At 49.3% G+C, this 69,713-nt stretch overlaps 1 protein-coding gene and 5 long non-coding RNA genes across 6 annotated transcripts; 5 read left to right on the top strand and 1 right to left on the bottom strand.

Moving 5' to 3' along the window:
• Window positions 1-9,393: 9,393 nt before the first annotated feature.
• Window positions 9,394-25,754, top strand: LOC131591531 (valine--tRNA ligase, mitochondrial-like). The gene is made up of 16 exons (XM_058862339.1): window positions 9,394-9,492; window positions 10,022-10,112; window positions 10,541-10,668; window positions 11,507-11,610; window positions 11,705-11,786; window positions 12,364-12,440; window positions 12,982-13,184; window positions 13,848-13,918; window positions 14,457-14,582; window positions 15,192-15,296; window positions 15,410-15,478; window positions 15,558-15,636; window positions 16,278-16,408; window positions 17,133-17,285; window positions 18,975-19,175; window positions 25,740-25,754. Exons 1-16 carry the CDS (start codon window positions 9,394-9,396, stop codon window positions 25,752-25,754), a joined length of 1,734 nt encoding a protein of 577 aa, XP_058718322.1.
• A 7,459-nt stretch (window positions 25,755-33,213) lies between these two features.
• Window positions 33,214-34,472, top strand: LOC131592403 (uncharacterized). Its single transcript, XR_009280600.1, has 3 exons — window positions 33,214-33,311; window positions 33,395-33,474; window positions 33,552-34,472. It is a non-coding gene; the product is annotated as an uncharacterized LOC131592403 (long non-coding RNA).
• A 438-nt stretch (window positions 34,473-34,910) lies between these two features.
• Window positions 34,911-39,050, top strand: LOC131592404 (uncharacterized). The gene is made up of 3 exons (XR_009280601.1): window positions 34,911-35,028; window positions 35,112-35,191; window positions 38,709-39,050. It is a non-coding gene; the product is annotated as an uncharacterized LOC131592404 (long non-coding RNA).
• On the top strand, window positions 36,275-38,599 carry LOC131592406 (uncharacterized). Its single transcript, XR_009280602.1, has 4 exons — window positions 36,275-36,368; window positions 38,164-38,205; window positions 38,300-38,468; window positions 38,552-38,599. It is a non-coding gene; the product is annotated as an uncharacterized LOC131592406 (long non-coding RNA).
• On the top strand, window positions 36,587-37,083 carry LOC131592407 (uncharacterized). Its single transcript, XR_009280603.1, has 3 exons — window positions 36,587-36,745; window positions 36,829-36,908; window positions 36,986-37,083. It is a non-coding gene; the product is annotated as an uncharacterized LOC131592407 (long non-coding RNA).
• A 20,320-nt stretch (window positions 39,051-59,370) lies between the features above and the next one.
• Window positions 59,371-61,350, bottom strand: LOC131591891 (uncharacterized). Its single transcript, XR_009280479.1, has 3 exons — window positions 61,238-61,350; window positions 60,265-60,393; window positions 59,371-59,460 (listed from the first exon to the last, which is right to left on the bottom strand). It is a non-coding gene; the product is annotated as an uncharacterized LOC131591891 (long non-coding RNA).
• Window positions 61,351-69,713: the final 8,363 nt, after the last annotated feature.

The following is a 69,713-nucleotide window of genomic DNA, read 5'->3' as shown; positions in this document are numbered from 1 at the left end:
GTTTTGGGTTTGGGTGGAAGTTTTGGTTTTTTGGTGGTTTGGTTTTGTTTTTGGTGGTTTTTTGGTGATTTGGTTTGGTTTTTTTTCAGTTTTGTTTTGTTTTTCTATTTCATCCTACAGCCCATTCTTTTGTTCTTTCTTTTCTTCCTGTGTCCTCTCTGCCACCACTCCCTCTTTCTGCCTCTGGCCTGTGCCTGGGGTTTTTGGGGAGGGATTTCTGGCACCTGCCCCCCTTTTCTTGTTGCAGCAGAGCTCCTTTTTGGGAGGGGGTCTAGTCCTAGAAGGGCTTCCAATAAAGCAGGGTGCTGCTGTCCAGGGCAGTTGGAGTTGTTCTGTGCCTTCTTTGGGGGTGAGGAGCAAAGGCTGAGGGGGACGGGGTGGGCACTGGGGGGCTCCCCTGTCCCTTGGGGCACGCCGAGGTCCCCGGCAGAGGGAGGCAGGCGCTGCGCTGGAGGAGCAAGGTGAGCGGGGAATGGGGAGGGCTCGTGCCGGGTACCCTTGCCCAGAGGGGACCCCGAGCTGCCAGGAAATTCCCTGCGAGGGCTGGATGCAGAATCCAAAAACCTGTGGAGCTGTTCTGGTTTTTACGGTAGGCATTGGCAAGGAACAGGAACGGATCTCTCTAAATTCCCTTGGAAAGAAACCCCCTCTCTGTGCACGCCGTCTTTAGGGTTTTGTTATGTCAGGAACGGCTTAGGGTTAAGAAAGTGGCTTTTGTTTTTCCACCTCTTACTTCCCTGTAAAAAGTGAGTGTATAAAACACATCTGTGCATCAATGAGGCATTAAAATGCACCAAGTGAAATTTCTGTGTCTCTAAGTTGCATAGAGATGAGTTCCATAGAGACGAGTGCGTTCTGCACTTGGGGTTGTCCAGGGCTTTATATTTTTGTTATTCTGATTTGTTCGGTGAATGAATTTATAGAGTTTAAAATAGAAAGAAATGCAAATTTCAAAAAGCAGAAAAATAGAAAGAGAAATAGATAAAGATATAAATGTAAAAATAGAAGGCCCTATAAATAGAAAATACATAATAGAAATAATGTCCATAAATCTACACATCTAAAAGATAAGTAATCTCATGTATGTTATTGTAATATGCTTTAACCTATATTCCATAGAATTAATACAGGAATATATACAAAATATAGCATAAATAAAAACTATAAATCTCAGTTGAAAAGAATTATTTAAATCTAGTTTACAATAAAAGCTTGCTTTTTTTTATTTGGGTAGAGTCAGGGCTTTTAAATAAAATGTACAATATAGAAATATATATATTAAATATATAAAGATATATACACGGGTTATAAATACATACAAATAGGTTTCTATTTAATATATAATAGGAATAATATAGATGTAGTTGTTAATAGAGATGTCTTTTAATATAGGATACCTTGTGTGTTATGCCTAGTTCAATATAGTATATAAATATGAATATAAATTTGATAAAAATAGGCATTAAAATATTTAAATAATCATTTAAGCTGAAGGGGCTTTTTGTTTTTTATTTGGTTAGAGGCAGGGATTTTAAATAAATAATATAGAAATGAAAATATACAAATCTATAATAAAGATATAAGTATAGGGAGATATATATAGGCATAAATAAGAAATAAATACAAGTAATATCAATCTGTCTAGGGAATGAGCAATGGGTTCCTTCTGCCCCTGCCTTCGGTCTTGGGGTAACAGCAGCACAAACTGTGAGCTGTGAGGATGATGAGGGCTCAGAGCAGCCCCAGGTGTGAGCTGTGAGGATGATGAGGGGACAGAGCAGCCCCAGGTGTGAGCAGTGAGGATGATGAGGGCTCAGAGCAGCCCCAGGTGGGAGCAGTGAGAATGATGAGGGGACAGAGCAGTTCCAGGTGTGAGCAGTGAGGATGATGAGGGGACAGAGCAGTTCCAGGTGTGAGCAGTGAGAATGATGAGGGGACAGAGCAGCCCCAGGTGTGAGCTATGAGCATGATGAGGGCTCAGAGCAGCCCCAGGTGGGAGCAGTGAGAATGATGAGGGGACAGAGCAGTTCCAGGTGTGAGCAGTGAGGATGATGAGGGGACAGAGCAGTTCCAGGTGTGAGCAGTGAGGATGATGAGGGCTCAGAGCAGCCCCAGGTGTGAGCAGTGAGGATGATGAGGGCTCAGAGCAGCCCCAGGTGTGAGCTATGAGCATGATGAGGGCTCAGAGCAGCCCCAGGTGGGAGCAGTGAGGATGATGAGGGCTCAGAGCAGCCCCAGGTGTGAGCAGTGAGGATGATGAGGGGACAGAGCAGTTCCAGGTGTGAGCAGTGAGGATGATGAGGGCTCAGAGCAGCCCCAGGTGGGAGCAGTGATGAGGATGAGGACGGGGTGGGTCCTACTGGGCACTGTTTCAGGGGGATGGTTTCCCGCATCTCATTTGGGCATGGAGCAACTGGAGGAGAGAGGTTTATGGCCGGGTCCCCCGGGTGTCTCATGGAATGATGGTGAGGGGATCTCGCAGGGCCTGGGGGAACACCTGGATGCACTCAGATGTGGAGCATTGCTTAAAGGAGGTGCTGAGGGACAAACCTTTGTGTCAAGGAGCAGCAGCTGAACAGGTGAGCCAGTGTGGGTTTGCAGAGGGGACTTTTCTCTTTCCCCTTTTGATTTTATTTTGCCATTCACTGCCTTGTTCTCCCAGAAAAAAAAAAAAAAAAAAGAAAAGAAAGAAAAAAAAGGGGGGGAGGGGTTATGAGAACAAAAGAAGTTCAAACTGAGGGAAGAAACTCCTCCTCCATTATTGTCTGTGTTTAAACTGGGGGGAATCCCCTTTCACCTATGTTTTTGAGGGTACCGATAGGAGGAAAACCTGCCTTTTCCAGGGTGTTAGGTATATCGGTTGACAGCGAATCCTTGTGTTGTTTTAACACAAGGATTAAGGAAGGGGAAAAGTATTCTTGCCGTATCATGTGTTTGATTTGTGGGTACCTCCCCTTTTTTCGTTATTCTGAGGTTTAAATTGAGGGGGAAGCCCTGTTGTCTGCACTTTGTCACGGTCTGAACTGAGATGAAAATCCCCCTTTTCCCATCATTTGCGAGATTTTATTCGAGAAAAATCTTTTTCTGCTGCCGTAGGGGATTGAAATGAAGTGTCGAGCGCACATTTATTTGCCATTGTATTGGTTTAAGATTGCAGGAACATACCCTGTTGCCTCAGTTTCCGGGGTTCAATTGACGGGAACACCGGCTTTTCCAGCATTTGGCGGGGTCACGTGTGGCCGTGCCGCTGCATTTGAGGGCGCTTCTGCCCCCGGCACCAAATGTCTTACAGGGGAGCGCTCCTGGCATTCCCTGGGGAATTGCTGAAGTGCAACAGGAATTTGGCGGCTGAGCAGCCCCCAGGGAGAGACAGAGCCGTGCGGAGGCGAGGTGAGCTCTGCCGGGCCGGCAGGCGGGAGCCGCGGCGCGGAGCTGTGTCCGTCCGGCCGCTCCGCCCGCTCCGGGCGCGGGGCTCGGGCACCGCCGGGGTCCCTTCGGGCCGGTCCCGGTGCCGCTGGGCGGGCCGGGCTCTCCCGGGGCCGGGGCCGCCCCCGCCCGCCGGAGGAGCCGCTTTCCTGCCGGGAGCCCCGGTCCGTCCGGGGGCAGGAGCGCGGGGCCGCCCCCGGGTGCCGAGTGCCGCCGCTGCCGGGGCTCCCGTGAAAGCCGCTGAAAGGAGGGGAGGGAAAAAATCGAACCCCGACCCCCCAGGCTTTTTGTCTGTGGGCTTTGTCGGTATTGCTCTTTAGCCGAGCCGCGCCTTTAAATAACGATGTGGCGCCTTCTAGAAACTGCGTCCAATACCTTTTGCACCCTCACGTGAGGGCTTCGAGCTCAGGTTTTTCCATTGCCGAGGTAATTGCAGGTCCAAGCTGGCAGCGTCCCGTGCATCTGGTGTGCATGAATCTGTTTGTGATGTTCATTTCCCCTGGATGCAGAGTTGGGCTTGTTGGGCAGACCGTATTTCTCAAACCTCGGAGCTTGTTAACCCTTGTACACGATTTTCTGGAGACGCGGGCTGGGGGAGAACTTTGTCTTGCTGCTGTACTAGGGAATGGAATGCAGGGGGTCCCCGCAATATCCCCGTGGAAGCTGGAATGTCCGAGGAAATGGATGTGACAATTCTCGGGGCTGAACCTGGCTCCCAGCGCTCTGCAGCGTAGGACGCGAGAGAGCAGGGCCGGGGGACAGCGGGGTAGGAGCGGCGAGGTGCTTCGTGCTCTGGGTTTGGTGTCGCTGATGTTTCCAGAGCCAGAGCAGGTTGATTTGGTTCTGGTGCACTGGAACGGGATCCAAACCTTGGAAAGCTTTGAGACCAATGGGGAGGAAATGTTTTAAAACGAATGTGTTTCTTAATAGAAGGCAGGTTTCAGTCTGTTTTTTAATTGATTTTAAAGGAAATATCTTTTGAGGAAAATTGAAAAAAAATGTTTATTTTAATAAGTAGGGCGTAGGTAAGAGGAAAAAAGGATGAATAACGAAATGATAATTGTTTTGTTGTGGAGAAAAGAGCAGGAGATTTAGAAGGGTTTTTCTGCACGTACGGTTTGGATGTTTTTGGAGTTGGGCTGTGGCGTGGATCTTTTTGAGCCGTGCGGTGTTTTGGTGGTAGCCTGGGTTTTTGGATCGGAGTAAAGTTGAATAGTTTTAGAAGAAGTTGTTACGGTTTTGGCAATTATTTTGTATTCACTAATCAATGAGAAGTTATTTTAAAAAAGTAAAAAATTGATTTCTTGTTGCCTTTGTTAGACAATAGATTTGAGAGAGAATTTGTGTGAGGCTGTATTAGTACTGTATGTAGATTGTGTGTTCAAAGAATTTTTTTCTTTCTTAGTTTTGAAGTTACAGAACTTATGTTTGGGCATAAAGCAGATGGTGGGGATATAATATAATGGAATTTTAGGACATTTTATTTTTTATTGTATATCTTTGCCTTAATGATTAAATTAATGCTTTTTAATTTTAGATATACTTTTATAGAAATACAGGTAAATATAAATAGTGGTTGTAATATTTAGTAAGTAGAGGTATTTATATGTGGTTTTTATTCAATATTAGGTTTTTTTTGGTGGTAGACAGTGTGTTGCTTTATTTTTTTTATGTTGTGTACTATGTGAAATTTCGTTTCTGAATAAAGATGATTTTATGAATGGGTTTTTTTGTATTTTAGGTAGAATCAATTAAAATAGGTTTTGATAGGTATTATTGGGATTTTAGTTCTCTATTGTATGTAGGGGTTCAGATGGGGTAGGGTTTGTTTGGTTAGGGGAGTTTTGGGTGTTAATTAGGTGGCTTTTGTTAGATGCAGTTTTCAATTTTTGAAAGTATTTTATTGAGTGGTTTTAAGGTGATTTTTAGTAATTGATGGTCTAATCTTATTTTGTTTGTAGTTCTGTGTAATAACAGATATGTTCTATTTATTTAATGTTGTCTTTTTTAGTTTAGGTGTTGATGATAAGTTTGGATTTCTTTCTGTTGTGGCATTTCTTAGTTTCCTTTCTGGGGACACAGGCATTTATATGGTGGATTTTTATAGGTATATTTTTGTGGGTGGTATTTTTTAACTTTTTAGTAGTTTAGATTGTTTTTTTAATGTTTTTAATTAGCTATTAAATTTTTTTATAGAGTATTGGTAATTATGTATTACTATAAATGTAGAGCTTTGGGGTTTTCTTTACTAATGTTTAGGGTTAGTTGAATGGTCTTGAGTTTAGTGAGTTAGTTTGATTATTTTTTAACAGTTGGTGTGATTTGTTGTGTGGAGTTCAATAGGGTTGCTTTTTATTTATGTTTAACTTTGCTGATGTTATAAGAACTGTTAGTGAAAGAGCATAGTATCCGTTTTTGCCGGTAGTGGGTTGTACGGTGTGGGTTTTGTTTGTGTTACCTGTTTTGGGGTTTTCTTTGTTAGCGAGATTAAAGTTTTTATTTTGGGGTTAATTTGTGATTAAATTAAAAAATTTTAGGGCAATTTAGTTTTTTGATTCGGGGGTGCTGTGATAGAGTACTTTATTGGTTTTATCTGGTATTGGTGGTGTGGATAGAGGGAATATTTGCTTTGCAAGTTTACTTCAGTATAGGTAGTTGAGGTGTTAGGATGCGTTGTGTTTCAGTGTTGAATCTTTTTGAGGCGGTTTGGATTTTTTTCTAGGTTTAGATTTTTTTCCCTTGGCTGGTGGAGGTATTGTGATTTTATTGATGATATTGGTGGGAATTTGATGCTGTTTGTTTTTTGGTTATTTTATTTTTAGGAATTGGATTTTTGCAGTTGGACTGAAAGAATTCACTTTATTTCAAAACATACTACTTTAATGACGTAAAGGTTCCCATATTAACTCCTCAGTCTTTTAGATTCTTTTTCTCATTTAGGTTTTCCAGAATTTATGGATAATTTAGCAATCAAGCAGGAAGGGAACCCCATTCTTGAAAAGATGGCTATGGAAAAACCTGTGTCTAACAACACGTACCTGACAGAGGGCAACAATTTTGCCGTTATTACAGGGTCAAATACGAGTGGCAAATCAACGTTGGCAGGGATCTGCCGGAGGAGAGGAGTTTCTGGTGGGCTCCCAGTGGCATCTGATGGAGTGATGGTGAGAGCATCTCATAGGGTCTGGGGGAGCACCTGGATGCACTTGGACCCGGAGCACCGCTTAAAGGAGGTGGTGAGGGACAAAGCTTTTTGCCAGGAAGCAGCACCTGAACAGCTGAGCCACTGTGGATTTGCAGGGGTGATCTTTCTCCTTTTCCCTTTTGATTTCATCTTGGCAGTCCCTCCCCGGTGCCCTCAATCTGTCACAAGAATTCCAAAAAAAAAAGGCTGAGGAAACAGTGAAAAGAAGGGGTATAGGTAAGGTGGAGTTCAGGTGTACCCCACCCCAAACCCTAAACAGCAGCCCTAACAGTGCCACCATTTCCCTGAGGCAGCTGCAGGCAGGAACCCTAAAGCAGGAGAGTGCCAGAACCCTCGAGAGCTGCAGGCAGTTCCCTGGTGCTAGGGCCAGCCAGGAGATAGTGGGGGGACGATCCGTAGGGTTGGGGAAACAGGGGGTTTCCCGCCCCGCCCCACCCTGGGCTCTCGGTCCCTCCGCAGCCGGGGATTGCTCCCACCCCTCCTCGAGGCGGCGGTTGGCAGGGCTTCGTGCCTGGCCTCCGCAAAGAGTTCGGCTCTGTCAGCCTCTGCCCTGTCTCAGGGCCAAACTTAGGTAGGGTAGGGAGCAACTGTGGATTGCCTGGTCCGGGCTAATGGACATCTCTTGGGGCCTATGGATAAGGAGCATCCCCGGTTGCAAGCGTAGGGTTCTAACTAAGTTTGTAGGGTTCAGCGCGGGAGCTTGGCAGTGACACAGAGAGGTTGAGGGAGGGCTTCAGAGGTCGAGGGCTGGAGACAAACAGTGAAAATAAAAAGGGTACAGGTTGGGATATAAGGTAGAGTACAGGACTATTCAAACCCTAAACAGCAGCCCTAACAGCGCTCCCGTTTCCCTGAGGTAGCTGCAGGCAGGAACCCTAAAGCAGCAGAGTGCCAGAACCCCCGAGAGCTGCAGGCAGTACCCCTGGTGCTAGGGCCAGCCAGGAAGAGATAGTGGGTGCTAGGGCCTACTGCTGTCATATAAGCTGGGGTTTCCATCCTTGGGGTACCCTGGGCTCCCTGTCCCTCACTGACTGGAGAGTCTTCCTCCCCTCCTTGAGGTGGTGGTAATTTGGCTGTGTCAGCCAATACTGCTGTGAAGCAAGCCTCTGCCTCCCTGCGGGGTGAAGTGTGCGGCCCATGAACCTGGGCATTCTCTAGAGAAGGTAAGTGCTGGGTTTTCACAGATGTGCTGCTAAGATCCTGCATTGATATTTGGTCTTCTAGATTGTAGCTGACCAGGAGACGACATCCTGGCGATGGCAGAAACTTCCCGGATAGCGCAACGGCCTTCCAGGGCGTCCTCGTGTGGATCCTCCCCGCTGGGCATCCGAGAGCTGAGTCGAAGGCTACAAATTGCAGCGGGGCTGAAATCGGGGTGCCGCGTCGGGACTCTGGACCTGGGATTATGGAGTCAGCTTTGGGGATGGGGAGGTCCAGGCTGTGGCCCCTTAGGCCACGTGAAGGGAGAGCCTCACTTTTGTTCACAGTGCTGAGGTGCGCAGGACAGAGCAGTCCTGGGGCGTGTTGTATCACTTGTCCATTGTGCCTTCTGTGTCTTTTGTGCCTCTCGTGTTGTATGTGCCTCGCCTTATCTCTTCTGGGGGCTTACCAGAAACCCCGGTGTCACTCGTAGCATCTCTGATCTCTGGGCTCCTCAGCCCGATGCCATCGAAGCTTTGCCTCTGGATCTCTCAGAGGCCTCGGAATCGCGTCTCTCTTTTAAAAGCATCCGATCGGATGTCTTTTAGAGGTCTTGTTCTGAGCTGTGTCAACAGCCGTGCGCCGCGAGGATCCATTGCTGTGGCTTAGGTCTTGAAGAAACGCAGAGATAGGTAGGGGGCTGTGGCCCTCAGATTCTCGGGCATCCGTCTTGGCAGTTGCTGGAGTTTGTCATTCCGTCAGCATCTTCTTCCTCCCGGGTTCTGCGAGCTTCATCAGCTCGCCTTCATTCTCACCCGGCTCATCTCGTTCCGCGTTCTCTCGGTCCTTGCGGCCATTCTTGTGGCCCAGAGTTTTGTCTCCCCGTTGTGTCCCCTCGTCTGTTGTCTTGTGTGTCACGGGTGTCTGGGTGTAGTTGTCCCGGAGCTGCTCTGTCCTGCTGCCCAGCCTGGGTGTAGGTGTAAAAGGCCGAGTCCCAGGCCCCTGTAATTTGAAATTTGTGATGTAGGGTGTAGTTGGAGTCTAGCGGGTGTTCCTAGATGGAACTTGGGGTGGCACTGGGGACATTGGGGGTGGCACTGGGGTCATTGGGGATGGCACTGGGGACATTGGGATGGCTCTGGGGACATCGGGGGTGGCACTGGGGACACCTGGGGTGGCACTGGGGACATTGGGGGTGGCTCTGGGGACATTGGGGCTGCTCTGGGGATGGGATCCTGGGTTTTGTGGTGTGTCCCCAAGTTTCCCTGATGTCCCCAAGTGTCCCCTGATGTCCCTCGAGTGTCCCTCGAGTGTCCCCTGGTGTCCCCGAGTGTCCCTGAGCTGTCCCCCGGTGTCCCCAAGCTGTCCCCTGATGTTCCTGAGCTGTCCCCTGGTGTCCCCTGGTGTCCCCGAGCTGTTTCCAAGCTGTCCCCTGATGTCCCCTGGTGTCCCCAAGCTGTCCCCGAGTGTCCCCAAGCTGTCCCCGAGTGTCCCCAAGCTGTCCCCGAGTGTCCCCTGGTGTCCCCAAGCTGTCCCCGAGTGTCCCCAAGCTGTCCCCAAGTGTCCCCCGGTGTCCCCAAGCTGTCCCCAAGTGTCCCCCGGTGTCCCCGAGCTGTCCCCTGATGTCCCCAGAGCTGGAGTTGCCGGTGGCCACCACTCGTCCCCAGACCATTTTTGGTGACGTGGCCGTGGCCGTGCACCCGCGGGACCCGCGCTACCTGGTGAGGGGCGGGGCCGGAAAGGGGGTGGGGCCGGAAAGGGGGTGGGGCCTCAAAGGGGTGGGGTCTCCCCTGGGGGCAGGGCTTGAATGGGTGGGGCCTCAAGGGGGGCGGGGCCTCAAGGGGGGCGGGGCCTCACCTGGGGGTGAGGCTTGAATGGGGCAGGGCTTGAATGGCTGGGACCTCGCCTGGGGGCGGGGCCTCAAAGGGGGCAGGGCTTGAATTTGGGTGGGGCCTGAATGGGCGGGGCCTGACCTGGGGGCAGGGCTTTGGGACCCTTTAATTGGTGTGGGCGTGGCTTTCCCTGCAGGGCAGCCATTGGCTGTCCAGGTTTGGCCCCTCCCCTTTGACCATATAAGGGTAAAGGGGCGGGGCTTGTGTTAAAGGGGCAGAGCTTCTCTGCCTGAAATGGCTCTGGGGGTGTGGCCAAGGGCTGGGGGGGGCCTGGCCTGGCTGGGATTGGTCCAGAGCTGGAAAGGGGGCGGGGCTTGCTCTTAAAGGGGCGGGGCCAGGGCTGACCACGCCCCCTCAGCACCTGCAGGGCCGGCAGGTGAGGCACCCGTTCAGCGGGGCCCTGCTGCCCGTGGTGAGCGACCCCAGCGTGGAGCCCCAGCGTGAAACCGGTACTGGGGAAACTGGGAGGGACTGGGAGGGACTAAACGGGGACTGGGGGGGACTGGGATGAACTGGGATGGACTGGGATGGAACTGGGAGGGACTGGGATGGACTGGGAGGGACTGGGATGGACTGGGAGGGGTTAAAGGGGCACTGGGAGGAACTGGGATGGACTGGGAGGGACTGGGAGGGGTTAAACAGGGACTGGGAGGGACCGGGATGGGCCCTGGGACTAGTCTGGGACAGAAAAGGGAGCAAGGAGTGACAGCAGGTGACACAGGTGACACAGTCCAGGTGTCTCAGGTGACACAGGTGACACAGGGGTGTCTCAGGTGACACAGTTCAGGTGCCTCAGAGATGTCTCAGGTGACACAGGTGACACAGTCCAGGTGACACAGGGATGTCTCAGGTGTCTCAGGTGTGTCCCTGTCCCCAGGTGCGGTGAAGGTGACCCCCGGGCACAGCCCCCAGGACCTGGCTCTGGCCCGGGCCCATTGGCTGCCCCTGCCCTGCGTCATCGGGGACGATGGCACCTTGTGTCCCCCGGGGGGAGGCTGGCTGCAGGTGAGCTGGGGACACACCTGGGGACAGCTGGGGACACACCTGGGGACAGCTGGGGACAGCTGGGGACACACCTGGGGACACCTGGGGACACCTGGGGACACTGGGGACAGCTGGGGACAGCTGGGGACACACCTGGGGACACACCTGGGGACACACCTGGGGACAGCGGGGGACACCTGGAGACAGCTGGGGACACACCTGGGGACACTGGGGACAGCTGGGGACAGCAGGGGACACCTGGGGACACACCTGGGGACACCTGGGGACACCTGGGGATACACCTGGGGACACCTGGAGACAGCTGGGACCACACCTGGTGTCCCCAGGGTGTCCCCGTGATGTCCCCCCAATGTCCCTCAGTGGTGCCAGGGTGTCCCCAATGTCCCTCCCAATGTCCCCTCCTGTCCCCAGGCTGTCCCCCTGATGTCCCCAATGTCCCCTCTGTCCCCTTGTGTCTGCAGGGTGTCCCCAGTGGTGCCAGGGTGTCCCTGTGATGTCCCCGATGTCCCCTCCTGTCCGCAGGGTGTCCCCAGGTGTCCCCAGGGTGTCCCCAGAGTGTCCCCCTGATGTCCCCAATGTCCCCTCGTGTCCCCAGGGTGTCCCCAGTGTCCCCTCTGTCCTCAGGGTGTCCCCGATGTCCCCAGGGTGTCCCCAGTGTCCCCTCCTGTCCGCAGGGTGTCCCCAATGTCCCTAGTGTCCCCACTGTCCCTTCTGTCCCCAGGCTGTCCCCAATGTCCCCAGGCTGTCCCCAGTGTCCCCGCTGTCCCCTCTGTCCCCAGGGTGTCCCCAATGTCCCCAATGTCCCCCCAATGTCCTCACCTGTCCCCTCTGTCCCCAGGGTGTCCCCAGGTTTGAGGCCCGTTCCCGTGTGGTGGCAGCGCTGGCCCAGCTGGGGCTGTTCCGGGGGGTCCAGGACCACGCCATGACCCTGCCCCTCTGCAGGTACCCCCAGCTGTCCCCTCAGGTGTCCCCAGGTGTCCCCTCAGGTGTCCCCAATGTCCCCTCCTGTCCCCAATGTCCCCTCCTGTCCCCGCAGCCGCTCCGGGGACGTCGTTGAGTTCCTGCTGAAGCGCCAGTGGTTCCTGAGCTGTAGAGACGTGGCCCAGAGAGCCCTGCAGGTGACACACCTGGGGACACCTGGGGACACACCTGGGGACACCTGGGGACACCTGGGGATACACCTGGGGACACCTGGGGACACACCTAGGGACACCTGGGGACACCTGGGGGGACACCTGGGGGGACACCTGGGGACACCTGGGGATACACCTGGGGATACACCTGGGGACACCTGGGGCCACACCTGGGGACACCTGGGGACATGGGGACACCTGGGGACACCTGGGGACACCTGGGGACACCTGGGGACACCTGGGGATACACCTGGGGACACACCTGGGGACATGGGGACACCTGGGGACACACCTGGGGACACCTGGGGATACACCTGGGGACAGCTGGGGACACACCTGGGGACACCTGGGGGTGTCACACACACACCTGAGGTGTCACACACACACCTGGGGACACCTGAGGTGTCACACACACCTGAGGTGTCACCTGGAGGTGTCACACCTGAGGGTGTCACCTGGAGGTGTCACACACACACCTGAGGTGTCACACACACCTGAGGTGTCACCTGGAGGTGTCACACACACCTGGAGGTGTCACACCTGAGGTGTCACCTGGCCGCAGGCGGTGACGTCGGGGAGGCTCCGCCTGGTGCCCAAATTCCACGAGAAGAACTGGAAAACCTGGATGGAGAACGTGGGGTGAGGGGGAGGGGCTGGGGGAGGGGTCCAGGTACCTGGGGAGGGGTCTCAGGTGTTTGGGGAGGGGTCCCAGGTGTTCAGGGGTGTCCAAAATCCCCCAAAATCCAACCCAAAAACCCCCAAATCCCACAAAATATCCCCCAAAATCCCACCCAGGTACTTGGGGAGGGGTCCCAGGTGTTTGGGGAGGGGTCTCAGGTATTTGGGGAGGGGTCTCAGGTGTTCAGGGGTGTCTCAGGTGTTTGGGGAGGGGTCCCAGGTGTTCAGGGGTGTCTCAGGTGTTTGGGGAGGGGTCCCAGGTGTTCAGGGGTGTCTCAGGTGTTTGGGGAGGGGTCTCAGGTATTTGGGGAGGGGTCCCAGGTGTTCAGGGGTGTCTCAGGTATTTGGGGAGGGGTCCCAGGTGTTCCCAGGTATTTGGGGAGGGGTCCCAGGTGTTCAGGGAGGGGTCTCAGCTGTTTGGGGAGGGGTCCCAGGTGTTCCCCAGGTGTTCAGGGGTGTCCCAGGTGTTTGGGGAGGGGTCTCACTGTCCCCTCTCCCCCAGGGACTGGTGCCTGTCCCGCCAGCTGTGCTGGGGTCACCAGGTGCCGGCGTTCCAGGTGAGGGGGGGTCCCGCAGCCCCCTCCCCACGGGGGGGTCCCGGGGGTCCCGAGGGTCCCTGGTTCGTGGGGAGCAGCGAGGCCGAGGTGAGGGGGGCGGCGGCGACGGCGCTGGGGTGTCCCCAAGAGGAGCTGCACCTGGAGCAAGGTGAGAGAAACACCCCAAAAACACCCCAAAAACACCCCAAAAACACCCCAAAACCAGCCAAAACCAGCCAAAATACCCCAAAACCAGCCAAATCCACCCCAAAAACAGCCAAAAACACCCCAAAACCAGCCAAAACCACCCCAAATCCACCCAAAATCACCCAAATCCCACCCTGGGGTGTCCCCAAGAGCAAGGTGAGAGAAACACCCCAAAAACACCCCAAAACCAGCCAAAACCAGCCAAAATACCCCAAAACCAGCCAAAACCAGCCAAAAACACCACAAAAACAGCCAAAAACACCCCAAAACCAGCCAAAAATACCCCAAAAACAGCCAAAAACACCCCAAAATACCCAAAACCACCCAAATCCCCCCCCGGTGTCCCTGATGGGTTTTGGGGTCCCCTGGTGACATTTCAGGGTTCCCCAGTGACACCTGGTGACATTTCCCACTCTCCTGATGACATTTTGGGGTCCCCCGGTGACATCTGATGACATTTGGTGACATTTTGGGGTCCCCTGATGACATTTCAGGATTCCCTGGTGGCACCTGGTGACATTTTGGTGACCCCTGATGACATTTTTGGGGTCCCCCGGTGACATTTGGTGACACCTGGTGACACCTGGTGACATTTGGTGACATTTGGTGACATTTCCCTCCCCAGACCCCGATGTTTTGGACACCTGGTTCTCCTCCGCCCTCTTCCCCTTCGCCGCCCTGGGCTGGCCCGAGCAGGTGAGACCCCAAATGTCCCCAAGTGTCCCCAGATGTCCCCAAAATATCCCCAAAATGTCCCCAGGTGCCCCCAAATGTCCCCAAATGTCCCTAAATGTCTTCAGGTGAGACCCAAAATGTCCCCAGGTGAGACCCCAAAGATCCCCAAATGTCCCCAAGTGAGATCCCACTGTCCCCAAATGTCCCCAAATGTCCCCAGGTGAGACCCCAAATGTCCCCAAGTGTCCCCAAACGTCCCCAGATGTCCTCAGGTGAGACTGCACTGTCCCCGAATGTCCCCAAGTGTCCCCAAATGTCCCCAAACGTCCCCAGGTGAGATCTCGCTGTCCCCAGGTGTCCCCAAGTGTCCCCAAATGTCCCCAGATGTCCCCAGGTGTCCCCAGTGTCTCCCCACACGTCCGTCAATGTCCCCTCAATGTCCCCAAGTGTCCTCTCAATGTCCTTGTGTGTCCCCCAGATGTCCCCAAAATGTCCCCAAGTGTCCCCCAAATGTCCCCACGTGTCCCCAAGTGTCCCCAAGTGTCCCCTGTGTCCCCAGAGCCCCGCCCTGCGGCGTTTCTACCCCACCTCGGTGCTGGTGACGGGCGGTGACCTCCTCTTCTTCTGGGTGGCCCGGATGGTCCTGCTGGGCCAGCAGCTGACAGGACAGGTGCCATTCCAACAGGTGAGTGTCACCTGTGTCACCTGTGAGTGTCACCTGTGTCACCTGTGTCACCTCAGTGTCACCAAATGTCACCTGAGTGCCACCTGAGTGTCCCCTCAGTGTCCCCCCATGGTCCTGCTGGACCAGCAGCTGATGGGACAGGTGCCCTTCGGCCAGGTCAGTGTCCCCAAATGTCCCCAAATGTCCCCAAATGTCACCTGAGTGTCCTCAAGTGTCTGATCCTTTCCTGGGGGTCACCTGTCCCCATTTTGGTGTCCCCAATCCCATTTTCATTGTCCCCAATCCCATTTTGGGGTCCCCAGTCCCATTTTGGGGTCCCCAATCCCATTTTCAGTGTCCCCAATCCCATTTTCAGGGTCCCCAATCCCATTTTTGGTGTCCCCAATCCCATTTTCAGGGTCCCCAATCCCATTTTCGGGGTCCCCAATCCCATTTTTCCTGTCCCCAACCCCATTTTGGTGTCCCTAATCCCATTTTCAGTGTCCCCAATCCCATTTTCATTGTCCCCAATCCCATTTTGGGGTCCCCAATCCCATTTTCAGTGTCCCCAATCCCATTTCGGGGTCCCCAACCCCATTTTCGGGGTCCCCAACCCCCTGTCCCCCCCAGGTTCTGCTGCACTCTCTGGTCCGGGATTCCCAGGGGCGCAAAATGAGCAAATCCCTCGGGAATGTCATCGACCCCCGCGACGTCATCGGGGGGGCCACGCTCCAGGTACCCCCAAAAACCCCCAAAACCCCCCAAAAACCCCCAAAAACCCCAAAATTCCCCCCAAAACCCCAGACCCGCCTGATTTTGGGGCGGTTTTGGGGCTTTTCCTCCCCCAGGAGCTGCAGGAGAAGCTGCAGAGCCAGACTCTGGACCCCCGGGAGCTGCAGACGGCCCAGGAGGGGCAGGTGGGACCCCCAAAAGTGACCCAGGACCCCCCGAAATCGCCCCCCCAGGGGCCCCCCTGACCCCCCAAACCCCCCCCAGAGGCGCCAGTTCCCGCAGGGGATCCCCGAGTGCGGCGCCGACGCCCTGAGGCTGGCCCTGAGCAGCCACAACGCCCACGGTGAGACCCCCACCCAAATCACCCCAGATCATCTCTGGGGACCCCCAAATCACCCCAAAACCCTGCTGGGGACCCCCAGATCACCCCAAATCACCCCTGGGAACCCCTGAATCACCCCTGGGGACCCCCAGATCACCCCAAAACCCTGCTGGGGACCCCCAGATCACCCCAAAACCCTGCTGGGGACCCCCAAATCACCCTGAATCACTCCTTGGGACCCCCAAATCACTCCAAACCACCCCAAAACCCCCTTGGGATCCCCCAAATCACCCCAAAACCCCCCTGGGACCCCCAAATCACCCCCAAACCCCCTGCAATCCCCCAAATCACCCCAAAACCCTGCTGGGGACACCCAAATCACCCCTGGGACCCCCCAAATCACCTCTGGGACCCCCCAAATCACTCCAAAACCCCCCTGGGACCCCAAAATCACCCCTGGGATCCCCCAAATCACCTCTGGGGACCCCCCAAATCACCCCAAAACCCCTGGGAACCTCTCCAGGGTGGCACTGGGAGTTACTGGGAGGAGCTTTGGGCTACTGGGAGTTACTGGGAGGAGCCCCAGTGGGCACTGGGGAGGGTCTGGGGGTTACTGGGGGGGTCCTGGTGCCCCCCCCCCGACCCCAAATTTCCCCCCCCAGGCCCCGAAATCCGTCTGGGCGTGGCCTCGGTGCTGACTCAGCGCCGCTTCTGCAACAAAGTCTGGAACAGGGTGGGCTTCGTGCTGCGGGCCCTGGAGGGGGAGAAGGGCACCCCAAAACCGCCTGAGGAGGTGACAGAGACCCCCGGGACCCCCGGAAACCCCAAAAAACACCCCCTGAAACCCCAAAAACACCCCCTGAAACCCCAAAAACACCCCCTGAAACCCCCAAAACACCCCCTGAGACCCCCAAAACGCCCCCTGAGACCCCCAAAACGCCCCCTGGGACCCCCAAAAACACCCCTGAGACCCCAAAAACACCCCTGAAACCCCAAAACACCCCCTGAGACCCCAAAAACACCTCCTGAGACCCCAAAAACACCTCCTGAAACCCCAAAAACACCCCTGAAACTCCAAAACACCCCCTGAGACCCCCAAAAACACCCCTGAGACCCCAAAAACACCCCCTGAAACCCCAAAAACACCCCTGAAACCCCAAAAGACCCCCTGAGACCCCCAAAACGCCCCCTGGGACCCCCAAATTCCCATTTTCTCCCATTTTTCCCCATTTTCTCCCCGTTTTTTCCCCGTTTTCTCCCATTTTCCCCCATTCTTTCCCAATTTTCCCCATTTTCTCCCCGTTTTTTCCCATTTTTTTCCCTGTTTTTTTCCCATTTTTTCCCCATTTTCCCCATTTTCTCCCCGTTTTTTCCCATTTTTTTCCCTGTTTTTTCCCATTTTTTCCCAATTTACCCCATTTTCTCCCCGTTTTTTCCCATTTTCTCCCATTTTCCCCCCATTTTCTCCCATTTTCTCCCGTTTTTTCCCAATTCTCCCCGTTTTCTCCCCAATCCAGGTGTTCCCCTCGTCCCCCCTGGAGCGTTGGCTCCTGTCCCGCCTGGCCGGGGCCGTGGCCGAGAGCTGTCGTCGTTTGGAGTCACTGCAGCTCCAGGGCGCCGCCGCCGCCGTCCAGAGCTTCTGGCTGAGGAGCTTCTGCGACGTCTACCTGGTGGGGAACCCCAAAAACACCTGAAACACCCCTGAACACCCCAAAAACCGCCAAAAATACCCCTGAAACACCTCAAAACACCCTGAAACACCCCGAAACAGCCCAAAACAGCTGTCCAGAGCTTCTGGCTGAGGAGCTTCTGCGATGTCTACCTGGTGAGGAACCCCAAAAACACCTGAAACACCCCAAAAACACCCCAAAAACTGCCAAAAACACTTTTTTTGGGTTCTATGTTTAGCTTCTTTTTGGGGGTCTGGGCTCAGGTTTTGGGGTTCCAGACTCGGTCCTAGACTCGGTTCTAGACTCGGTCCTAGACTGGGTTCTAGACTCTGTTCCAGGCTCGGTTCTAGACTCGGTTCTAGGTTTCGGGGTTCTAGACTCGGTTCTAGACTCGGTTCTAGGTTTCGGGGTTCTAGACTCGGTTCTAGACCGGGTTCTAGACTGGGTCGTAGGTTTTGGGGTTCTAGATCCAGTTCTAGGTCTCGGGGTTTTAGACTCGGGTTTCGGGGTTCTGGGTGTCGGGGTTTGGGGGTTCTCCAGCTTCATTTTTTGGGGTTCCTGTCTCAGTTTTTGGGGTTTTCCATCTCCATTTTTGGGGTTCCTGATCCCTTTTTGGTTTCTCAATTCCATTTTTGGGGGGTTTCTGATCCCATTTTGGGGTTCTTGTCCCCATTTTGGGATTCCTGACTCAATTTTGGGGTTCTTGTCCCCATTTTGGGATTCCTGACTCAATTTTGGGGTTCTTGTCCCCATTTTGGGGTCCTCCCTCCCTGTTCTGGGGTTTTTTCCCCATTTTTAGGGGTTTTTTTCCCCATTTTGGGGTCTCTCTCCCCATTTCAGACCTTTCGCTCTCCCTTTGTCCCCCAGGGGGTTCCTGAGATGTCCCCAATGTCCCATTTTTGGGGTTTTTCACCCCAAATCCCCTTTCCTGTCCCCAGGAGGTTCCTCAGGTGTTTCAGCTGTCCCCAATGTCCCAAATTTGGGATTTCTCACCTCAAATCTGCCCCCAGGAGTCCCAAATATCCCAATTTCAGGGTTTTTTACCCCAGACCTGTCCCCAGGAATCCCCAATGTCCCAAATTCCAAGTTTTTTACCCCAAAACCCCTCCCCTGTCCCCAGGAGGTGACTCAGGTGTCCCCAATGTCCCAAATTTGAGTTTTCTCACCCCAAATCCCCTCCCCTGTCCCCAGGAGGGGGCTGAGGTGTCCCAAATATCCCAATTTTGACGTTTTTTACCCCAAACCTGTCCCCAGGAGTCCCCAATGTCCCAAATTTGGGATTTCTCACCCTAAACCCATCCCCAGGAGTTCCCAGTGTCCCAAATCCGAGGTTTTCCACCCCAAAACCCCTTTCCTGTCCCTAAGAGGTTCCTCAGGTGTTTCAGGTGTCCCCAAATGTCCCAAATTTGAGGTTTCTCACCCCAAATCCCCTCTCCTGTTCCCAGGAGTCCCCAAACGTCCCAATTTTGAGGTGTTTTACCCCAAATCCCGTTTCCTGTCTCCAGGAGGTGGCCAAGGTGTCCCCAATGTCCCAAATCTGAGGTTTTTTACCCCAAACCTGTCCCCAGGAGGTGGCCAAGGTGTCCCAAATCCGAGGTTTTTCACCCCAAACCCCTCTCCTGTCCCCAGGAGTCCCCAAACATCCCAAATCTGAGGTTTTTCACCCCAAATCCCCTCCTCTGTCCCCAGGAGGTGGCCAAGGTGTCCCTGCAGTCCCCGCAGCTCCGTCCCGCTGTCCTGGCCACGCTGGTGGCCGCGGCTGAGCTGGGGCTGCGGCTCCTGGCCCCCTTCGCCCCCTTCGTGGCCGAGGAGCTGTGGCAGCGCCTGCCCCGCCCCCACCCCACGCCCCCCAGTATCTGCCGGGCCCCCTTCCCCGACCCCCAAAAACTGGTGAGGCTGGGGGGGCTTGGGGGGGGGTTTGGCGGGGTCCTGGGGAGGTTTGGGGGGTCCCTGGGAGGTTTTTGGGCAGGTTTGGGGGATTTGGGGAGGTTTTGAGGATCCCTGGGAGGTTTTTGGGAAGGTTTGGGGCAGATTTGGGGGGTCCCAGGGAGGTTTTGGGCAGGTTTGGGTGAGTTTGGGGGAGGTTTTGGGGGGTTTGGAGGGGACTGGGGAGGTTTTGGGGGTCCCAGGGAGGTTTTGGGGTGGGTTTTGGAGGTTTGGGGGATCCCGGGGAGGTTTTGGATGCGTTTGGGGGGGTTGGGGGATCCCAGGGGGGTTTTGTGCAGGTTTGGAGGATTTGGGGAAAGTTTTGGGTGAGTTTGGGAGGTTTGGGGGAGGTTTGGGGTGGGTTTGGGGGGTCCTGGGGAGGTTTTGGGTGTGTTTGGGGGGGTTTTGGGCAGCTTTGGGGGGATTTGGGGGAGGTTTTGGGTGAGTTTGGGTGGGTCTGGGGGTCCCAGGGGGATTTTGGGTGGGTTTGGGGGTTCCAGGTGGGGTTTGGGGTGGGTTTGGGAGGTCTGGGGGAAGTTTTGGGTGGGTTTGGGGGTCCCAGGGAGGTTTGGGGGATCCTGGGGAGGTCTTGTGTGAGTTTGGGTGGGTCTGGGGGAGGTTTGGGGGGTCCCAGGGGGATTTTGGGGGAGGTTTTGGGTGGGTTTGGGGGTTCCAGGTGAGGTTTGGGGTGGGTTTCAGAGGTCTGGGGGAGGTTTGGGGGTCCCAGGGGGATTTTGGGGGAGGTTTTGGGTGGGTTTGGGGGTCCCAGGTGAGGTTTGGGGTGGGTTTCAGAGGTCTGGGGGAGGTTTGGGGGTCCCAGGGGGATTTTGGGGGAGGTTTTGGGTGGGTTTGGGGGTTCCAGGTGAGGTTTGGGGTGGGTTTGGGAGGTCTGGGGGAGGTTTGGGGGTCCCAGGGGGATTTTGGTAGAAGTAAATATTAAATAGATTAAATATGATAGAAGTAAATATTAAAAATATTTAAATGAGGGACTTTTTGTTTATTATTTGGTTAGAGGCAAGACATTTAAATGAATAATATAGAAATGAAAATATACACATCTATACTAAAGAAATAAATAGAGGGAGATATATATATATGTATATATATTAATATATATAGCCATAAAAAAGAAATAAGTACAAGTAATCCATATCTAGACAAGTAGATTAATATTCAGTATGAAAACTATATGGATAGATGCTAATATAATAAATTTTAATATCTGTTATGCAACATATCTATGTCTATAAATATAGCAAGTCACTATGATAGAAGTAAATATTAAAATATTTAAATCAAGGGACTTTTTGTTTATTATTTGGTTAGAGGCATGGCATTTAAATGAATAATATAGAAATGAAAATATACACATCTAGAATAAAGAAATGTAAATAGGGAGATAGATAGATAGGTAGATAGAGATATATACATAGCCATAAGAAAGAAATAAATACAAGTTATCTAAATCTAGAAAAGCAGGTTAATATTCAATATGAAAAATATACGGATAGATGGTAATGTATTTTAATACATGTTATGCATTGTATCTATATGTATAAATAAAGAAATCAGTATGATAGAAAGAGATATTAAAAATATTTAAATCAAGGGACTTTTTGTTTATTATTTGGCTAGAGGCATGGCATTTAAATGAATAATATAGAAATGAAAATATACACATCTATAATAAAGAAATGTATATAGGGAGATATATATATGTATATATATACATATATAAATATAGCCATAAAAAAGAAATAAATACATGTAATCCAAATCTAGACGAGTATATTAATATTCAGTATGCAAACTATATGGATAGATGCTAATATAATATGTTTTAATATCTGTTATGTATTATATCTATGTGTATAAATATAGAAGATCAATATGATAGAAATAGATATTAAAACTATTTAAATCAAGGGTCTTTTTATTTTTTATTTTGTTACAAGCAGGGCTTTTGAATAAATAATATAGAAAGGAAAGTATACACATCTATACTCCAAAAATGAATATAGGGTGGTACATATATATATATATTAATATATATAGCCATAAAAAAGAAATAAATACAAGTAATTTAATCTAGACAAGTAGATTAATATTCAGTATGAAAACTATATGGATAGATGTTTATATAATAAATTTTAATATCTATTTAATATCTATTATGCTAATAGAATATACTTTAATATCTGTTATGTATTATATCTATTAGTATAAAGAAGTTCAATATGACAGAAATAGATATTAAAAATATTTAAATGAAGGGCCTTTTTGCTTTTTATTTGGTTAGAGGCAGGGCTTGCTAAGTTCCGATGGGGGGTTTTTTGGGGCGTTCCTTGGAGAAGGGTTTTTGGAAGGGGCTTGCACACGTTCTTTCTTGCCGGGCTTCTTTGCACGTGCGGGGGCGACCCCCGCCCAGCCCCGGGCTGAGCTCTGCGGCAGTGCTGCCACCTTGTGGCCACAGAGCGGTACTGCAGCTGTGCCCCGGCGCGGGCGGGGCCGAGCCGAGCCGAGCCGAACCGAGGCGTGCCGTGTCGAGCCGGGACCCCCCCCCGCAGGAGCCGGGTCGGGCTGATTGCCACACTGAAGTTTGCGGCCGGCCGGTAGGACCCCGGCAGAGGCGTCGACTCCAATGCCTGCCGCCGCAGGCGCAGCCGCCGCCCAGCTCCGGAGCCGCTGAGCCCCGCCGCCACCGTCCTCGCCCCGGGAAAGGCGGCGGAAAATCGGGCGGAGTGCTCGGAGTCGGCCGGCTTCGTCGGGTTTTTCGTTCAGGCAAGTAAGCTAGACAGACGCGCTGAGAGCAGCGGGGGCCTCGATCGTGCCACAACAAAGATGGCCGCTCGGCCGGAAGTGGCTTCAGCCACAACAAAGATGGCGGCGAGGAAGGGCGGAAGTGACGTCACGCCCCTCACAAGATGGCTGCCGAGTCGCGGCTGGCTTTGACCTTCCAAGCATGGCGGCCGAAAAGGCGGGAAAATCCAAGGACCCCGGGCGGTGGGTGTCTACTCGACTGCCTGACAAACACCCCGACGCCGACGCCGCTCCGGCGCAATTTTCCGCGGCTTTTCCGGCCGTGCCGACACGGGCTGTACGCTCAGCGGCGCCGGGGCCGGACGCGAGCCAGCCGGGCGCCGACAGGCAGCGGTGAGGACGCCTCTCTCTGACGGGGTCCTTGCCGCGGCCCGCTTCGGCTCGGCTCCGCTCGGCTCCGCTCGGCACGGCTCCGCTCGGCTCCGCTCGGCACGGTTCGGCACGGCTCCGCTCGGCTCGGCTCGGCACGCCTCGGTTCGGCTCCGCTCGGCTCGTCTCGGCACGCTTCGGTTCGGCTCCGCTCGGCTCGGCTCGGCTCCGCTCGGCTCGGCTCGGTTCCGCTCGGCTCGGCCCCGCCCGCGCCGGGGCACAGGTGCAGTACCGCTCTGTGGCCACAAGGTGGCAGCACTGCCGCAGAGCTCAGCCCGGGGCTGGGCGGGGGTCGCCCCCGCACGTGCAAAGAAGCCCGGCAAGAAAGAACGTGTGCAACCCCCTTCCAAAAACCCTTCTCCAAGGAACGCCCCAAAAAAACCCCCATCGGAACTTAGCAAGCCCTGCCTCTAACCAAATAAAAAGCAAAAAGGCCCTTCATTTAAATATTTTTAATATCTATATCCATCATATTGATTTTTTATATTTATACACATAGATATATTGCATAATAGATATTAAAATATATTAACGTCCATCCATATATTTTTCATATTTATTATTAATCTACTAGTATATATTTGTTACTAGTATTTATTTCTTTTTCATCTCTCTCTCTCTCTCTCTCTCTCTCTCTCTCTCTCTCTCTATCTCCCTATATTTATACCTTTGTTATAGATTTCTATATTTTCATTTCTATATTATTTATTTAAAAGCCCTGCCTGTAACTGAATTTAAAAAAAACATCCCCTTCACCTTAAATGATTATTTAAATATTTCTAATGCTTATTTTTATCAAATTTATATACTATTTTGAACTAGCCCAGGGGCACTGGGACCGGCCCAAAGGGACCCCGGCGGTGCCCGAGACCCGCGCCCGGAGCGGACGGATCTGCTGCTCCTGCTCCAGCTGCTCCTGCTGCTCCTGCTGGCAGCCTCAGTGCTGGCAGCACAGGGCAATTTCTATGGGGTTGGGAGGAAATGTGCTGTTTCAAGCTGGGATCACTGGCTTCTGTGGGTGGGGAAATCTTGAAGACTCAGCCGAGTCCTTCCTGAGAATTGCAAGGCTCGTGTCCCTGTGATTCTTGAGACAGGGTTTAAGTAGCTGCCATCGACTTGAGACAGCATCGAGTGGGTTTGTTCGAGTGGCAGAAATGATTTCTGTGCCTGGAATAAGGTGTCTTGGGATAAGCAACTCTCTTTGGTGGCAGAATGAACCGGTCTTTTTCCTTTTTCCTTCTTTTTCCTTCTAGATTGCGGAGCATTGGAGACCGGCAGCTCTGTGCTGCTCTTTGTTCACCTGTTGTGCTTGGAAGAGACGTGAAACTGCGGGGAAGCTGCGCTCGCCGTAGTGGCCAGAGGGAGAAGCACCTTGTCCATCTCGTCCATCTTGCCGGCCCCTGGCGTGGTCCTTTCCCCTCTGGCTCCTTGTTTCCCTCTTGTCCAATCAAGGACAGAATCCCTCTGTCCTTGCTGTGTGTTCTGCGCTCGGCCTTTTTCTGTGTCCTTCTCCGTGGCTCACTCACGTGCCTTTTTTAATTCCGTCTGTCTCTCTGCTCTTCCCCGTGCCCTTGTTTCCCAGTGGCTCCTTGTGTCCCCTTCCTTGGCTCTGTTCTTTTTCAATCCCTCTCTGTCTTGCTGCCCATGCCAGGTTTTGGGTTTGGGTGGAAGTTTTGGTTTTTTGGTGGTTTGGTTTTGTTTTTGGTGGTTTTTTGGTGATTTGGTTTGGTTTTTTTTCCGTTTTGTTTTGTTTTTCTATTTCATCCTACAGCCCATTCTTTTGTTCTTTCTTTTCTTCCTGTGTCCTCTCTGCCACCACTCCCTCTTTCTGCCTCTGGCCTGTGCCTGGGGTTTTTGGGGAGGGATTTCTGGCACCTGCCCCCCCTTTTCTTGTTGCAGCAGAGCTCCTTTTTGGGAGGGGGTCTAGTCCTAGAAGGGCTTCCAATAAAGCAGGGTGCTGCTGTCCAGGGCAGTTGGAGTTGTTCTGTGCCTTCTTTGGGGGTGAGGAGCAAAGGCTGAGGGGGACGGGGTGGGCACTGGGGGGCTCCCATGTCCCTTGGGGCACGCCGAGGTCCCCGGCAGAGGGAGGCAGGCGCTGCGCTGGAGGAGCAAGGTGAGCGGGGAATGGGGAGGGCTCGTGCCGGGTACCCTTGCCCAGAGGGGACCCCGAGCTGCCAGGAAATTCCCTGCGAGGGCTGGATGCAGAATCCAAAAACCTGTGGAGCTGTTCTGGTTTTTACGGTAGGCATTGGCAAGGAACAGGAATGGATCTCTCTAAATTCCCTTGGAAAGAAACCCCCTCTCTGTGCACGCCGTCTTTAGGGTTTTGTTATGTCAGGAACGGCTTAGGGTTAAGAAAGTGGCTTTTGTTTTTCCACCTCTTACTTCCCTGTAAAATATGAGTGTATAAAACACATCTGTGCATCAATGAGGCATTAAAATGCACCAAGTCTGTGTCTCTAAGTTGCATAGAGATGAGTTCCATAGAGACGAGTGCGTTCTGCACTCGGGGTTGTCCAGGGCTTTATATTTTTGTTATTCTGATTTGTTCGGTGAATGAATTTATAGAGTTTAAAATAGAAAGAAATGCAAATTTCAAAAAGCAGAAAAATAGAAAGAGAAATAGATAAAGATATAAATGTAAAAATAGAAGGCCCTATAAATAGAAAATACATAATAGAAGTAATGTCCATAAATCTACACATCTAAAAGATAAGTAATCTCATGTATGTTATTGTAATATGCTTTAACCTATATTCCATAGAATTAATACAGGAATATATACAAAATATAGCATAAATAAAAACTATAAATCTCAGTTGAAAAGAATTATTTAAATCTAGTATACAATAAAAGCTTGCTTTTTTTTATTTGGGTACAGTCAGGGCTTTTAAATAAAATGTACAATATAGAAATATATATATTAAATATATAAAGATATATAAGGGTTATAAATACATACAAATAGGTTTCTATTTAATATATAATAGGAATAATATAGATGTAGTTGTTAATAGAGATGTCTTTTAATATAGGATACCTTGTGTGTTATGCCTAGTTCAATATAGTATATAAATATGAATATAAATTTGATAAAAATAGGCATTAAAATATTTAAATAATCATTTAAGCTGAAGGGGCTTTTTGTTTTTTATTTGGTTAGAGGCAGGGATTTTAAATAAATAATATAGAAATTAAAATATACAAATCTATAATAAAGATATAAATATAGAGAGATATATATAGGCATAAATAAGAAATAAATACAAGTAATATCAATCTGTCTAGGGAATGAGCAATGGGTTCCTTCTGCCCCTGCCTTCGGTCTTGGGGTAACAGCAGCACAAACTGTGAGCTGTGAGGATGATGAGGGCTCAGAGCAGCCCCAGGTGTGAGCTCTGAGGATGATGAGGGGACAGAGCAGCCCCAGGTGTGAGCAGTGAGGATGATGAGGGCTCAGAGCAGCCCCAGGTGGGAGCAGTGAGAATGATGAGGGGACAGAGCAGCCCCAGGTGTGAGCTGTGAGCATGATGAGGGCTCAGAGCAGCCCCAGGTGTGAGCAGTGAGCATGATGAGGGGACAGAGCAGCCCCAGGTGTGAGCAGTGAGGATGATGAGGGGACAGAGCAGCCCCAGGTGTGAGCAGTGAGGATGATGAGGGGACAGAGCAGCCCCAGGTGTGAGCTGTGAGGATGATGAGGGGACAGAGCAGCCCCAGGTGTGAGCTATGAGCATGATGAGGGCTCAGACCAGCCCCAGGTGTGAGCAGTGAGGATGATGAGGGCTCAGAGCAGCCCCAGGTGTGAGCTGTGAGGATGATGAGGGGACAGAGCAGTTCCAGGTGTGAGCAGTGAGGATGATGAGGGCTCAGAGCAGCCCCAGGTGTGAGCAGTGATGAGGATGAGGACGGGGTGGGTCCTACTGGGCACTGTTTCAGGGGGATGGTTTCCCTCATCTCATTTGGGCATGGAGCAACTGGAGGAGAGAGGTTTATGGCCGGGTCCCCCGGGTGTCTCATGGAATGATGGTGAGGGGATCTCGCAGGGCCTGGGGGAACACCTGGATGCACTCAGATGTGGAGCATTGCTTAAAGGAGGTGCTGAGGGACAAACCTTTGTGTCACGGAGCAGCAGCTGAACAGGTGAGCCAGTGTGGGTTTGCAGAGGGGACTTTTCTCTCTCCCCTTTTGATTTTATTTTGCCATTCACTGCCTCGTTCTCCCAGAAAAAAAAAAAAAAAAGAAAGAAAAGAAAGAAAAAAAGGGGGGGGGTTATGAGAACAAAAGAAGTTCAAACTGAGGGAAGAAACTCCTCCTCCATTATTGTCTGTGTTTAAACTGGGGGGAATCCCCTTTCACCTATGTTTTTGAGGGTACCGATAGGAGGAAAACCTGCCTTTTCCAGGGTGTTAGGTATATCGGTTGACAGCGAATCCTTGTGTTGTTTTAACACAAGGATTAAGGAAGGGGAAAAGTATTCTTGCCGTATCATGTGTTTGATTTGTGGGTACCTCCCCTTTTTTCGTTATTCTGAGGTTTAAATTGAGGGGGAAGCCCTGTTGTCTGCACTTTGTCACGGTCTGAACTGAGATGAAAATCCCCCTTTTCCCATCATTTGCGAGATTTTATTCGAGAAAAATCTTTTTCTGCTGCCGTAGGGGATTGAAATGAAGTGTCGAGCGCCCATTTATTTGCCATTGTATTGGTTTAAGATTGCAGGAACATACCCTGTTGCCTCAGTTTCCGGGGTTCAATTGACGGGAACACCGGCTTTTCCAGCATTTGGCGGGGTCACGTGTGGCCGTGCCGCTGCATTTGAGGGCGCTTCTGCCCCCGGCACCAAATGTCTTACAGGGGAGCGCTCCTGGCATTCCCTGGGGAATTGCTGAAGTGCAACGGGAATTTGGCGGCTGAGCAGCCCCCAGGGAGAGACAGAGCCGTGCGGAGGCGAGGTGAGCTCTGCCGGGCCGGCAGGCGGGAGCCGCGGCGCGGAGCTGTGTCCGTCCGGCCGCTCCGCCCGCTCCGGGCGCGGGGCTCGGGCACCGCCGGGGTCCCTTCGGGCCGGTCCCGGTGCCGCTGGGCGGGCCGGGCTCTCCCGGGGCCGGGGCCGCCCCCGCCCGCCGGAGGAGCCGCTTTCCTGCCGGGAGCCCCGGTCCGTCCGGGGGCAGGAGCGCGGGGCCGCCCCTGGGTGCCGAGTGCCGCCGCTGCCGGGGCTCGCGTGAAAGCCGCTGAAAGGAGGGGAGGGAAAAAATCGAACCCAGACCCCCCAGGCTTTTTGTCTCGGGGCTTTGTCGGTATTGCTCTTTAGCCGAGCCGCGCCTTTAAATAACGATGTGGCGCCTTCTAGAAACTGCGTCCAATACCTTTTGCACCCTCACGTGAGGGCTCCGAGCTCAGGTTTTTCCATTGCCGAGTTAACTGCAGGTCCAGGCTGGCAGCGTCCCGTGCATCTGGTGTGCATGAATCTGTTTGTGATGTTCATTTCCCCTGGATGCAGAGTTGGGCTTGTTGGGCAGACCGTGTTTCTCACACCTCGAGGCTTGTTAACCCTTGTACACGATTTTCTGGAGACGCGGGCTGGGGGAGAACTTTGTCTTGCTGCTGTACTAGGGAATGGAATGCAGGGGGTCCCCGCAATATCCCCGTGGAAGCTGGAATGTCCGAGGAAATGGATGCGACAATTCTCGGGGCTGAACCTGGCTCCCAGCGCTCTGCAGCGTAGGACGCGAGAGAGCAGGGCCGGGGGACAGCGGGGTAGGAGCGGCGAGGTGCTTCGTGCTCTGGGTTTGGTGTCGCTGATGTTTCCAGAGCCAGAGCAGGTTGATTTGGTTCTGGTGCACTGGTACGGGATCCAAAGCTTGGAAAGGTTTGAGACCAATGGGGAGGAATTGTTTTAAAATGAATGTGTTTCTTAATAGAGGGAAGGTTTCAGTCCGTTTTTTAATTGATTTTAAAGGAAATATGTTTTGAGGAAAATGGAAAAAAATGTTTATTTTAATAAGTAGGGCGTAGGTAAGAGGAAAAAAGGATGAATAACGAAATGATAATTGTTTTGTTGTGGAGAAAAGAGCAGGAGATTTAGAAGGGTTTTTCTGCACGTATGGTTTGGATGTTTTTGGAGTTGGGCTGTGGCGTGGATCTTTTTGAGCCGTGGGGTGTTTTGGTGGTAGCCTGGGTTTTTGGATTGGAGTAAAGTTGAATAGTTTTAGAAGAAGTTGTTACGGTTTTGGCAATTATTTTGTATTCACTAATGAATGAGAAGTTATTTTAAAAAAGTAAAAAATTGATTTCTTGTTGCCTTTGTTAGACAATAGATTTGAGAGAGAATTTGTGTGAGGCTGTATTAGTACTGTATGTAGATTGTGTGTTCAAAGAATTTTTTTCTTTCTTAGTTTTGAAGTTACAGAACTTATGTTTGGGCATAAAGCAGATGGTGGGGATATAATATAATATAATGGAATTTTAGGACATTTTATTTTTTATTGCATATCTTTGCCTTAATGATTAAATTAATGCTTTTTAATTTTAGATATACTTTTATAGAAATACAGGTAAATATAAATAGTGGTTGTAATATTTAGTAAGTAGAGGTATTTATATGTGGTTTTTATTCAATATTAGGTTTTTTTTGGTGGTACACAGTGTGTTGCTTTATTTTTTTTATGTTGTATACTATGTGAAATTTCGTTTCTGAATAAAGATGATTTTATGAATGGGTTTTTTTGTATTTTAGGTAGAATCAATTAAAATAGGTTTTGATAGGTATTATTGGGATTTTAGTTCTCTATTGTATGTAGGGGTTCAGATGGGGTAGGGTTTGTTTGGTTAGGGGAGTTTTGGGTGTTAATTAGGTGGCTTTTGTTAGATGCAGTTTTCAATTTTTGAAAGTATTTTATTGAGTGGTTTTAAGGTGATTTTTAGTAATTGATGGTCTAATCTTATTTTGTTTGTAGTTCTGTGTAATAACAGATATGTTCTATTTATTTAATGTTGTCTTTTTTAGTTTAGGTGTTGATGATAAGTTTGGATTTCTTTCTGTTGTGGCATTTCTTAGTTTCCTTTCTGGGGACACAGGCATTTATATGGTGGATTTTTATAGGTATATTTTTGTGGGTGGTATTTTTTAACTTTTTAGTAGTTTAGATTGTTTTTTTAATGTTTTTAATTAGCTATTAAATTTTTTTATAGAGTATTGGTAATTATGTATTACTATAAATGTAGAGCTTTGGGGTTTTCTTTACTAATGTTTAGGGTTAGTTGAATGGTCTTGAGTTTAGTGAGTTAGTTTGATTATTTTTTAACAGTTGGTGTGATTTGTTGTGTGGAGTTCAATAGGGTTGCTTTTTATTTATGTTTAACTTTGCTGATGTTATAAGAACTGTTAGTGAAAGAGCATAGTATCTGTTTTTGCCGGTAGTTGGTTGTACGGTGTGGGTTTTGTTTGTGTTACCTGTTTTGGGGTTTTCTTTGTTAGCGAGATTAAAGTTTTTATTTTGGGGTTAATTTGTGATTAAATTAAAAAATTTTAGGGCAATTTAGTTTTTTGATTCGGGGGTGCTGTGATAGAGTACTTTATTGGTTTTATCTGGTATTGGTGGTGTGGATAGAGGGAATATTTGTTTTGCAAGTTTACTTCAGTATAGGTAGTTGAGGTGTTAGGATGCGTTGTGTTTCAGTGTTGAATCTTTTTGAGGCGGTTTGGATTTTTTTCTAGGTTTAGATTTTTTTCCCTTGGCTGGTGGAGGTATTGTGATTTTATTGATGATATTGGTGGGAATTTGATGCTGTTTGTTTTTTGGTTATTTTATTTTTAGGAATTGGATTTTTGCAGTTGGACTGAAAGAATTCACTTTATTTCAAAACATACTACTTTAATGACGTAAAGGTTCCCATATTAACTCCTCAGTCTTTTAGATTCTTTTTCTCATTTAGGTTTTCCAGAATTTATGGATAATTTAGCAATCAAGCAGGAAGGGAACCCCATTCTTGAAAAGATGGCTATGGAAAAACCTGTGTCTAACAACACGTACCTGACAGAGGGCAACAATTTTGCCGTTATTACAGGGTCAAATACGAGTGGCAAATCAACGTTGGCAGGGATCTGCCGGAGGAGAGGAGTTTCTGGTGGGCTCCCAGTGGCATCTGATGGAGTGATGGTGAGAGCATCTCATAGGGTCTGGGGGAGCACCTGGATGCACTTGGACCCGGAGCACCGCTTAAAGGAGATGGTGAGGGACAAAGCTTTTTGCCAGGAAGCAGCACCTGAACAGCTGAGCCACTGTGAATTTGCAGGGGTGATCTTTCTCCTTTTCCCTTTTGATTTCATCTTGGCAGTCCCTCCCCGGTGCCCTCAATCTGTCACAAGAATTCCAAAAAAAAAAGGCTGAGGAAACAGTGAAAAGAAGGGGTATAGGTAAGGTGGAGTTCAGGTGTACCCCACCCCAAACCCTAAACAGCGGCCCTAACAGTGCCACCATTTCCCTGAGGCAGCTGCAGGCAGGAACCCTAAAGCAGGAGAGTGCCAGAACCCTCGAGAGCTGCAGGCAGTTCCCTGGTGCTAGGGTCAGCCAGGAGATAGTGGGGGGACGATCCGTAGGGTTGGGGAAACAGGGGGTTTCCCGCCCCGCCCCACCCTGGGCTCTCGGTCCCTCCGCAGCCGGGGATTGCTCCCACCCCTCCTCGAGGCGGCGGTTGGCAGGGCTTCGTGCCTGGCCTCCGCAAAGAGTTCGGCTCTGTCAGCCTCTGCCCTGTCTCAGGGCCAAACTTAGGTAGGGTAGGGAGCAACTGTGGATTGCCTGGTCCGGGCTAATGGACATCTCTTGGGGCATATGGATAAGGAGCATCCCCGGTTGCAAGCGTAGGGTTCTAACTAAGTTTGTAGGGTTCAGCGCGGGAGCTTGGCAGTGACACAGAGAGGTTGAGGGAGGGCTTCAGAGGTCAAAAGCTTGAGGGCTGTAGACAAACATTGAAAATAAAAAGGGTACAGGTTGGGATATAAGGTAGAGTTCAGGTGTACCCAAACCCTGAACAGCAGCCCTAACAGTGCCCCCATTTCCCTGAGGCAGCTGCAGGCAGGAACCCTAAAGCAGCAGAGTGCCAGAACCCCCGAGAGCTGCAGGCAGTACCCCTGGTGCAAGGACCAGCCAGGAAGAGATAGTGGGTGCTAGGGCCTACTACTGTCATATAAGCTGGGGTTTCCATCCTTGGGGTACCCTGGGCTCCCTGTCCCTCACTGACTGGAGAGTCTTCCTCCCCTCCTTGAGGTGGTGGTAATTTGGCTCTGTCAGCCAATACTGCTGTGAAGCAAGCCTCTGCCTCCCTGCGGGGTGAAGTGTGCAGCCCATGAACCTGGGCATTCTCTAGAGAAGGTAAGTGCTGGGTTTTCACAGATGTGCCGCTAAGATTCTGCATTGATATTTGGTCTTCTAGATTGTAGCTGACCAGGAGACGACATCCTGGCAATGGCAGGAGCTTCCCAGAGAGCGAGGTGGCCTTCCTTGACGCCCCGTCTGGCTACTCCCCGCCGGGCATCCGAGAGCTAAGTCAAAGGCTACGACCTGTAGAGGGTTATGAAAGCGGGGTGCCGGGTCAGGACTCTGGACCTGGGATTTTTGAGTCAGCTTTGGGGACGGGGAGGTCCAGGCTGTGGCCCCTTAGGCCACGTGAAGGGAGAGCCTCACATTTGTTCACAGTGCTGAGGTGTGCAGGACGGAGCAGCCCCAGGGCGTGTTGTATCACTTGTCCATTGTGCCTTCTGTGTCTTTTGTGCCTCTCGTGTTGTATGTGCCTCGCCTTATCTCTTCTGGGGGCTTACCAGAAACCCCGGCGTCGCTCCTCGCATCTCTGATCTCTGGGCTCCTCAGCCCGACACCATCGAAGCTTTGCCTCAGGAGCTCTCGGAGGCCTTGGAATCGCGTCTCTCTTTTAAAAGCATCCGATCGGATGTCTTTTAGAGGTCTTGTTCTGAGCTGTGTCAACAGCCGTGCGCCGCGAGGATCCATTGTTGTGGCTTAGGTCTTGAAGAAACACAAAGATAGGTAGAGGACTGTGGCCCTCAGATTCTCGGGCATCCGTCTTGGCAGTTGCTGGAGTTTGTCATTCCGTCAGCATCTTCTTCCTCCCGGGTTCTGCGAGCTTCATCAGCTCGCCTTCATTCTCACCCGGCTCATCTCGTTCCGCATTCTCTCGGTCCTTGTGGCCATTCTTGTGGCCCAGAGTTTTGTCTCCCCGTTGTGTCCCCTCGTCTGTTGTCTTGTGTGTCACGGGTGTCTGGGTGTAGTTGTCCCGGAGCTGCTCTGTCCTGCTGCCCAGCCTGGGTGTAGGTGTAAAAGGGCAAGTCCCAGGCCCCTGTAATTTGAAATTTGTGATGTAGGGTGTAGTTGGAGTCTAGAGGGTATTCCTAGATGGATGCAAGATGTCTGGAGCTGTGAAGTTACCCTGCAGCACTTTGACTTTTGTCTTAGCTCTCTTTCAGATGCGGAAGGATGAAATCGGTGGCAGAGCGCCCCATCCAGGGTAAGGGGGTTCCCGTGAGAAGGTAAGTCAATGTTTGTCTTTGCAGGGCAACTGGAACCGGTCACTGTGTTACAGGTCTCCTCTTTGTGTTTATTTTTAGGAAGTGAAGCCGGCTATCAGCAGTCAAGGTGAAGTGGGCAAGTTGAGCATTGACCGGTGGAGGGAAGCTGTTGTTATCGCTGGGCTCTCAGTTTCCGGTGCAATGCTAGGCCTCCCATCTTGTTTGTGTGCTTTAGGCGGTCCAGTCGCATTTCGCCGAGACGTCCTCGCCAACCGGCCGGCACAGCTGCTTCACCGCTCCCGTGAGCCCTGCGGAAGCGTTATGGGACTGCGTGACGGAGCCTTTTCCACGTAAAGGGGCCGTGTGGGTGGCCTTCAGGAACGGGCCGAGGGGTTGCCGTGAGTTGGGGATGTCGGGAGGAGGAGCGAGGGTCCCTTTGAGTTTCAGCAATGCCGCATCACTTTGTCTTTTCTTAACTCAGGCGCGCCCTGCGACGACAGCGTCCGGCTCCCGGCGTGGCCGAAGCGCGTGGCCTCAGGACGTGGCCGTTCGCAGGAGACCGTGAGTAGCGGAATTGTCGGGTTTTGGCTGATGCCCTGCAAAGATCAGCCGCTGATTTTGTGTTTTATTTATTGTAGCTGACCGAGAGACGGCAGCCTGGCGATGGCAGGAACTTCCCGGATGGCGAGGCGGCCTTCCTTGGCGCTCCATGTGGACCCTCCCCGCTGGGCATCCGAGAGCTGAGTCGGAGGCTGCGAATTGCAGAGGGGCTGAAAGCGGGGTGCCGGGTCGGGACTCGTGACCTGGGATTATGGAGTCAGCTTTGGGGACGGGGAGGTCCAGGCTGTGGCCCCTTAGGCCACGTGAAGGGAGAGCCTCACATTTGTTCACAGTGCTGAGGTGTGCAGGACGGAGCAGCCCCAGGGCGTGTTGTATCACTTGTCCATTGTGCCTTGTGTGTCTTTTGTGCTTCTTGTGTTGTACGTGCCTCGCCTTATCTCTTCTGGGGGCTTACCAGAAACCCCGGCGTCGCTCCTCGCATCTCTGATCTCTGGGCTCCTCAGCCCGACACCATCAAAGCTTTGCCTCTGGAGCTCTCAGAGGCCTTGGAATCGCGTCTCTCTTTTAAAAGCATCCGATCGGATGTCTTTTAGAGGTCTTGTTCCGAGCTGTGTCAACAGCCGTGCGCCGCGAGGATCCATTGTTGCGGCTTAGGTCTTGAAGAAACGCAAAGTTTGGTAGGGGACTGTGGCCCTCAGATTCTCAGGCATCCGTCTTGGCAGCTGCTGGAGTTTGTCATTCCATCAGCATCTTCTTCCTCCCGGGTTCTGCGAGCTTCATCAGCTCGCCTTCATTGTCTTCCGGCTCATCTCATTCCGCGTTCTCTCGGTCCTTGCGGCCATTCTTGTGGCCCAGAGTTTTGTCTCCCCGTTGTGTCCCCTCGTCTGTTGTCTTGTGTGTCACGGGTGTCTGGGTGTAGTTGTCCTGGAGCTGCTCTGTCCTGCTGCCCAGCCTGGGTGTAGGTGTGAAGGGACAAGTCCCAGGCCCCTGTAATTTGAAATTTGTGATGTAGGGTGTAGTTGGAGTTTAGCAGGTGTTCCTAGATTGACACCAGATGTCAGGAGCTGTGAAGTTACCCTGCAGCACTTTGACTTTTGTCTCAGCTTTCTTTCAGATGCAGACGGATGAAATCGGTGGCAGAGCACCCCATCCAGGGTAAGGGGGTTCCCGTGAGAAGGTAAGTCAATGTTTGTCTTTGCAGGGCAACTGGAACCGGTCACTGTGTTACAGGTCTCCTCTTTGTCTTTATTTTTAGGAAGTGAAGCTGGCTAGCAGCAGTCAAGGCGAAGCGGGCAAGGTGAGCGTTGACTGGTGGAGGGAAGCTGTTGTTATCGCTGGGCTCTCAGTTTCTGGTGCAATGCCAAGTGTCCCATCTTGTTTGCGTGCTTTAGGCGGTCCAGTCGCATTTCGCCGAGACGTCCTCCCCAGCCGGCCGGCACAGCTGCTTCACCGCTCCCGTGAGCCCTGCGGAAGCGTTACAGGACCGTGTGACGGAGCCTTTTCCACGTAAAGGGGCCGTGTGGGTGGCCTTCAGGAACGGGCCGAGGGGTTGCCGTGAGTTGGGGATGTCGGGAGGAGGAGCGAGGGTCCCTTTGAGTTTCAGCAATGCTGCATCACTTTGTCTTCTCTTAACTCAGGTGCGCCCTGCGATGACGGCGTCTGGCTCCCGGCGTGGCCGAAGCGCGCGGCCTCAGGACGTGGCCGTTCACAGGAGACCGTGAGTCGCGGAATTGTCGGGTTTTGGCTGATGCCCTGCAGAGATCAGCCTCTGATTTTGTGTTTTATTTATTGTAGCTGACTGAGAGACGGCAGCCTGGCGATGGCAGGAACTTCCCGGATGGCGAGGCGGCCTTCCTTGGCGCTCCATGTGGATCCTCCCCGCTGGGCATCCGAGAGCTGAGTCGGAGGCTGCAAATTGCAGAGGGGCTGAAATCGGGGTGCCGGGTCGGGACTCGTGACCTGGGATTATGGAGTCAGCTTTGGGGACGGGGAGGTCCAGGCTGTGGCCCCTTAGGCCACGTGAAGGGAGAGCCTCACATTTGTTCACAGTGCTGAGGTGTGCAGGACGGAGCAGCCCCAGGGCGTGTTGTATCACTTGTCCATTGTGCCTTGTGTGTCTTTTGTGCTTCTTGTGTTGTACGTGCCTCGCCTTATCTCTTCTGGGGGCTTACCAGAAACCCCGGCGTCGCTCCTCGCATCTCTGATCTCTGGGCTCCTCAGCCCGACACCATCGAAGCTTTGCCTCTGGAGCTCTCAGAGGCCTTGGAATCGCGTCTCTCTTTTAAAAGCATCCGATCGGATGTCTTTTAGAGGTCTTGTTCCGAGCTGTGTCAACAGCCGTGCGCCGCGAGGATCCATTGTTGCGGCTTAGGTCTTGAAGAAACGCAAAGATTGGTAGGGGACTGTGGCCCTCAGATTCTCGGGCATCCGTCTTGGCAGTTGCTGGAGTTTGTCATTCCGTCAGCATCTTCTTGCTCCCGGGTTCTGCGAGCTTCATCAGCTCGCCTTCATTCTCACCCGGCTCATCTCGTTCCGCGTTCTCTCGGTCCTTGCGGCCATTCTTGTGGCCCAGAGTTTTGTCTCCCTGTTGTGTCCCCTTGTCTGTTGTCTTGTGTGTCACGGGTGTCTGGGTGTAGTTGTCCCGGAGGTGCTCTGTCCTGCTGCCCAGCCTGGGTGTAGGTGTAAAGGGCCGAGTCCCAGGCCCCTGTAATTTGAAATTTGTCATGTAGGGCATAGTTGGAGTCTAGCGGGTGTTCCTCAATGGACACAAGATATCTGGAGCTGTGAAATTACCCTGCAGCACTTTGACTTTTGTCTTAGCTTTCTTTCAGATGCAGACGGATGAAATCGGTGGCAGAGCGCCCCATCCAGGGTAAGGGGGTTCCCGCGAGAAGGTAAGTCAATGTTTGTCTTTGCAGGGCAACTGGAACCGGTCACTGTGTTACAGGTCTCCTCTTTGTCTTTATTTTTAGGAAGTAGAGCCAGCTGGCAGCAGTCAAGGCGAAGTGGGCAAGTTGAGCATTGACCGGTGGAGGGAAGCTGTTGTTATCGCTGGGCTCTCAGTTTCCGGTGCAATGCTAAGCCTCCCATCTTGTTTGTGTGCTTTAGGCGGTCCAGTCGCATTTCGCCGAGACGTCCTCGCCAACTGGCCGGCACAGCTGTTTCGCCGCTCCCGTGAGCCTTGCGGAAGCATTATGGGACCGCGTGACGGAGCCTTTTCCACGTAAAGGGGCCGTGTGGGTGGCCTTCAGGAACGGGCCGAGGGGTTGCCGTGAGTTGGGGATGTCGGGAGGAGGAGCGAGGGCCTGTTCAAGTTTCAGCAATGCCACATCACTTTGTCTTCTCTTAACTCAGGCGCGCCCTGCGATGACGGCGTCCGGCTCCCAGCGTGGCCGAAGCGCGTGGCCTCAGGACGTGGCCGTTCGCAGGAGACCGTGAGTAGCGGAATTGTCGGGTTTTGGCTGATGCCCTGCAGAGATCAGCCTCTGATTTTGTGTTTTATTTATTGTAGCTGACCGAGAGACGGCAGCCTGGCGATGGCAGGAATTTCCCGGATGGCGAGGCGGCCTTCCTTGGCGCTCCATGTGGACCCTCCCCGCTGGGCATCCGAGAACTGAGTCGGAGGCTGCGAATTGCAGAGGGGCTGAAAGCGGGGTGCCGGGTCGGGACTCGTGACCTGGGATTATGGAGTCAGCTTTGGGGACGGGGAGGTCCAGGCTGTGGCCCCTTAGGCCACGTGAAGGGAGAGCCTCACATTTGTTCACAGTGCTGAGGTGTGCAGGACGGAGCAGCCCCAGGGCGTGTTGTATCACTTGTCCATTGTGCCTTGTGTGTCTTTTGTGCTTCTTGTGTTGTACGTGCCTCGCCTTATCTCTTCTGTGGGCTTACCAGAAACCCCGGCGTCGCTCCTCGCATCTCTGATCTCTGGGCTCCTCAGCCCAACACCATCGAAGCTTTGCCTCTGGAGCTCTCAGAGGCCTTGGAATCGCGTCTCTCTTTTAAAAGCATCCGATCGGATGTCTTTTAGAGGTCTTGTTCTGAGCTGTGTCAACAGCCGTGCGCCGCGAGGATCCATTGCTGCGGCTTAGGTCTTGAAGAAACGCAAAGATTGGTAGGGGACTGTGGCCCTCAGATTCTCGGGCATCCGTCTTGGCAGTTGCTGGAGTTTGTCATTCCGTCAGCATCTTCTTCCTCCCGGGTTCTGCGAGCTTCATCAGCTCGCCTTCATTCTCACCCGGCTCATCTCGTTCCGCGTTCTCTCGGTCCTTGCGGCCATTCTTGTGGCCCAGAGTTTTGTCTCCCCGTTGTGTCCCCTCGTCTGTTGTCTTGTGTGTCACGGGTGTCTGGGTGTAGTTGTCCCGGAGCTGCTCTGTCCTGCTGCCCAGCCTGGGTGTAGGTGTAAAAGGGCAAGTCCCAGGCCCCTGTAATTTGAAATTTGTGATGTAGGGTGTAGTTGGAGTCTAGAGGGTATTCCTAGATGGATGCAAGATGTCTGGAGCTGTGAAGTTACCCTGCAGCACTTTGACTTTTGTCTTAGCTCTCTTTCAGATGCGGAAGGATGAAATCGGTGGCAGAGCGCCCCATCCAGGATAAGGGGGTTCCCGTGAGAAGGTAAGTCAATGTTTGTCTTTGCAGGGCAACTGGAACCGGTCACTGTGTTACAGGTCTCCTCTTTGTCTTCATTTTTAGGAAGTAGAGCTGGCTATCAGCAGTCAAGGCAAAGCGGGCAAGGTGAGCATTGACTGGTGGAGAGAAGCTGTTGTTATCGCTGGGCTCTCAGTTTCTGGTGCAACGCCAAGCATCCCGTCTTGTTTGCGTGCTTTAGGCAGTCCAGTCTCTTTTCGTTGAGACCCCCTCGCCAACCGGCCAACACGCCTGCTTCGCCTCTCCCGTGAGCCCTGCGGAAGCGTTACGGGACTGTCTGATGAAGCCCTGGCCTTTTCTACTTAAAGGGGCCGTGTGGGTGGCCTTCAGGAACGGGCCGAGGGGTTGCCGTGAGTTGGGGATGTCGGGAGGAGGAGCGAGGGTCCCTTTGAGTTTCAGCAATGCCGCATCACTTTGTCTTCTCTTAACTCAGGCGCGCCCTGCGACGACGGCGTCTGGCTCCCAGCGCGGCCGAAGCGCGTGGCCTCAGGATGCGGCCGTTCACAGGAGACCGCGAGTCGCGGAATTGTCGGGTTTTGGCTGATGCCCTGCAAAGATCAGCCGCTGATTTTGTGTTTTATTTATTGTAGCTGACAGAGAGACGACAGCCTGGCCATGGGAGGAAGTTCCCAGATGGCGAGCTGGCCTTCGTTGCCGCCCCATGTGGATCCTCCCCGCCGGGCATCTGAGAGCTGAGTCGACGGCTACGACCCACAGAGGGGACGAAAGCGGAGTGCCGGGTCGGGACTCGTGACCTGGGATTTTTGAGTCAGCTTTGGGGACGGGGAGGTCCAGGCTGTGGCCCCTTAGGCCTCATGAAGGGAGAGCATCGTTTTTGCTCACAGTGCTGAGGTGTGCAGGACAGAGCAGTCCCGGGGTGTGTCATGTCACTTGTCCATCGTGCCGTCTGTGTCTTTTGTCCCTCTCGTGTTGTACGTGCCTTGCCTTATGCCTTCCAGGGGCTTACCAGAAACCCTGGCATCATTCCTCGCATCTCCCATTTCTGGCTTCCTCGGTCTGGCACCATCGAAGCTTTGCATCGGGTGCTCTCAGGGGCCTTGGCATTGCATCTCTCTTTTAAAAGCATCCGATCGGATGTCTTTTAGAGGTCTTGTTCCGAGCTGTGTCAACAGCCGTGCGCCGCGAGGATCCATTGTTGCGGCTTAGGTCTTGAAGAAACGCAAAGATTGGTAGGGGACTGTGGCCCTCAGATTCTCGGGCATCCGTCTTGGCAGTTGCTGGAGTTTGTCATTCCGTCAGCATCTTCTTCCTCCCGGGTTCTGCAAGCTTCATCAGCTCGCCTTCATTCTCACCCGGCTCATCTCGTTCCGCGTTCTCTCGGTCCTTGCGGCCATTCTTGTGGCCCAGAGTTTTGTCTCCCCGTTGTGTCCCCTCGTCTGTTGTCTTGTGTGTCACGGGTGTCTGGGTGTAGTTGTCCCGGAGCTGCTCTGTCCTGCTGCCCAGCCTGGGTGTAGGTGTAAAAGGCCGAGTCCCAGGCCCCTGTAATTTGAAATTTGTAATGTAGGGTGTAGTTGGAGTCTAGAGGGTGTTCCTCGGTGGACACAAGATATCTGGAGCTGTGAAGTTACCCTGCAGCACTTTGACTTTTGTCTTAGCTTTCTAAGCATTACATTATTCACTGCCCGATGTGGGGTTCAAAAGAGTAAGAAAAACCTATACTAATTACATTGTATTGGTACTTCCTGTGTGTTGGGCAAAAGGACTGTGGGATAAAGGACTTTGTAATGGTGTTCCTTAAGTTCATGTCTCTCAGGGTGGAGGCCTTCATGTGGTTCTAGTCTCTGAGCTTTTTTTGAGGTTTTAATCTACTTGTCCAGAAATGGATTACTTGTATTTATTTCTATTTTATGGCTATCTATCTATCTTCATTTGTTTATTATAGATGTGTATATTTTCATTTCTATATTATTCATTTAAATGCCATGCCTGTAAGTAAATAAAAAACAATAAGTCCCTTGATTTAAATATTTTTCATACCTATTTCTATCATATTGAACTTCTTTTTTTACACACCTAGATATAATACACAACAGATATTAAAATATATTAGCATCTATCCATATGGTTTTCATACTGAATATTAATCTACTTGTCTAGATTTGGATTACTTGTATTTATTTCTTTTTTCTTTCTCTCTAACTCTCTCTCTATATATATCTATGTAGCTCCCCTATATTTACTTTTACATGTATATATTTAGATATTTCTCTTTCTAATGTTCTGCTTTTTGAACTTTGCATTGCTTTCTCTTTGAAACTCTACCCATTCATTCAGCTAACAGGTCAGAATGACAAAAATATAAAGCTCTGGTGAACCCCGAGTGCAGAACGCGCTCGTCACTATGGAACTTAGGCATAGAAATTTGTCTCGGTGCATTTTAGTACCTCATGGATGCACAGATGTGTTTTATACACTCATATTTTACAGGGAAGTAAGAGGTGGAAAAACAAAACCCACTTCCTTAACCCTAAGCCGTTCCTGACATAACAAAACCCTAAAGACGGCGTGCACAGAGAGGGGGTTTCTTTCCAAGGGAATTTAGAGAGATCCATTCCTGTTCCTTGCCAATGCCTACCGTAAAAACCAGAACAGCTCCACAGGTTTTTGGATTCTGCATCCAGCCCTCGCAGGGAATTTCCTGGCAGCTCGGGGTCCCCTCTGGGCAAGGGTACCCGGCACGAGCCCTCCCCATTCCCCGCTCACCTTGCTCCTCCAGCGCAGCGCCTGCCTCCCTCTGCCGGGGACCTCGGCGTGCCCCAAGGGACAGGGGAGCCCCCCAGTGCCCACCCCGTCCCCCTCAGCCTTTGCTCCTCACCCCCAAAGAAGGCACAGAACAACTCCAACTGCCCTGGACAGCAGCACCCTGCTTTATTGGAAGCCCTTCTAGGTCTAGACCCCCTCCCAAAAAGGAGCTGTGCTGCAACAAGAAAAGGGGTGCCCCGGCTGCGGGCACTTCTGCACCACCGTGAGTCCAGAAAAACCCAAAATCACCGGAATTTAACCCAAAAAATCCTCAGATCCAAAAAAAACCTCGTGAAAATTGGGTAAAATATGCAAAAACGGCAAAAAATCCCATAAAAATCCTGAGTTCTGGGGGTCAAACACCACTGCTACCCTGGCTGCGGGCACTTCTGCACTGCCGTGAGTCCAGAAAAACCCAAAATCCCAGGAATTTAATCCAAAAGAATCCTCAAATTAAAAAAAAAAAACCAAAAAATCCCATAAAATATGAGAAAATGGCAAAAAATCCCATAAAAATCCTGAGTTTTGGGGTCAAACAGCACTGCTACCCTGGCTGCGGGCACTTCTGCACTACTGTGCATCCAGAAAAACCCACAATCACCGGAATTTAACCCAAAAATTACCCCAATCCAAAAAAAACCCCGTGAAAATCCCATGAAATACGAAAAAATTGCAAAAAATCCCTGGAAAAATCTAGAAAAAATCTCATAAAATACAAGAAAATTCTGTAAAAATCCCCAAATGCCCCAAAACTGCCCCAAATCCCCTTCAGGATCTTTGGGAACCTCAATTTGTGCCTTTTAGGGATCAGTTTGGGGGATTTGGGAGGTTTTTTGGAGGATTTTGAGTGATTTTGGTGCATTTCAGGCCAATTTTGGTTGATTTCAGGGTGATTTCTGGTGATTTCAGGCTGTTTTTTTGCTGATTCTGGGGTGCTTGAGACTGATTTTGGGGTGTTTCGGGTTGATTTCAGGGTGATTTTGAGTGATTTTGGGGTGTTTCATGGCGATTTTTGGGTATTTTGGGGTGTTTCAGGCTGATTTTGAGTGATTTTGGGGTACTTCAGGCTGATTTGGGGTTATTTCAGGCTGATTTTGGTTGATTTCAGGGTGGTTTTGGGTGATTTTGGGCTACTTCAGGCTGTTTTTTTGCCGTTTTTTCACCGATTTTTGCTGATTTTGGCTGATTTTGTGCCGATTTCTGGATTTTAGGGCACATTTCTCGAATGCCACCCTGACGTGCGCATTGGGCGCCGTTTCCACCAGGGCTGCGTCTCCCGCCTGGGGTGTCTCATCTTCTGTCCCCAAACCCCCCAAAACTGCCCCAAATCCCCCAAAACTGCCCCAAATCTCCTTCAGGATCTTTGTGAACCTCAATTTTGATCCCGGTGACATTGTCCCTGCCCCGCACCCGGTGATGTCATTGTCGGCCCGGTGACGTCATAGTGTTCCCTGTGATGTCACCTTCTCTCCCCACGTGACGTCACGTGTCCCGCCCGGTGACGTCATCCGCACTCCGTGATGTCATCGCCAGCTCGTGACGTCACCGCCCCCTGTGTGATGTCACAAGCCCCCCCAATGTATGACGTCACCCCCCCCCCCCCCCCGTGTCTGACATCACCAAACGCCCCCATATGATGTCACCACCCCCGTGTATGACGTCACGGCGCTGCTGTTGATGGCATCATGGCGGCCCCGTTGATTACGTCACTGCGGCCCCGTGTATGACATCACGGCCCTGCCGTCGATGACATCACGGCCCTGCCGTCGATGACATCACAGCTCTGCCGTCGATGACGTCACGGCGCAGCCGTCGATGACGTCACTGCTTCCCCTGTCGATGACGTCACAGGAGGAGGACGGCTCCACCTGCCTGCACCACGCGGCCAAGAACGGGAACTTGGAGATGGTGGAGCTGCTGCTGGGAACCGGACAGGTGGACGTCAACGCCCAGGTGAGTGGTCAGTGAGTGACCACTGAGTGTCCACTCACTGTCCTGAGTGTCCACTCACTGTCCTGAGTGTTCTGAGTGAGCCCTGAGTGTGATCTGAGTGTGTGAGTGTCCACTCTGTGTGTCCCTGCTGGGAACTGGACAGGTGGACGTCAACGCCCAGGTGAGAGGTCAGTGAGTGACCCCTGAGTGTCCACTCACTCTCCTGAGTGACCCCTGAGTGTGTGAGTGTCCCCTGAGTGACCCCTGAGTGTCCAGTCAGTGTCCGGAGTGTCCTGGCAGTAGTCAGAGGGTCAGGGCTGCTCTGGGGCTGTTTTTGGGCTGTTTAGGGGTTGTTTCTCAGGTGTTTTTTTGGCTGTTTTAGGGCTGTTTTTGGGGTTGTTTTGGGGGTTGTTTTGGGGCTGTTTTTGGGTTGTTTTTGGGGTGTTTTGGGGTGATTTTGGGTGTCTGGAGGCGGCGCTGACCCCTGGATGACCCCTCAGGACAACGGCGGCTGCACCCCGATCATTTGGGCGGCCGAGCACAAACACATCGAGGTCATTCGGCGACCCCTGACCCTAGGGGCCGACGTCACCCTGACCGACAACGTGAGCGCACCTGGGGACACCTGGGGGGACCTAAGACACATCTGGGGACACCAAAACCACACCTGGGGACAGCTGAGATACACCTGGGGACAACTGGGGACACCTGGGGACAGCTGAGACACACCTGGGAACAGCTGAGGAACATCTGGGGAACATCTGAGATACCTGAGACACACCTGGGGACACCTGGAGAACATCTGGGAGACATTTGGGGACACCTGGGGGGACCTGAGACACACCTGGGGACACCTGGGGACACCTAGGGGGACCTAAGACACATCTGGGGACACCAAAAGCACACCTGGGGACAGCTGAGATACACCTGGGGACACCTGGTGACACCTGGGGGCCACCTGGGGACAACTGGGGACACCTGGGACACACCTGGGGACAGCTGGGGAACATCTGAGATACCTGAGACACACCTGGGGACACCTGGACACACCTGGGGACAGCTGGGGACACACCTGGGGACACCTGGGGGCCCCTGAGATACACCTGGGACACACCTGGGGACACCTGAGATATACCTGGAGACACCTGGGCACACCTGGGGACACCTGAGATATGCCTGGGGACACACCTGGGGAAACCTGGGGATAGAAGGAACACACCTGGGCACACCTGAGGGTACCTGGGGGGGTACCTGGGAACATACCTGGGGACACCTGGGATAGAGCGGATACATCTGGGACACACCTGGGGACACCTAGTGACACCAGGGGGCCACCTGGGGACAGCTGAGACACACCTGGGGACAGCTGAGGAACATCTGGGGAACATCTGAGATACCTGAGACACACCTGGGGACACCTGGAGAACATCTCGGAGATATTTGGGGACACCTGGGGGGACCTGAGACACACCTGGGGACACCTGGGGACACCTGGGGGGACCTAAGACACATCTGGGGACACCAAAAGCACACCTGGGGACAGCTGAGATACACCTGGGGACACCTGGTGACACCTGGGGGCCACCTGGGGACACCTGAGACACACCTGGGGACAGCTGGGGAACATCTGAGATACCTGAGACACACCTGGGGACACCTGGAGAACATCTGGGAGACATTTGGGGACACCTGGGGGGACCTGGGGACACCTGGGGACAGCTGGGACACACCTGGGGACACACCTGGAACCCCGTCTAGAACCCAGTCCAGAACAGTCTAGAACTCAATCTAGAACCCAATCTAGAACAATCTAGAACCTAGTCTAGAACGCTCTAGAACCCAGTCTAGAACAATCTAGAACGTGATCTAGAACGCTCTAGAACGTGATCTAGAACGCTCTAGGACCCAGTCTAGAACGCTCTAGAACCGAGTCTAGAACAATCTAGAACGTGGTATAGAACGCTCTAGAACAATCTAGCACGTGATCTAGAACACTCTAGAGCAATCTAGAACCCAGTCTAGACCCCGATCTAGAGCAATCTAGAACACGTTCTAGAAGCACACCTGGAACACACCTGGGGACAGCTGGGGACATCTGGGACACACCTGGGGACACCTGAGATACACCTGGGGACATCTGGGGACACACCTGGGGATACCTGGGGACACCTTGGGGACACACCTGGGGACACCTGGGGGCCCCTGAGATACACCTGGGACACACCTGGGGACACCTGAGATATACCTGGAGACACCTGGGCACACCTGGGGACACCTGAGATACACCTGGGGACACACCTGGGGACACCTGGGGATAGAAGGTGTTGGAGTCTGAAATACAGACTGTGTGCCCTTGCTTTTAATGTTTAGTTCTGGGATTCAAGAGAACACTGAATTTCATATAATATTAAATTCATGAGCATGTTTTCATAGTGATACATGAAAACAAATGCTAAAGTTAGATAAGAAAGGTAGGTGTGTAGATTAGAAAGTTTCTTAAATCACTGGGTGAAAAAGTAGTTTAGAGAACAGGAGACAAGATGGAGGATTTAGGGTGTTGTCTCTTGTCCTTCTTCTTTCTTCTTCATGTTCTTCTCCTAGAGGTTTTTGGGTAGTAGTTAGTAATTGGATAGAAAATGCCGCAGTGCATCACAGAGGTGATGGGTCATTGGGTCATTAAGAAAAATAATATACGTGTCTATTGTTAATTGGATAAAAATAAGTATAAAGATAAAAGAACTGCGTAGTTCGGGGCCATTTTGTGTATCAGACATGAAGTGTGCCACAAGGCCTTGTTTGTACCATCAGAAGCAAGAAATGTACCAAATTGCAAAGATTAACCTTGAAACCAGTCTAGAGAAACCTGTTAACTTTTGTAAGGATTCTGCAATAAACATGAGAAACAAGATTCTAACGAGCTCGAGAGTTTACTTCGAATAATGAGAACTGAGATATAAGTGGAACTCCCCACGAGGGAGGATCCCAGGAGAATTCAGCCCAGAGAAGGCTGGGGAACTATAGAAAGCTGTATTCACAGAGAATTCAGCCCAGAGAAGGCTGGGAAATTATAGAAAGAACTGTATCTACAGAAAATTCAGCCCAGAGAAGGCTGGGAGATTATAGAAAGCTGTATTCACAGAGAATTGAGCCCAGAGAAGGCTGAGAGACTAAAGAAAAGATATATCCACAGAGAACAGAGCCCAAAGGAGGCAAAGAAAAGAGAGACAGAGGTAACAAGTGGTGCCCCGTGTGAGGACAAACTCACAGAAGCTTCAATCAACACCTGCAGGATCACAGCAACCAGTTCCTGAAAGAAATCCTGGAGAAAAACATCTGCTATCACATTCCGAAATTCCAAGGGCCCTGGACTCGGAACATTGGATTCTGCTGGTCAGTAATCTGAAGATAGCCAGGTCTGGTAAGCTGTATACAGTCTATATAATGGGGTTGAATATTTATAAAGAGAGATTGTTTAAACCCAGGATTTGGGGGAAAATATAAATATGATGTTTAAAGAGTTAATAGCCCCGGGAATAGGGGGAGATGAACTGCCCTTTCTGAAAGCACGGGAAAACCCAGATAATTCCCCGGCGGCGTGGTACCCCTGCCCCTGTCCCTTCAGAGAACGTGGGGGGACGAGGGAGGAATGCGAGGGAAAACTGAACACCGGGAAGCTTGTGTTACTTCAGAAAGCAGAGTGAGCAGTTTGTTATATTGTTAGAGATTAAAAAGATTGCATGGAGAGATATGATGGTTTATATAGAGTTTTTTTTTTTGGAATTATTGCAGTTAGAAGAAATCGCGGGGGGCGGAATGGAGAAAAAAAAAAAAAAGTTAGAAAAGTTCCACGCTGTTTCTAAAACCACGCCTTTAGAACAGCCCCCTACCCTGCACCCTCCATGCACGTCAGAGGAGCCAGAGCGAGGGAAGGAGCCTACCCCGCCCTCTGACGAATTTAATAACACAGAGATGTTAGAAAAGGCTAGTAAAGGTGTGTCTGCCCAAGAGGGGACACGGAGGGGGGTATTTGCTCAGCAGGCAACCCCGAAAATACCCGCCCATCAGGCGGAGTTAGAAGCTGCCCAAAGAGGAGAGGCTTCAAAGAGCGGCGGGAAACGGCGGGATGGCCGCGCCGCGGAGTGACCCCGAGCAAAGGGGGGAAAGATTAGAGAAGGAAAAAAAAAATATTAGAACGCTGCCGTAGACAGACAGCGAAAGAAAAGGGGCTGGCCAAAGTTATAAATGCATGCCCCGCAGGGAAAGCACTGCCGTGATTCATAACGGGGAAGACCCGGCCCTCCGGAGGGTAGATTGGTGGGGCCCCTGTCCAGCCGCGCATGCGCGTTTCAGCACTGAAGCCGAGCCGGAAAAGCTCGGAAAGTCGGCCCGGCTAGCTCAGCCGGCAGAGCCTGAGACTCTTGATCTCAGGGTTGTGGGTCCGTTTTCTGGGACAAACAGCAGTCACCCAAAAAGGGATTTATCTCCTGAAAAGGAGTTTCTTCCTAAATATAAGTTTTTAGAGTTCTTTTCTCAGATTCAAAAACAGCCCGGCGCGGACGGGCTTGATAGCACACAGCAGCTAGAAACGCTGTCGCCCTGGCAACCACCGGTAAAACAACTCACGCAACTTCGATGAAGCTACAGAAAGTAACAAAACAAAAGAGAAACAACAGAAAGCTGGACATCTCAGAGAGGGACAAAAAAGAGAGTGTTTTAATTGGACAATTAAAAAATTAAAAGCTTTGCAAATTGGATTGTTGGTAAATCAGCAAATTGTTGTAATCATGATTGAGTTTTAAAAAGAAGTCTCTATTGAATGAAGTGCCTTCAAAAATAGATCAAAAAGCTTATAGATATTTTATAATGAAATATATATAGATGTTGCCTTTTTAATAATATCTGCTGGTTTTATTTTTACAAAATAGCATGGAAAATGATATTTATACATCCCAAGAAGTTTAAAAGATTTTTCTTCTGTTTCAGTATTCCTAATACATGAAGGTTTTGAAAATGTTATCTTCACTATACATCTACTGATAATATAATACTGTATCATATGGTGTGATCATCAAGCATTATTACTGTAGTTACAGTCAGTTTCTGTAAGAAGCATTTCTTTAAAATTGAGTTAAAAGATCATATGATTAATCCTACAGAAAAAGGATTGAATGACAAATTTCTTTTATTTTTAACCTTTCCTTTTATTTGAGTATGTGTATTGTGGAGTTAGTTCAATACAGTTTTCAGTAATTTCAAAATTATGTTAACCATATATTACCCATTTGCTTGGTTTTTTTTTTTATAATTAGGCAATTTTAATGTGAGTCCTTTTGTTATAAAAAAAACATGTATAACAGCATATATATCAATTTGGATTTTGAATTTTGGTTAAAAAGTTAGACTTAATGTTTCTGAAAAGTACTACAAAAGCTGAATAGCAAATTACCAAATCTGTGGTGTTGGTTTTTTTTTTTTTTTTTTTTTTCTAGTGAAACTGCACTCTAAAAATCCTAACAAATATAAGCATATACCAAGCAAATTCTTGTTATGAATTGATATTTTTAATAACATCTACAGTTATTATGAGTTATTCTCAAAACCAGATAACATAGAATGATGATAAATTTGTTGCATCCCTATAATCTTTATAGTGAACCAATATTCCTATTATATTGTGTTCAAAGAAGTGTATACCAAATTTTTAGTTGCCTTTTTTTAATAATAATAGAGTAAGATTAAGTTGTATTGTCATCTGATATAGATTAAGTGTTAATAGAATTAATCAAAGTTAAATTTCACTATGTTTAAGTTTGAGTGTTTTTAAGTTAAGTTATAACTTTAGTATTTTTTGATTTTAAGTTTTGTTACTTCCTTTTATCATAATTAATTTCTAACAAGTTTAAATTTAAATTGCCTTATGTTTTGTTGAAGATATTTGTTTAAATTGCAAAATATAGTTATTTTCCTAAAGAGATGAAGATGAACACCTGCTTGTGGACAGAAGTGAATGCAGTCTGTGACACCTTTAACTTCATTGAGAGTTCTATTGTTTGTTGTTATATTATTATTGTTATATTGTTATATCGTTGATATATTGTTATTGCTATTGTTATAGCTTTCTTATTTTTCAGTGTTTTCAAAATTTTAAGAAGATGTACCATTGCTAAGGGTCAACTGCCATGAGAGAAGCTTCAGATTAAACCAACTGCTGCATAATTTAATTGATCTGGTACCTAAGACTTCTTGTCATTTGCTTTATACGAATGTTTTTTGGAAGTTTGCTGTGTTTTAAGCATCTTATAGCTGTTATTTTTAAACCCCTTGCTTTAAAAATGAGTTAGGAGACATCTTTCCAGATGAAGCCTAAGGCTCTGGCCAAGCCTTGACTTTACCTGGATGGAGAATTTACCAATAAACCCAGAAGTTTTCTGCATCAAAACAATATTCAAGTCAATTGGACTTGGCAATTAGTGAATTAATATAGCAGCTGGATTTTACAGCGAGCTTGGAAAATTGTTATCCCGACATGATTTTCCAATCTTCCGTTGATTTATCAGCTGTGGCAGACTCTGGGATGAGAGTATATATTTAGTACATTTAGCCATTCATATTAGAGATTATTCAGATAAGTTTAATATCGCATAATATTAATTATGCATCTTCTTAATAAGTTTTTGATTTTTGTAAAAGTGTTACTTCCTATGTGTATACATGTGCAAGTGTTTTAATTTGATGATTTTTCATTGTCATAACAAAAAAACAAATACCTTACTTAATTATATAAAGAAAAAGGGGGGGACCAAGGCTATGCCTCGGAAGTACAAAAACCTTATAAATCTTAAATTTTTGGAAAAAGCGTAAAGATCTTATATCTATTGCAAACAATTCTTGAACAGTCCTTTTTAAACAAGTCTTTTACGAAGCCAGTTCCATCAATTATTAGGTATTGTTCTAACGGTACTCAAGCAAAGTTGAGAGAGAATTCTTTGGTTCTGGTCAAAAGTTCAGAAGCAAAAAGATTAAAAAATTCATTTCAATTAATAATTTGGAGGAAAGTGTATGTTTGTGTATTCACAGGTTCAAAGCAAAAGTAACTTCCTAGCAAAGAACATGAAAACTCATCAGCTGCAGAGACAAGCAGACAGCCCAAAGAGCAGAAGAGCGAGCACGCAGATGTGAATTGTATCAAGACCACAGTTGACAGCAGAACAGCTTAGATCCAACATGCAAGAACAGTGAACTTTGGGTTTCATGAGAAACAGTGGGAAAGTCGATATTTTAAAGCCTCATTTGTTAAAGCATGGTGTGAACAGTGTCAAGATTCAGAATCTTGCACGAGAGATAAAGTCCTTGAATATGAAAGTGAATCAGGCATCACCCTTGAGCTGTATCATTTTGTTGATCACTTTGTGATGCAATTTCACCTGCATCACTTCTTTTAGTTAACTCAAAAGAAAGTGTACCTTATCTCAGAAAATAGATTTTAGTATAATATCCAATTTTTCTGTGTTAAAACAGAATGAAAATGAGATAATGAATATTATTCCAAATCATGCTCTATAGAAAGAGGCAACATCTTAGTGTAATCTTGTATCAATCTTAGTCACACCTGATTGTGAAGAGTTTGACTTTTGAAATTTTAGATAGAGATTTATAACAACTTAGCTTTCAATTCAATTAACTTCAGCAGAAACTTTAGAGCAATTAGACAAATTAAGCTACTAGTCAAGTAAGCAACCTAGATCTATTTCTCTAGCTTTGGGTAGTTAGTTAACTGATGTTCAAAACTGGAGGCAGAGCGCTCTGTGGAACAGAGCAGCAGTTCTGTTGTTAGTGCATAAGGCATGAGTGAAGGAAAAATAACCCTTCTTGAAAAGTAATCAAACAAAAGCTTTGGGTTGATTTTTTTAAATTTTTTTTTTTAAGAGAGGGGCAGATGTTGGAGTCTGAAATACAGACTGTGTGCCCTTGCTTTTAATGTTTAGTTCTGGGATTCAAGAGAACACTGAATTTCATATAATATTAAATTCATGAGCATGTTTTCATAGTGATACATGAAAACTAATGCTAAAGTTAGATAAGAAAGGTAGGTGTGTAGATTAGAAAGTTTCTTAAATCACTGGGTGAAAAAGTAGTTTAGAGAACAGGAGACAAGATGGAGGATTTAGAGTGTTGTCTCTTGTCCTTCTTCTTTCTTCTTCATGTTCTTTTCCTAGAGGTTTTTGGGTAGTAGTTAGTAATTGGATAGAAAATGCCGCAGTGCATCACAGAGGTGATGGGTCATTGGGTCATTAAGAAAAATAATATACGTGTCTATTGTTAATTGGATAAAAATAAGTATAAAGATAAAAGAACTGCGTAGTTCGGGGCCATTTTGTGTATCAGACATGAAGTGTGCCACAAGGCCTTGTTTGTACCATCAGAAGAAAGAAATGTACCAAATTGCAAAGATTAACCTTGAAACCAGCCTAGAGAAACCTGTTAACTTTTGTAAGGATTCTGCAATAAACACGAGAAACAAGATTTTAACGAGCTCGAGAGTTTACTTCGAATAATGAGAACTGAGATATAAGTGGAACTCCCCACGAGGGAGGATCCCAGAAGAATTCAGCCCAGAGAAGGCTGGGGAACTATAGAAAGCTGTATTCACAGAGAATTCAGCCCAGAGAAGGCTGGGAAATTATAGAAAGAACTGTATCTACAGAAAATTCAGCCCAGAGAAGGCTGGGAGATTATAGAAAGCTGTATTCAGAGAGAATTGAGCACAGAGAAGGCTGAGAGACTAAAGAAAAGATATATCCACAGAGAACAGAGCCCAAAGGAGGCAAAGAAAAGAGAGACAGAGGTAACAGAAGGAACACACCTGGGCACACCTGAGGGTACCTGGGGGGGTACCTAGGAACATACCTGGGGACACCTGGGATAGAGAGGATACATCTGGGACACATCTGGGGACACCTGGGGGTACCTGGGACACACCTGGGATGGAGAGGATACATCTGGAACTCACCTGGGGGGACCTGGGGACATCTGGGGACACCTGGGCTTTCTAATCTACACATTTACACTTTTCCTATCTAACTTTAACATTTGTTTTCATGTGTCACCATGAAAACATGCACATGAATTTCATATTATATGAAATTCAGTGTTTCCTTGAATCCTAGAACTAAATATTAAAAACAAGGGCACACAGTGTGTATCTCAGACTCCAACATCTGCCCCTCTCTTTTTAAAAAAAACAAACCAAAAAAACAATAAAGAAAATCAACCTAAATCTTTTATTGGATTACTTTTCAAGAAGGGTTATTTTTCCTTCACTTATGTTTTAACAAATGAGGCTTTACAATATTCATTTTCCCACTTTTTCACACGAAACCCAAAGTTCATCGCTCTTGCGCGCGGGATCAAAGGCGTTCATCCGTCAACTGCGGTCTCGATACGGTTCACATCGGCGTGCTCGCTCTTCTGCTCTTTGGGCCGTCCGTTTGTCTCTGCAGCTGATGAGTTTCCAGCTTCTTCTCTAGGAAGTTACTTCTGCTTTAAACCTGTGAATACACAAACATACACTTTCCTCCAAATTATTAATTGAAATGAATTTTTTAATCTTTTTGTTTCTGAACTTTTGACCAGAACCAAAGAATTCTCTCTCAACTTTGCTTGAGTCTTGTTAGAACAATACCTGATAATTGATGGAACTGGCTTAGTAAAAGACTTGTTTAAAAAGGACCGTTCAAGAATTATTTGCAATAGATCTAAGATCTTTACACTTTTTCCAAAAATTTAAGATTTATAAGGTTTTTGTACTTCCGAGGCATAGCCTTGGTTCCCCCCCTTTTTTTGTAATTAAGTAAGGTATTTGTTTTTTTTGTTATGACAATGAAAAACCATCAAATTAAAACACTTGCACATGTATACACATATAGGAAATAACACTTTTACAGAAATCAAAAACTTATTAAGAAGATTCATCATTAATATTATGCAATATTAAACTTATCTGAATAATCTGTAATATGAATTACTAAATATACTAAATATATACTCTCATCCCAGAGTCTGTCACTGCTGATAAATCAACGGAAGATTGGAAAATCATGTCCGGATAACAATTCTCCAAGCCCACGGTAAAAATCCAGCTGCTATATTAATTCACTAATTGCCAAGTCCAATTGACCTGAGTATTGTTTTGATGCAGAAAACTTCTGGGTTTATTGGTAAATTCTCTATCCAGGTAAAGTCAAGGCTTGGCCAGAGCCTTAGGCCTCATCTGGAAAGGTGTCTCTTTAGTCATTTTCAAAGCAAGGGGTTTAAAAATAGCAGCTATAAGATGCTTAAAACACAGCAAACTTTTAAAAGGCATTTGTATAAAACAATGATCAGATGTCTTAGGTAATTGACTAATTAAACCATTCAGTAGTTAATTTAATCTGAAGTTTCTTTCATAACCCTTGACTTTCAACCATGACACATTTTCTTAGAATTCTGGGAACTAAAATAATAAAGCTACATTGGATTAGGTAAATGCAAATCATCTTAAACAAGGAGAAGAGTAAAAACCAAGACAAAAAAACTCTGTATAGAAGCAGCTGCATAACTTATTTACCAAGATGCATCTGTAGTGAGAAAACAAAAAAATCTCAAATGACACGTGTCTAAAAGGTAATTACACAAAGATATATTAAAATATGTATAAAGCTGCCTGTAAATACAATGACACTTTATACATAATGCTCATCATAGAAATCTATAAATTTACATTATAGAATGAATATGTCATCAGTGAGTGTCTGAGGAAATCAAGATAATAAATTTAAAATATTCACGTCTTAGTGACTAAAAATGAATTAAAGTGAAAAACTTTAAAATTTTTTGTAAATAACAATCACTAAGTTTTTTATGCAACTTTTAGAAAACTAAAACTGTAGAGATGATAACAAACAATAGAACTTCTAATGAAATCACGGGTGTCACAAATTGCATTCACCTCTATTCTTAAGCAGGTGTTCACCAGTGTTCTGTCACCACTGTTTCAGTTGTAATTATCTTCATCTCTATAGGAAAATAACTATGCATTTTAAACAGATGTCTTCAATAAAACATAAAGAAATTTAAATTTTAACTTGTTAAAAAATAATTACGATAAAAGGAAGTAACAAAACTTAACGTCAAAAAATACTAAAGTTATAACTTAAGTAAAAAACACTCAAACTTAAACATAGTGAAATTTAACTTTGCTTAATCTTATTAACACAATCTATATTAGATGAAAACACAACTTAATCTTACTCTGTTATTATAAAAAAAAAGCAATTAAACGTTTGGTATACACTTCTTTGAACACAATATAACAGGAATATTGATTCACTATAGAGATTATAGGGATGCAACAAATTTATCACCATTCTATGTTATGTGGTTTTGAGAATAACTTATAATAACTGCACATGTTATTAAAAATACCATTCGTAACAAGAATTTGCTTGGTATACGCTTAAATTTGTTAGGATTTTTAGAATTCAGTTTTACTAGAGAAAAAATACAACACCACAGATTTGGTAATTTGCGATTCAGCTTTTGTAGTACTTTTCAGAAACATTAAGTTTAAGTTTTTTAACTAAAATCTAAAATCCAAATTGGTATATTTGGATTTATTTGGTATATATGCTGTTATACAGGTTTGGTTTTGTTGTTTTGTTTTTTTTTTATAACAAAAGGACTCACATTAAAATTTCTTTATTAAAATTGTAAAAAAAATACCAAGCAAATGGGTAATATACGGTTAATATAACTTTGAGATTACTGAAAACTGTATTGAACTAAATCTACAATACACTTATTCAAATGAAAGGTTAAAAATGAAAGCAACCTGTCATTAAATCCTTTTTCTGTAGGATTAATCATATGATTTTTCAACTTAATTTTAAAGAAATGCATCTTGTAGAAACTGACTGTAACTACAGTAATACTGCTTGATCACTCTATATCATACAATACTACATTATCAGTAGATGTATAGAGAAGATAACATTTTCAAAACTTTCATGTATTGAGAATACTGAAACTGAAGAAAAATCTTTTAAATTTCTTGGGATGCATAAATATAATTTTCTATGTTATTCTGTAAAAACAAAACCAACAGATATCATTAGAAATACAACATCTATATGTATTCTATTATGCAACATTTTTAAGCTTTTTGATCCATTTTTGAAGGCACTTCAATAAGGGCTTCTTTCTGAAGCTTGTGACTGCTATAATTTGCAGATAAGCCAGTAATGCATCTTACAATGCTTTTGATTTTTGCTTTTCGGCTATTTTTCTGAAACCATCCCAGAGATGCTGGAGTTTGTATTGACATGTCCCGTAACCCTGAGTCCATGTCTCTGGGAGGATTTGTAGAGTGAACGAACTGTGCATTGCCACGGCTGTGCTCAAAAGACTCTTGGCTTTGTGTGGTATCCAGCTAATCAATCTGCTGTGGTGAAGCTGTTGTTTTTTCCAGCTGTTGTTGCTCTGCTGCAGCTGTATTGTCAAGCGAATTCAATTTTAAAAGTGCCGCCGCAGCGCTCGGCGCACGCCGAGGCTCGGTTTCTCCACCCGCCTGTGCCCCGGCTCCGGGCTGGGCACGGAGGGACGGGACCACGCCTCCCCGTGACGTCCCGGGCGCCCCGGATGACGGCTGGCCTGGGGGCGGTGCCGCAGGCGGGGTCTGGAGCTGCGGCTGTGGTTGCGTCACTGTGACATCACGTTGACTGACAGCTGTGGCTCAAAGCCCACCCCTGGCAGGCGGGGCGCAGGGGCCGCCGTGCCCGTGGAGGTCCCGGACAGCTCTGGCTCGGGCAGAACCCTCCCGTACCCTCCGAGGGGGGACAGGGCTGTCCACTCCACTCCCTTAGGGCCGGAAAGGGACTCGGCTGCCGGCACGCAGGCGGCCAAGGAAATTTCCCCTCCCTGTTCTGCTGGCACCGGCATACCGGGCGCTGGAACAGCTCCAAGAGAACCCAGACACTCTTGCAAAAGCTCTAAGACCCCTTTTTGCAAATTCTGCCCGCATTTTAGAATTGCCTCCTCGTCTCTGTATAGTTGTTTTTCTGGGCTTTCAACAGGCTTAGACATTCTCTTTCCTAAGGTAGATTTCCAGGAGGCTGACACAGACTTTACAGCGTGCGGTAACAAGCATTCCGCATTTGACTGAAACAAACCCTTCTGTTTTTCTGGACCCATAGTGTCCCTTGCTTGAGTTTCAGAGTCCCATTTACTGGCGATGACTTCATAAGTCACTGCAGAAGCCGTTAGAAGTTCAGCTGCTACCTCGTCTCTAAGAGTGGTTTTTTCATATACTCTCACATTTATCTTCTCCCACAGGCTTGGGGTAAAAATTTTGTCTGAATCCACGTTAGGGAATTCTACCCGTACCCAGGATAGAAGGCTTTTAAGCTCATCCGTGGACACAGAGATCGGGTGCTCCTTTACCATAGCTTCCAAAATAGCCAAAACCTACCCCTCAGGTCTGGACATGTTTCCCATATTTCTGCTCCCTTTTGACGGCTTACCTGACCTCAGGCTCAGCTTTCTCTCAGCTCCTCTATCTGTGATCCATTCCACAGCTCACAGACAGTGTGGCTTGGCTTGTCTGCTCTCACCAGCACCAGGATTACCAAGATCTTTTTCCCCTTTCCAGGGAGTTTTCCGGCTTTCTGCTGTCTTCTCTTTTTTCCTTTTTTTTTTTTCAACAGGAGCCTTCAGTTCAAAGTACCCCAAGTTTGGGAGCCACTTGTCTCTTTATGGACTTTTTGATTTGGGTTCTTTTTCCCTTTGAACTGAAGATTGATGAGAGGGAGCATGGTTTTCTCTCGTTCGGTCTCAGTTGTTTATTTTTTGTTATCAGCATTACAAGGTACAAGGAGCTATGTGCACTATGATAGAAAAGGGGTAAAATGGCTAACAAAGATCTTCTTCAAGGTCTTTTATATGTCCATTTACCCAATTAACAGGTGCCAACTAAATTATTTTTCTTAGTGACCCAATGACCCAACACCTGTGTGCTGCACTGTGACATTTTCTACCCAATCACCTACTACTACCAAAACTTTGTAGTACCCTAACCCTAACCCTAGGAGAAGAACATGAAGAAGAAAGAAGAAGGACAAGAGACAACACCCTAAATCCTCCATCTTGTCTCCTGTTCTCTAAACTACTTTTTCACCCAGTGATTTAAGAAACTTTCTAATCTACACATTTACACTTTTCCTATCTAACTTTAATATTTGTTTTCATGTGTCACCATGAAAACATGCACATGAATTTCGTATTATATGAAATTCAGTGTTTCCTTGAATCCTAGAACTAAATATTAAAAACAAGGGCACACACTCTGTATCTCAGCCTCCAACATGACAGTGAGAGCATGTCATAGGGTCTGGGGGAGCACCAGGATGCACTTGGACCCGGAGCATTGCTCAGAGGAGGTGGTGAGGGACAAAGCTTTTTGCCAGGAAACAGCAGCTGAACAGGTGAGCCAGTGTGGATTTGCAGGGCTGATCTTTCTGCTTTTCCCTTTTGATTCCATCTTGGCAGTCCCTCCTCAGTGCCCTCAATCTGTCACAAGAGTTCCAAAAAAAAAAAAAAAAGGCTGAGCAAACAGTGAAAATAAGGGGTACAGGTACGGTAGAATACAGTTGTACCCCACCCCCAACCATAAACAGCAGCCCTAACAGCGCTCCCATTTCCCTGAGGCAGCTGCAGGCAGGAATCCTAAAGCAGCAGAGTGCCAGAACCCTGAGAGGTGCAGGCAGTACACCGTGTTCTAGGGCCAGTTGAGAAGAGATAGTGGCCACGTAGGTCCCGCTTGTGTGGGATAACCAGGGGTTTCCAGCCCCGGCCCACCCCGGGGTCCCCGTTCATCCGCAACCGGGGAGGCTCCCAAACCTCATCAAGGCGGCGGTTCGTTCGGATAATAACGGCAATACCGCTTGAAGAGTTTCGCTCCGCAAGCCTCAGCATCCCAGCGGGGCTGAAGCATGCAGGCGAAGGACCCAGCCATTGTCAGGAGACTGAGTGTTGGGTTTTCACAGATGTGCTGCTAAGATCTTGCACTGATATTTGGTTTTCTTTATTGTACCTGTCCAAGAGACAACAGCCAGCCAGAAACGTGCCAGACGGTGAGGCGGCCTTCCCTTGTGCCCCACGTGGCTTCTCGTCCCCACGCATATGAGAGCTAAGTCGAAGTCCAAGAACTACAGAGGGGCATGAAAGCGGTGTGCCAGGTAAGCACTCGTGCCCAAGGATTCTCGAGTCAGCTTTGGAGATGTGGAGGTCCAAGCTGTGTCCCCTTAGGCCACCTCAAGGGAAAGCCTCACTTTGGCTCACAGTGCTGAGGTGCGCAGGACAGAGCAATCCCGGGGTGTGTCGCGTCACTTTTCTACCGTGCCTTCCGTGCCTTTCGTACCTCTCGTGTCGTATGTGCCTCGCCTTATCCCTTCCGGGGGCTTATCAGAAACCCCGGTGTCTCTCTTAACATCTCTGATCTCTCTGAGAATAACATGCAGAAGAAAGAAAAAGGGACAAGAGACAACACCCTAAATCCTCCATCTTGTCTCCTGTTCTCTAAACTTTTTCACCCAGTGATTTAAAAAAACTTTCTAATCTATACCCTTACACTTGTAGCTTTTTCTATCTAACTTTAACATTTGTTTTCATGTATCACCATGAAAACATGCTCATGAATTTCACATTATATGAAATTCAATGTTTTTCTGGATCTTATAACTAAGTATCAGAAACAAGGGTACGCACTCTGTATTCCAGACTCCAACATTTGCCCCACTCCTTAAAAAAAGAAAAAAAAAAAATCAACCCAAACCTTTTCTTTGATTAGTTTTCATTCAGGGTTATTTTTCCTTCTCTCAAGCCCTACGCACCAACAACAGAACTGCTGCTCTGTTCTACAGAGCGCTCTGCCTCCAGTTTTGAACATCAGTTAACTAACCACTCTAAGCTAGAGAAATAGATCTAGGTTGCTAACTTAACCGGTAGCTTAATTTGTCTAATTGCTTTAAAGTTTCTGCTGAAACTACTTGAATTGAAAGCTGAGTTGTTATAAATATCTATCTGAAATTTCTTGAGTCAAACTCTTCACAATCAAGTGTGACTAAGACTGATATAAGGTTACACTAAGATGTTGCCTCTTTATATAGAACATGCTAAATAAAAAGAAAAATTGAATATTATACAAAAATCTATTTTCACTGAGATAAGGTACACTTTCTTTTGAGTTAACTAAAAGAATCAATGCAGGTGAAATTGCATCACAAAGCGATCAACAAAATGATACAGCTCAAGGGGGATACCTGATTCACCTTCATCTTCAAGGACTTGATCTCTCATGCAGGATTCTGAATCTTGACACAGTTCACACCATGCTTTAACAAATGAGGCCTTACAATATCGATTTTCCTACTCTTTCACACGAAACCCAAAGTTCATCGCTCTCGCGCGCGGGATCACAGGCGTTCGGCCGTCAACTGCGGTCTCGATACGGTTCACATAGGTGTGCTCGCTCTTCTGCTCTTTGGGCCGTCTGCTCGTCTCTGCAGCTGATGAGTTTCCATGGTTCTTCGCTAGGAAGTTACTTCTGCTTTGAACCTGTGAATACACAAAGATACACTTTACTCCAAATTACTAATTGAAATTAATTTTTAATCTTCTCCCTTTGAACCTTTGACAGGAACCAAAGAATTCTCTCTCAACTTTGCTTGAGTACTGTTAGAAGAATACCTGATAATTGATGGAACTGGCTTTGTGAAAGACTCGTTTAAAAAGGACCGTTCAAGAATTATTCGCAATAGATATACAATCTTGGCATTTTTTCCAAAATCTAAAATACATACATAGTGTTTCCACGCTTCTGAACTGCAGCCTGTTTCCTCCCCCTCTCTTGTAAACAAAGGTCAAATATCCACTGTCTTGTTCTGACAGAGAAAAACCATCAAAGTAAAACACATGCATATGTATACATATAGGAAATAATACTTTTACAGCAATCAAAAACTGATTAAGACGGTGCATAATTAATATTATGCGATATTAAACTTATCTATATAATATGTAATATGAATTACTGAATGTACTAAATATATACTCTCATTCCAGAGTCTGCCACTGCCGATGAATCAACGGAAGATTGGAAAATCATGTCCGGATAACAATTTTCCAAGCCCACGGTAAAAATCCAGCTGCTATATTAATTCACTAATTGCCAAGTCCAATTGACCGGAGTATTGTTTTGATCCAGAAAACTTCTGGCTTTGTCAATTCTCTATCCAGGTAAAGTCAAGGCCTGGCCCAGCGCATCAGGCGCAGACAACGAGGCGTTCAGGGAGCTAGCGGCGAGCCCTTTCCGCCCCTACCCTCTCACCCAGGGGCAACAGCACCGGGTATCGGACAAACCTCCGTCAAGCAGCAGCAGCCGAGCAGATGAACCGGTGCATGGATTTGCAGGGGGGATCTGGATTTGCAGGGGGGATCTTTCTCCTTTTTTCCTTTTGATTTCATCTTCCTAGTCCCTCCAAAGCGTCCCTAGAAAAAATGGGGATGATGAGGACGAAAGTAGTTGAAACTGAGGGAAGCAACTCTGTTGGGGAGGGTGAAACAGGGAAACCTTATGAATGTGATTGTTTGTCAGAAGATTCTGAAAATATGAAGGCTAGAATCAAAGTAGAAATGAAAGCCTGCTCCGAGTCCTAGGATACCGAGTGCCGGTTAACCAAAGAACAATAGCCTAGCCAGTTGAACGAGAATCCCTGCTGACAAAACAATGTCCTTCTGCTGATCGAGAAGTCCAAAGGTAAAGAAGCAAGGAAAGAACTTGTAAAGCTTTGTAGAGTCTAAAGCGCAGCACTGTACGTTAATATAGGGAAGCGCATAGGCTGTATGTAAACTCTTTAGTGGCCGTGTCTCATGGTGATCGGTTACTAAGAATTAGAATATTCACGATAGAAAAAGATATATTGGATTGTAACAAGAACTTCGCTCTCAACTCTTACCCCTCTCTCAGCTCCCCTCTCCCCCGCTCTTACCTCTGAACCCCGCTCCCTTACCTCCTTCCCGTCTAGCCCTCTCCCCCACTCTTAACTCTCAGCCCCCTCTCCCTGCTCCTACCCCACTAGTCTTCCTTGCTCTCTACCTCTGGTTTTTCCCTCTTTCCCTCTATTGCTCTCTTATTCCCTCCCTCCCCTTTCCCAACCTCTCCTCCCCCGCTCTTACCCGTTCTCTCTCCCCTTCCCCGGACCACGCGTACGCCGAGGCCGGCGGCGGACACGGATCTCCCCTCTTTTTACCCTTATAATAAATTGCTTATACTTGAACAGCTTGACCCCGGAGAAGTCTCTCACCGCGAGTGAGCGTTTTTACACACCAATACCTGGCGCCCGCACGTTTACGAGCCATCCCACGACTCCTCCATCGGTGAGACACTGCTCCATCATCACTGGCAACTACGAAGACAGGTTTTTTCACCCTTTAAGGCCGTCTAGAGCGCAGTTTATGCGGCCGATCATCATAACACCGTAACTCTCTTTCCACTGTTCCGCGGCACCCTCGGGCACTGGCTGGCCGTCGCTCAGCAGCGTCGGCTCCGGAGCTCTAGGGGTATCCGCCGCGTGGCTTTTTCGGGGCGCACGTTCCGAACGGCGTCCGCACCCCTGGTTTCCGCAGGGCCCCGTGGCATTGAGAAGGGTGGCAAAGCCACGCCTCTTCTGTGCTACACGGGACATCCCCTGCGTGGTTTCTTCGGGGTGAAGGTTGCCAAGCAGCATCTGAACCCCCGGTTTCCGTGGAGCCCCCGAGCTCAGGGGGGCGTTGCGAAGCGACGTCTCACCTGGGCTAGGCGGGCAAAGCCTCTACGTGGTCGAGCGAGGGGCAGACGCTGTCACAGCATCTACACCCCAAACTCTATAAAAGTTTTTCCGCTGCAGCGTCCGCACTGTAGTTTTTAGACGACTCTGCAGCGTGGTTATGTGCGAGTATTACTAAGTGACACCCGAGAACGGACGGGACGTGCCCGGCCAGCACCCATCACCCGAGCTCTGAGAGACGAGCCGACATCATTAAAATAAGAGGTGAGTCACAAACCAGTCTATCACAGGTCAAAACTATTCAACCCCAGAAAAAAAGCTGTATAAGCAACTAAAATTCTCACTAAAAGCCGGCCAAAGTAAATTGCCTAAACGAGAACTAAAAACCCTCCTAACCTGGACTCTAGTTACTTTCCCAAACGCAAAACACTCAGAATTTTTTACTAGAGATTTTTGGGACACAGTTGGTAATAAGCTTTTTAATAACATCTCTCGCCGAACTGTGGCGGCCGCTAAGCTCCTCCCAGCCTGCAGAGCACTTGTAGAAATGCATGCTGCCAATACACAACGCGTGACGAGCCCCCCGTACCCCCGCAACCCCCGTATCTCCTACCCCTCCCCCCGACCACGCGGCCCCCGCATCCTCTGTCCCCGCCGGCCCCCCTCCTTTCCTGCCCACTGAGACCGGCGCGCCCCCGACCACGCGGCCCCCGTTCCCCCTACCCCAGTTCCGGCACGCTCCGTCCCACCCCTCCCCCCGCCTTCCCCGTCCCACCGCCCGCCTGCTTTTGCCTCCCTCCTGCCGTCCCAGCTACCCCCGATGTTGCGGTCCCGCCCCGTTCCGCCCTCCCCGCGGTTATGGGCCCCGCCGCCGCCGTCCCCGCGGCCCCGCCTTCCCCCGCCGACACCGTGGTTCCCGGCTCCGCCACCCCGCCCACCCTCGGCATCGCCGTTCCCGCAGCTCAGCTCCCCTACACCCCCTCCATGCCGCCCGCGCCGCCTTGCCGCCCCACAGGCTCCGCTTTCCCGGCACCCGTGGGGCCGCCGGCCCCGCCGCCGCCGTCCAGCGACACCGATCCGAGCGGTGCGGCCCGGGCCGATCCGAAACTCCCGCTGCCGTACACCACTCCCCCATGCTGCCCTGCGGCGCTGACGCCACCCACGCATGCGCAATCACAGCTTTTATCGCCGAGGCTCCTGCCGCCGTCCCCACGCTCCCCGCGTCTCCCCCCCCCCCGTGCCAGCCTGTCAAACCGCGGAAGGGGAGAGAAATGCCCACTTCTAAAACACCAGAACAAGTCCAAAAATACCAGCGTCACGCAGTTTCAAATCACCGAGTTGAAAATTTCCAAAGGAATCCAATTGCAAAATACCAGAATACGGGGTTCCAAAATTCCAAAATGATTCCGTTTCAAAATAGTAAACTAGTGAGTTCCAAAATATGAAAAGCACCCAATTTCAAAATATCAAATTGCAAAATACCAGTTCTCAGATGTCTTACACCGGCAGGATTCCCAAACCCAAATGAACGCAATTATTGTCAAAACGGGATCTGCGCTACCAAAACGGCTATTTTCTTCCCTGAAAAGCTTTCCCTGGTGATCATCAATACACGTAGTTATTTTGATCATTTAGCTGGGCGTAATAGAAATTTTACTTTAAAACCCAACATTTGTAGCGGTCCTCAGCTTGCGTCCGTGACCCGCAGCATCCGGGCGGGACCGCCGGGGCCGGGATCGAAGCGCAGAGCGAGCCCGGTCCCCGCGGCTGCGCGGGGAAAGGCCGAGCGGCGAGCAAAGGGAGCATTTATAAACTATATCGATATTTCACTGAAATTCAGGGCAGAGCAGCGACGGGGGCGCTCGGGTTCGGCCAGGATTAGCCCTAAACGAGCCGGGCAAACCCGCGGCCGCTCAAGGGAAGCGGAAGTCAGTAACCGGTAATCGCCTAGGACCCCGTGAGGAATTTCCTCCGTAATCACAAACCCAGCACGCAGGGGATTTATGCGGCAGAATCCCAATTTCGGCCACGGCACCCGGAGGAGGAGACCGGTTCTCTATCGCGGAAATGAAAGCCCAGCACCCCGGCGTTTCGGGGACGGACAGCGGGACACGTAAGGGAGGGAACGATCGGCAGCATGTTTCTGCGCCTCACCCCCAACCCCCCCCCCCCCACTCCAAGGTGCTGCAGCCTCAGGCGTGACCAGTGAGGACGAGAAGGGAGCAGCTCCTTGCAGAGGCAGTTTTGAGAGGCTTACCCGGGCAAGGCTCGCGCAGGGAGCCGCCGGAGGGGCCAGCGGGGGTATACCGGGAGTTCCTCCGGGAACGAGGGTCACGGCACCCATCAGGGACCGGGGGATCAGGCGGTTTCACCCGGGCGGGGAGCGTCACTTTAAGATAAAGCCGAGAGAAAAGCCCGTCCTGCCGAGCAAGGTCACCCGAGCGGGTGGGGCAGCACGCACATTCCCGGCGGGGGGGGGGGGGGGGGGGGGGGCGGCCGTTTTCAGCTTTCCTCTTCTACCTCGCCACTCCATCTCCGCAGCCCCAAAGAAGGGATGGGTTATCAGGAAAAAAGGTGTTTAAGCTGAAGGAAAAAGCTTCCTTTTCCCCAATCGCCTGTGTTTGAATTGAAGAGAAATCCACTTCCCCTGCAATTTTGATAGTCTCAATTGGAGGTAACTCTGCCTTTTCTGTGCTGTTAGAGATATTAATTGATAGAGAATGCCCATTTTCTATTTTTTTCCACTTTAAGTGGAAAGGGAAAGCAGGGATGATGCTTTTTTATGGATCTGAATTAACCGAAAAATGCCCCCTTTTCAATCACCAGAGAGATTTAAAGTGAGGAAAACCACTCTTTTTCCCAATATTTGACGGGTTTAAATTAAAGGGGAGAAGCCATTTATTTACCACTGTATCTGTTTAAGTGGAGGTAGCTGCCCCATTTGCTCATTGTTAGCGTTGCCTTTTCCAGCATGTCCTGGGGTGACTTTATGATACCGGTATCCCTAATCGTCTGGTTTATGTTAAATATTAAGTTCTGCACCTTTAAGACTGGCTCTGAAAACAAGAGCGGGGGGAAGAAGAAGCACGCCGTTTGCATTAAGGAACAAACATCACTCCCACACATCCCGCTCCTGGACCGTGGTGTCTGCAGCACAGACAGGCAGTGGGACAGAGCTTCTCTCTGGCTTTTAGTTGGTTTTAGCTAGCTGAGGCAGAGGAGTTCCCTGGACCTTTGTTTTTTTTTCCTTTTTTTGTTTCCTTGGATCTGTGCAAACCTGCTCCGAACCGAACACCCGGCCAAAGCCCGGGAGCTCACAACTTTGGCCCACCGGGGCCTGGGCCTCGGCACTTTTCAGCGCCGGAAGGACCGATAAGAACCCAAGCGAGGCGAGCTACACCACATGAAAAGGACTTTTCTTCCTAGACTTGCCATCCCATCGAACAGTGAGAGGTTTTATTATTTCATATTATTCAATTTCTGTTAAATAAACAGCTTTTTCCACTTCTTCCCAAGGAATTTTTTTTTTCCTTTCCTGGACCAGTTGGTAGGGAGGGGTCATTTCCCTGGGGAAACCCCCATTTGGAGTTTTCCTCCCTAGTTTGCCCTAAACTAGGACACAGCATTTCAAGGGTTTAAAGCTGCATTTCAGGGTACCTCTACCCATGCCCCGGCACTAAATATTTCCAACAGGAGCGAGTCCGGCAGGTATGTAACGGTAATGCCAACTGGGAGTCTATTCTTTTTCTTATTTTCATTTATAATGTAGAGAGCCCTAATTAGAGGTCCCTATGAGACACCATTCATATCTATACTATTCTTCTCCACCCTAATTAATCACAGGGGGAGTGCTACTTAGTAATCACTAATACATAATTATGCAAGTCCATAAATTATCCAACTTAGCCGGCAACACTGCTGAAACACAAAGTTTTGCTTCTTACCTTTTTTTTTTTCCTTTGCTCCATTGCTCTGAGTAATTGCAGTAAAAAAAGAAAACACTGTCTTTTCCCAAAGAGTTTTCTTCTACGCAGAGCTCCTTACCTCAATTTTAACTCAGAGGAGCCAAACAGCTAAGGTCCCTCTGAGGGCTTTTATACCCGGTGGGATTTGCCGCCTCCCTTTTCCCAGGCATTGTGGGAAAAAGAGGCGGGCTCAATTAGGGGTATATTAACCCCAGGCTGTGCTAAAGGGCATTATTCCCTCCAAGGGAATCAGCTGGGCTAAAGAGCTTGTCTCTCATTTCAGCGAAGAGGCTCTTTCAATTTACTCCAGCCTGTTTTTAGCAGGTATCTTTTGGGCATTTGAAGCAGCAGAGGTTTTGAAAACACCTTGAAGAAAACATTATTGAACACAGGGAGAATTTAAGTTCATCATTTTGGGTTGGGAGTTCAGTGGTGATAGGATGCTTTTATAATGATTCTTCTGTTTGGGTTTTTTTTAGGAGGATTGCAGTTTCCTGAAGTTCTAGGTCACGTCAAGTGTGATACTTCAGATTCTCTCAGCAGATTCATCGTGACACAAAAGGGAACCGCTGCGGCAGCTTTCCTTAGCAGCAGATCGGTCTCTCCGATGGATTCGCTTCGGAGAGATAAGTCGAGGGCTGTGGTCACAGAGGGGATCGAAGCAGGGTAGTGGGTTAGGATTCACACCGGTTAGGGTTTTGAGTCAGCTATGGGGAGGGGGAGGTTTGAGAACTGGCCTCTGGGGCCACCGTGAGGGAAAGGCTCACTTTGGCTAACAATGCTGAGGCGGGCAGGGCAGAGCAGTCCCAAGGTGTGTCGTCACTTGTCTGTCGTGCTTTCCGTGTCTTCCGTTCATCTCGTGTAACGTGTCTCTTGCCTTAGTCCTCCCAGGAGCTTATGAGAAACCCCAGGTCCTTCCGGTCATCTCCCATCTTTCGTTCCTCGGCCCGGGGCCGACGCCGGCGAAGTTTTGATTCGGGAGGTCAGACAGGCGTCAGAATCGCATTTCTGTTCCGAAGCATCCGATCGGATGTCTTTTTAGGTCTTGTTCTCAGCTGTGTTGACAGCTGTGTGCAGTCATCTTTCTTTACAGTGGATAAGGACTTGTGCCGATTCAAAGGCAGGCAGAGGCTTCCAGCCACAGGATTCTCAGGCATCCGTCTCCGCGGTTCTCGGAATAAGTCGTTCCGTTAGCATCTTTTTCCTCCGGGGTCATCCGAGCCCGGCGGGCTCGCCTTCGGTCCCCCCTCGGTCATCTCGTTCAGCATTCTCTCGATCCTCGTGAGGACTTTCTCGTCTCAGAGAGTTTTCTCTCCCCGTCATGTCCCCTCGTCTCACGTGTCACGGGTGTCTGGGGGTATTCGGTCCGGAACTGCTCTGCCCTGCCGCCCGGCCCTGTTGCAGGTGTTCAAGGACAAGTCCCGGGCACTTGTAGTGGAGATTCGTAATACGGGCTGTAGTTGGAGTCTAGGTAGTATTCTTATGTTGGCAGAAGGTGTCTGGAGCTGTGAAGTTACCCTGCAGCACTTTGACTTTTTTCTTAACTTTCTTTCAGATGCGGATGGATCGACCTCCCGGCAGAGCGCCCCGTCCCAGATGAGGCGATCCCCCTGAGAAGGTCGGTCACGGTTTTTCTTTGCAGCGGGGCTGGAACCGGTCACTGTGTTACAGATCTGCTCTTTGTCTTTATTTTTAGGAAGTAAAGCCGGATAGCAGCAGCGAAGGCGAAGCAGGTAGAAGGTGAGCCTCGGTTGGTGAAGAGAAGCAGTTGTTCTTGCTGGGGTCTCAGTTTCTGGTGCAACTTCCAGCATTCCTGCTTGTTTGTGTGTTTTAGGCTGCCTCCTGATGTTGTGCTGAGGCCCCCTCACTGACATGCCAAGAGACCCGGTTTGCTTCTCCGGTGAGCCCCAGCAAATGTTACTGGAGTCCGTGACGAAGCCTCGACCTCGTCCACGTGAAGGTGCGGTCCAGGTAGCCTTTAGCCACGGCCGAGGAGTCGCGGCGAGTCGGGGGCGTCGGGAGGAGCGGCGACGGCGCGCTCAACTTTTAGCGACGCCGCATCGCCTCCTCTCCGTTTATTCTAGGCGTGCCCCGCGACGATGGCGTCCCCCTCGGAGCGTGGCCGAAGCGTGCGGCCCGAGGACCCGGGCGTTCCTAAGAGACGGTGAGTAGGAGCATAGTTGGGTTTTGGTGAATATGCCACTAAGATTCTGCACTTATATTTGGTTTTCTTTGTCGTAGGTGATGATACTTGTCGGAGACGACAGCCTGGTGAGAGAAGACCTTCCCAGACGGCGAGGTGGCTTCGTTTGGCCCCTGACCGGCCTCTCGCCGTGACCTACGTCTTCAGCCATCCGAGAGATAAGCGGAGCCCGCAGAGGGGATCAAAGCAGGGCGGCGGGTCGGGACTCAGATCGGTTTGGGTTTTTGAGTGAGCTTTGGGGATGGGGAGACTCTAGAAATGACCCCCTAGGCCCCATTGGGGGAAAGCCTCACTTTGGCTCGCGATGCTGAGGCGGGCAGGGCAGAGCAGTCCCAGGGTGTGTCGTCACTTGTCTCTCGTGCCTTCCGTGTCTTCCGCGCATCTCGCGTAATATGTCTCTTGCCTTAGCCCTCCCAGGGGCTTGGGAGAAACCTGGCGTCCCTCCGCTCATCTCCCATCTTTGCGTTCCTCGGCCCGGTGCTGACACCGGCGAAGCTTCGATTTGGGAGCTCGGACACGCGTCAGAATCGCATCTCTTTTCAGAAGCATCCGATCGGATGTCTTTTTAGGTCTTGTTCTCAGCTGTGTTGACAGCTGTGTGCAGTCATCTTTCTTTACAGTGGATAAGGACTTGTGCCGATTCAAAGGCAGGCAGAGGCTTCCAGCCACAGGATTCTCAGGAATCCGTCTCCGCGGTTCTTGGAATAAGTCGTCCCGTCGGCATCTTTTTCCTCCGGGGTCATCCCAACCCGGCGGGCTCGCCTTAGGTCCCCCCTCGGTCATCTCGTTCAGCATTCCCTCGGTCCTCGTGAGGACTTTGTCGTCTCAGAGAGTGTTCTCTCCCTGTTGTGTCCCCTTGTCTCTCGTCTCATTTGTCACGGGTGTCTGGGGGTATTCGGTCCGGAACTGCTCTGCTCTGCCGCCCGGCCCGGTTTTAGGTGTTCTAGGACAAGTCCTGGGCACTTGTAATTGGGGATTCGTAATAGGGGCTGTAGGTGGAGTCTAGGTGGTATTCTTATGTTGGCAGAAGGTGTCTGGAGCTGTGAAGTTACCCTGCAGCACTTTGACTTTTTTCCTAACTTTCTTTCAGATGGGGATGGATCGACCTCCCGGCAGAGCGCAGTATCCTAGATGAGGCGATCCCCCTGAGAAGGTCGGTCACGGTTCTTCTTTGCAGCAGGGCTGGAGCCAGTCACTGTGTTACAGCTCTAGTCTTTGTCTTTTTTTTCAGGAAGTAAAGCCGGATAGCAGCAGCGAAGGTGAAGCATTGTGAAGGTGAGTCTCGGTTGGTGAAGAGAAGCAGTTCTTCTTGCTGGGGTCTTAGTTTCTGCTATAACTTTAATCCCTTGTTTTTTCATTTTAGGTGGTCTACTTGCAAGATATCCCAGCCCAGGATGCCAGAGGACAGGTGGGTGCAAGCTCTAAGTGTGTTTTGGTGTTTAAGTACCTGGTTTGCTGATAATGTTTAGTTCTCTCAGATAGAATGAAAGAACCACATCACGAATCCCACCTTGTGGATCCTGACACGAATCGGTGTCACGGACAGGATTCTGAGAGACAGAAGGGGTTGCAGATTTGTTGTGCATTCAGTCTCGGGCAAAGACGTTTCGCCTCAGCCGCCCCTAGCCTGCCACGCCGGTGAGCAGTGTCTAGAAAGCAAGGGAGGTGATTCGAATTTCTTAAGAACTGCACACGCCTCGATGCAAAGCACCCCACACTCATTTGAGGGCTCTGTCTTCAGAATTTTACAAGGGATATTTGAGTACCAGAGTTTGGACTGACTGATTTTTCTGTTTAAAGTACTTGTTTGCTGATCATGTTTAGTTCTCTCAGATAGAATGAAAGAACCACATCACAAATCCCACCTTGTGGATC

The sequence above is a fragment of the Poecile atricapillus genome, chromosome W, assembly GCF_030490865.1.
Source record: "Poecile atricapillus isolate bPoeAtr1 chromosome W, bPoeAtr1.hap1, whole genome shotgun sequence".
In the NCBI taxonomy this organism is placed as follows: Eukaryota; Metazoa; Chordata; class Aves; order Passeriformes; family Paridae; genus Poecile; species Poecile atricapillus.
The sequence above is the reverse complement of the archived record's forward strand: the minus strand, read 5'-3'. Positions and strand labels throughout refer to the sequence as shown.

What these genes read in the sequence shown, in the direction of transcription:
- LOC131591531 (XM_058862339.1), top strand. Translation starts at nt 9,394, where the DNA reads ATGTCCCCAGAGCTGGAGTTGCCGGTGGCCACCACTCGTCCCCAGACC. An exon ending in GACAGGTGCCATTCCAACAG is followed by an intron (nt 14,583 to 15,191) that starts GTGAGTGTCACC and finishes TGTCCCCCCCAG; the next exon opens with GTTCTGCTGCACTCTCTGGT. An exon ending in TCGGGGGGGCCACGCTCCAG is followed by an intron (nt 15,297 to 15,409) that starts GTACCCCCAAAA and finishes TTCCTCCCCCAG; the next exon opens with GAGCTGCAGGAGAAGCTGCA.